This window comes from Quercus lobata, chromosome 2 (assembly GCF_001633185.2).
Source record: "Quercus lobata isolate SW786 chromosome 2, ValleyOak3.0 Primary Assembly, whole genome shotgun sequence".
NCBI classification, from domain to species: Eukaryota; Viridiplantae; Streptophyta; class Magnoliopsida; order Fagales; family Fagaceae; genus Quercus; species Quercus lobata.
The window spans coordinates 37,429,611-37,480,493 of NC_044905.1; the positions used below are offsets into that span (position 1 = coordinate 37,429,611).

The window sequence follows — 50,883 nt, forward strand, 5'->3', positions numbered from 1 at the left end:
CGTAAGTCAATCCACGTCAATTTTAAATACCTAATCACATAGACATGTCAATTTTGAAATAAAGACAAATCACATGTGAATTTTTATTGTCTAATCTATATATATATATATATATATATATAACCGAAACCTTTGAAACTTCCACAATTTTCCACGTCAGCACAATATAGAAAAAAATAAATAAATAAAACTTTTCTAAGACTAAAAAAATAAACTGGCATTATCAAAAAAAAAAAAAAAAACCCAAAAATTTCAGCCTTAAAAAAAAAAAAAGCTCAAAGCCTAAAAAAGGCTAAAACTGAAAATTTCGTTCTCCCCAAAACCAAAACCTGATAAAAATAAAAAATAAAAAACTCTCCCCCTTAAACACAAACACAGTAACGCAAACTCATCAAACTCCCCCTCTTCTTCTTCACGCAATCCCATCTCCATCTTCAAATGCACAATTTCCTCCATGCCTCTCTCTGCATACACGTTCCCCTGCCTCCAATCTTTGTCCCTTCTCTACCTTCAAACCCCTAAACTATAGTCCGCGGGCGCCAGCCACCCACTCCTTTAGTGGCAAAAAGTTTTTGATTTTGAGACTTTACCATCTGACCAGATTCTCTCCGCAAACATTACTGGTAGGTTTTTTATTTTGTTCTATAATTTGGGATGTTAAATATGATTTAGGGTTTCCTTTTTGGTTGTTAAATATGATTTAGGGTTTCGTTTGGGAGTGTATGTTTTGAATGATTAGCTTAGATTGATGGGTTTAGAGCCCGTAGTGGGTTTTATTAATTTCTATTATTGGCCGCCAGGGAGACCTATTGACAAAAGATGTTAACAACAAAAATATGTGTTAAATGTTATTTAGGTTTTGTTATTTTGGGTTAATTTTTTTAATTTAGTTATTTTGGTTATTGGCATGATAGAAGACATCTACAACACCAAGAAGCAAAAAAGGTGGAAATATAATTGAAAGGGTTTCTGGGTGTTGGTTTGATAGTCTCCCTCAAATGTGTGGGACTCTATGATGGTGAGCATGCTTAGATGGGATGATTTTGTGTTGATAAAGGAATTTGGGTTAGGGTATGGTGGCAGACCTATGTGTTTTAGTGTTTTTTTTTTTTTTTAATGGTTTTTGCTTCATTTCTTAGATTTAGATGGTTTATCCTTGAACACCGTTCTGTAGTTGAAGCTTGAATGTTGTAGTGTAGTCATTTGACAAATGCAAATTAATTGTTGTTTAATTTTGTTGCTTTAAATTTAAAGGTGTTCATTCTCAAAAAAAAATTTAAAGGTTTTAAAATCTGTTGAATAAGTTAGGCGAAAATGCACTTTTGGTCCCTACATTTTGGGCCTATTTACAATTTGGTACCTAAATTGATTTAGCTCCTAGGTCAGTCCCTGATTTTCAAAAATCATTTTTAAAATAGTCCCTACCATCAACCCAGTGACAGAAAATGCTGAGATGGCAAACGAAAGTGCCAGGTGGCATGTTAGATCTGACGGGGCTAATAAAATAACATTAATAAATACCACATCAGCATCCATGTCAGCATTTTAATGACAAGTCAACATTTTAATGACAAGTCAGCATTTTAATTAATAAAAAAATAAAAATAATTTTAAAAATATTAAACTGAAAAAATTCAAAATCAAAAACAAAAAAAGAAAAAACTTTTTCAGAAGAACATTGTTCTTATTCTTCCCCAGGACATGAACTTCATATGCTTCATGTTCTTCCCCAAATCAAACCCAATAAATCCAAGAAATCAAACCCATGGCTTATAATTTCTCTTCTCCACACATAACCTCTCTTCTCTTCGACCCTCACTCTCTCTCTCTAGCTCTCATGCACTCCAACTCTTCTTTCTCTCTCTACCCTTCTATTTCCCTTCTCTCACTCCCGTGACTTGCGATTGTTCTTGGTGGTTTCGTGGTTGTGCTTCGGTGATTCGTGGGTCTGATTTTGTGGTTGTGCTCCGGCGGGTCGTGGGTCTGATTTCGTGGGTTTTTGTTGGCTATGATATGGGTTTGAACTTTGTGGTGGTCAGATTCGTGGGTGAGGACGTGCTCGATGGTGTCGCTGTCGGTTTGGCCGCGGGTCGTGGGTGACTGTGCTTCGATGGTTTTGATCGGTTCGTGGGTCCGACTAGTTCATGGTTCGTGGGTTTTTTTTTTTGCCATGGATCGTGGCTAATTTGGCCGTGGGTCGTGGCTAATTTGGTTCATGGGTTTTTTTTGGCTGTGGGTTGTGGTTCGTGGGTTTTTTTTTGTTTGGCTGTGGTTGGTGGTTACAGATTGAGAAGTGATAGAAGAGGAAGGTTGTTGGGTTGTGGCTGCTGTGGTTTGTGGTTGTGGCTGGTGGGGCAATGGTGGAGGTGATTCCGTTGAAGCAAGATGACCCAAACAAAACGCCAACACCGATGGAGCTTCAGTCAATCACGGATCCAAACGAAACCCAGATTTAAACTGAAAAAGCTATGGAGATTCGGGCATGGGTCTTTGTTGAATTTTTTGGGTTTTTTTTTTTTGTGTTTGTTTCCCAAGAAAATTTCTAGGTTTGGGGTTGTTGGAGATTAGTTTTTTTTTTTTTTTTTTAAGTTTATGGGTTTGATTTGCTGTAGAATTTGGTGTTGATTGTGTTAGAATTTGTTGAGTTTGATTGTGTTAGTTATGTTAGGGAAGAACATGTTCTTATGTTCTTCCAAAAAAACAATGAAAAGCAATTAAAAAAATACAAATTTAATTATTTAATTTAAGGTTTTGTTATTTTATTTTATTTTATTTTTAAATTTTCTGACATGAATTTTTTATTATTAAAATGCTGATGTGTTATTTTTTTAAAGCCAAATAATTTTTTTTATTATTATTTTATTAGCCACATCAGATCTAACATGCCACCTGGCACTTCCGTTTGCCACCTCAGCATTTTCTGTCACTGGGTTGATGGTAAGGACTATTTTAAAAACGATTTTTGAAAATCGGGGACTGACCTAGGAGCTAAATCAATTTAGGGACCAAATTGTAAATAGGCCCAAAATGTAGGGACCATAAGTGCATTTTCACCAATAAGTTATAATGATCATTGCAATAGAATAAATGTTTTTTAAATCAAACAACTACAAGATTGTGCTTTATGTTAACTTGGGGTTTTCATTTAAATAAAGCAAATTGATTTATAAGGCAAGTAGTGTTATGGTCAAGTGTGAAAGTTTTAAATTTAAATATTGTCTTGGCTTTTGGATCCTTGGGGCATATTTTGATATGATTAGGCAAGGTCACTGTGCGGAATCCATTGTGTCATTTAGAGTACAAAATATTTACATTTCGAACTCTATGAAAATTGAGTGCAGTTGATTTATGCTTGGTAAAAAATTTATGTCTATTCTGTGAAAGTCCTCTATTGTTGTTTGGATTATTTTTTGTTTCTTTTCATGCCAATATGGTCTGTGCTGTGACTGATGAAATTGAGAGAATTTAGTTGAATTCAAGGCGACAACCCTACTAAACATTATTAGACAAGAAGAGAATAGTTTTTTATGGAATAATATTTGCTACCTCTTATTGCTTGAGCCATAGCTTAAATACAATTATGACAAATTCATTTAAAGCTATTAAAGATGTGTGTTTGAGACTTATTAAGTTTTGTTACAAAGTGAATATTTTATATCAATATCTATTTGTTAGCATGTGTTTGAAAATTTTAGGATAAATGAGTTAGTGAACTATAATTTGTTTATTTTTGCTTTCCAAATTACAAGTAGTGATATATCCTGTTAAATTGGCACTGCTTTCTTCTTTTTTATAATAAATAAAAAAAATTGAAAAAATTTGTTCTTCCATTGGACCTTTAAAGCTTTCAATTTGAAACTTTTGTTGTGAAAAATAACTGGTAGTGATGTTTGTGGCAGATTCGAATTTAGGATTGAAGTCAATCTCGATGCCATGGTTAGTTTTCTATATTGTATGTACTTTGCTTATAGTTTATTGTTTATGATGCTTTGTTTACTCACCTATTTAGAGTAGTGTTCATGTTACAGACACATCTAAGAATTTGGAAGCCCATTTTGAAGAATGTCAGCACTCTAGCAGAGAAGTTCTCCATGGAAGTCACACAAGATCTATGTTTATTTGTACTCCCTCAAATAGCAGCATAATTAGGTAGGATTTCTTACGATTTGTGTTATCATTGCTGCTAGGTTGAAAGTATTCAATGATATATGCAGATAGCTAATTGCTGATTAGTAAGCCTACAAGTTGCATGAGAACTTATTTGGAAATACATGGTAATGGTGGAAGCATTTTTTAGATAGAAATTATGGGAAAATTTTGCTAATAATAATAGATAATTTTTCTGGGCGGTGATTGTTTAATGCAAATTGTTGGGATGGGTTTTAGGGCCAAGAAAGTTGAGAGTTATGGACACAAACTTGAGTTATGCAAGGTTACATGTATTGGTAGAATTGGTTGCGTGTTTAAGTTTGGAATAGGTGTGTATCATAGTGTTTACTAATTGAATTTGAGATCGACATTAACATTAACTTGGCATTTGTTTAGAGAAATTAAACAACTACATGAAAGATTATGTGTTTTGTATGTTTGCTTTTGTTTACTGTGTGTCTTAATATGGATGCAGGTGGGGTAATAAATTTGTGCTATCCTACTAGGCAAGAAGCAAAGACAACCATGAGATTTCAAAGGTTGATTGGAGATGATAATTTAAATGGAAGTTTTAGCTAGATGACATGACTAACAATTCCTATTAAGAAGAGTATTTAGTAGTTCCATTGGTTTTATTATAGTCACTGTTTTTAATGATTTTTTTTTTTTTTTTGGTTAAATAATGCAAAAAGTAAACCGTATATCAATGATATGTTATCAATGACTAAGTTTGGTTATATATATAGCAAAAAATTGTAAAAGAGTCATGAAGGTTGGTACTGGAGACATATTGAAACAAAGGAAAATTGGAAAGCTACATACTGATGCAGGTTGGTACTAAAGACATATAGAAACAAAGGAAAATTGAAAATCTACATACTGATGCTTTTGTGATTACTCATTTGAAATTCAAACCAATTTCAAAAATATAGTTTGTGGTTTAGAGCATTTTCTGTTTTCACTAATTGTGTTTTGTTTCCATGTACCTGTTTTTAAAATACATGTAAATTTGGTCAAATATTAATTTTTATGCCTTACAGGGCTTTGAGGAGTACATAAATTTGATTTTGGAAGATGTTGGAAAACTCAATATCAAGAGGGAGAGCAAAAAACTTTAGGTGGGTTCATTTTCTTATTTTCCTTTACTTTTAATCTCAGAAATGTGCATACTCTAAATGTGGTACATCTATTTTGTTATTTGTCGATTACATATAAAAAAAAATGTACAGGGTAGATTCTTCTTAAGAGATGCAACACAACAGTCACCTCTCTCTCTCTCTCTCTCTCTCTCTCTCTCTCTCTCTCTCTCTCTCTCAATAGTGGAAATAATGATTTCAGAAATTGTGTAAATTGGCATTATGTTGCCTTTTTAATCCCATTGAGGTCTAGCATCTTTGTTTACTAGCAATGTTAGAATTTAGATATATCTTGGACATCAAGAACGATTAATGTAATTTATGAAAGATATTTGATTGAATGAGTATGGAATTAACTATATTCGAGTAATTAATTGTATTGGAGTGTACTTATATCAGTTATATATTTTCTAAATATGATCTCATGATATCTCATTGTATGTGATAGATTTTATTACTTTGTAAGTGATAGATTATATTGGTTTGGTATATAATTTATACCATGATATAGATATATATATATATCGTACGGGTTAGCGACTAGTCATGTTAATTGACAACAAGCAACTCATCTAGTGATTAGGCATTAATAACGTGATTAACATTATCAAGGCCAGTGTTATTGCATCTACGTGTTCAATGGTTACAAGTGAAAAATGTACGTGCTTAAATTTGCTTGCAAAAGTCAATATTTATATCATAAATACATAATCCCATTTCCTTCCCCAAAAAAAAATGGAGAGGAGCTTAGACGTGAAGAACCTAGTTTTCGATAGGACAGACTTTTGGATACAACTTCATGACTTCCCTATTCGCAGTCTGAATGTGAGAGTGGCCAGGGATGTAGTTTTGATTGCGGTAGTGGTTGTGGGGACGGATGCTGGTAGTGATGAGTGTGAAGAAAGCTATTTTATGAGAGTAAGGGTGGGTATCGACATCACAAAACCTTTTTGCAAAGGTAGGAATATTGTGCTGCGAAGTGGTGAGGAGAATTGGGTCAATTTCAAGCATGAGCGACTGCCTAATGTTTGTTATTAGTGTGGTCTTCTCACCCACCATGACAAGGATTGTCTCGTTGGTTTGAGAAGGAAAGGAGCGGCGAAGACAGCTGACCAACAGTTTGGTTCATGGCTACGAGCAAACACCCCAAACTTGGCAAAAAATATGTGGTTAGGGTGACTGGGTACAAGGAGGAGATTAAGGAATATGATGTGACTTGTCGAAGCCTGGATAGGGATGATATGGATGAGGGTGACAAGCAGGTGTTGTCAGGTTCTGAGGTTGATTCGAGGATGTCTGTGGCGGATAGTGGGGCTAGGGATGAGCGGTTTGATTAAGTTAAGGGGGCAGTGAGCTGATTACCGTGGACCAACCCGACCAGGTGATGGTAAGCTCGAGTTCACAAGAACGGGAAGGTGATGGACTTGAACCGAGGGACCTATGCTTTCCTAAGGGTGGAATTAGTGAGCCAACACAGGTGTTCTTAGACCAAGAGTTTCAGGCACAGTTGGTGGATATCGACAAAGAACTGACAAAGTTCGATGGCAAGGACAAAGAGGGGGAGGAAAGTGCTGCTAAGAGGCCATGTACAACAAATTCTAGGGTATTGGAGTCAGCAATCTATTTGAAGAATTTGTCTACCCAAACTAATCCGAAGAGACAGCCCCCCTTGAATAAGAAATTCACTCGGGTTGTCAGAAAAATAAATGGTGTAAAAGGGTTGTCGGAGAGGAGGGAGAGTGTGCTTGCAAAACATGCTAGGAGGATTCCAATGATGCAAATAGGTGATTGAACAAAAGGGTGCCAACAATGATGGGTTCAACGGTGGCGGCTAATAATCAACCCTACCGACAGTAATGAAACTCTTAGCATGAAACTGCAAAAGGCTTGGGAACCGTCGTACAGTTCAAGAGCTTGTTGATATTGTGCAAGCACAAGATCCCATAATTATGTTTTTTTCAGAAACATGGTCAGATACAGAGCATATGAGATGGATTAGAGACTGAATTGGTTTTGATGGATGTTTCACTGTACTGACTACTGGGCGAGGAGGTGGATTGGCTCTCCTTTGGAGAGCTAATGCGAATGTTTGGGTGGATAGTTTTTCAACCTACCATATTGATTCTATTATTAATGGATGTTCGGAGAATGCGTGGAGACTAACTAGGTTTTATGGGGAACTAGACAGGGACAAAGCCAGGACTTAAAGTTAGGGGGGGCAAAAATATAAACAATTTTTTTTTTTTAAACTCCAAATAAACATTCATTTAGTATTAACAAACCATCAACAAAAACAAATACACAAAATCTTTGTTTTTTAATACATTAAATTGCATTAACAAGCACTCATTATACACAGCAGACAAGCCTCAACAACTAACTAAAACACACTAACAGGCAAGCAGTGTATACAATCAACTGAAAAAAAGAAAAGAAAAGAGAATACAGACAAAATTTAACATTGTCAAACGCAATGCACAGCACATGGGTGATGTGATGTGTTAGCCACAACTATTTTTTTTTTTAAATTACTTTCACTTTATTAAAGAGAGAACTCTACCCCTCTCTCTCATATTTTCGGTAAGTGTAGACTGTAGAGAGTTCTCTCATCTCTCTACCTCTTTCTCCTATTTCTCTTTCACAACTCAGATTATCAACCAACAGAAATTTAGCAATTTTTTGCACTAGAGATTCAGACATGAGAGAGAGATAAGATATTCATATTCCCATAATAAGAAAAAAGAAGAAGAGAGATTAGATATTATACCAAATTTGGGGGCAGTGGACTGATGGTAGTGTGGTATTGACCTATTTCTTGCTTCTGCTATTGCTTTGTTGTGTTGTGCCTATGCTTGTTGTGCTGCCGCAGTCACTGTACTAGCATTAAAAAATATATATATATTTTGGGGGGGCAACCCCACGTCCAACTACAGCTCCATCCCTGGAACCAGATACAAGTAAACAGGATGATGGATGGAATATGTTACGTATGTTGAGCTCAAAACCAAAACTACCTTGGTGTTGCTTTGGAGACTTTAATGAGTTACTCAAGGTGAAGGACAAAAAGGGTGGTGTACCTAGGGCACATAATCTGAAGCAAAGCTTTCGTGATGTCTTAGACTAATGCGGTTTTGTGGACTTAGGATTTACAGGGCTGGATTACACATGGTATGGGAGACGGTGGGGGGAGTTGATATGGGAAAGATTGGATAGAGGAGTGGCAAACTACGAGTGGTTAGCTAGATTCCCCACTGATAGGGTGAAGCATTTGGACTGTTTTACCTTAGATCACCAACCAATTCTTTTGTCTCTTGTTGCTAATGGTGAACAACAACGATGGAGACAGAAGCCGTTTCGATTCGAAGCTATGTGGACTTCGAATCCGGCTTGTAGAGAGGTTATTTCTAGGGCATGGGATTGTACTACTGAGGGTACACCTATGTTTAAAGCAACTAGGAAACTACAGAGATGCAAGAAAAGTTTAAAAGCCTGGAATCGAGATCATTTTGGCAATGTGCAGAGAAACATAAAGCAAGTAAAAGACATGTTATGGAGAGCAGAGGAGGTTTCGACCAGGTCAGGGGATTATGGAGAGGTGGCTAAGCTAAAATCTGAGTTAAATGCATTGTATGAAAAGGAAGAACAGATGTGGAAACAAAGGTCTCGGATTTAGTGGTTGAAACATGGTGATCAGAACACAACATTTTTCCATGGATCAGCTACTCAAAGAAAGAGAAGAAATTTTATTAGGAGACTGTGGGATGAGAATGGAGTATGGCAGGAGGATGAGAAGGTGGTTTCAGCCTTGCTGAATAATTTTTACACACAGCTATTTTCCTCTTCAGACCCATAAGAATTTGAGCGTGTGCTGGATGGTGTCCAAGCCATGGTTAGTGATGAAATGAGGGATGCTCTAGCTCAACCATATACCAGTGAGGAGGTGGGAGCAACAATCACAGAGATGACCCCACTTAAAGCACCAGGCCCTAATGGTATGCCCCCTTTATTTTATCAGTCTTTTTGGTATGATGTGGGTATGGATATTACTCAGGCTGTGTTGTCCAGTTTAAATTTAGGCTCTATACTTAAATCTATAAATCATACATTCAATACTTTGATTCCAAAAGTTCAAAATCCAGAAAGGGTGATGGAGTTCAGACCTATTAGCCTCGGTAATGTGATCTATAAAATTGTTAGCAAGGTGATTGCTAATCGCCTCAAACCCTGGCTCAATTCTATTATTTCAAAAACTTAGAGTGCTTTTATTGCTGACAAATTAATTACTAATACTATCTTGATAGCTTTTGAGTCTTTGCATCATATGAAGACTGACTGCACAGGCAAGAATGGTTTTATGGCGTTGAAGCTAGATATAAGCAAAGTTTATGATAAAGTGGAGTGGGCTTTTCTTGAAAAAATCCTTCTAAAGATGGGCTTTGAAGAGTCATGGGTGGCTTTGATAATGGAGTGCATTACCACAATAACGTATTCTATCTTGGTGAATGGTGAACTGAATGGCCTGACTACACCTTCAAAGGGTTTACGACAGAGGGATCCTTTATCCCCTTATTTGTTTCTGTTTTGTGCGGAAGGGTTAAATGCCTTGCTCAGTAATGCAGCAACGAGAGGAAAGATAAGGGGTTTTTCACTCTGAAGAAATGAGCCTAAACTAACTCATCTATTTTTTGCAGATGATTGTCTATTGTTTTGCAAATCTACCCTAGAGGAGTACAACAAAATTCAAGAGTTGTTAGCTTATTATGAGAACATTTCAGGCCAAATGTTCAACAAGGAGAAAACAACACTCTTCTTTAGCAAAAACACGAGTGAGCAAACAAAGAAGGCAATCAAAGTTGCTCTAAATGTCCTGGCAATACAGCATTATGAGAAATACTTGGGGTTACCATCTTTTTTTGGGAGGAATAAGTCAGCTTGCTTTACTCAAATAAAAGAAAGGATTTGGTCAAGAATACAAGGATGGAAGGAGAAGCTTTTATCGCAGGCGAACAAGGAAGTTATGATTAAAGTGATGGTCCAATCTATCCCAGCCTACTCGATGAGTGTTTTTAAGCTTCGGTTGGTCTATGTAAGGATATTGAAGCTATGATTTGAAAGTTCTGGTGAGGTAATGGAGACTCCAAGAAAATCCATTAGATTAATTGGAGTACGTTGTGTTCATCTAAATCCATTGGAGGCATGGGATTCCGTGATTTTCAAAAGTTTAATCATGCTTTGCTGGCTAAGCAGGTTTGGCGATTCATAGCTCACAAGGACACTCTTTTATATAGAGTTTTTAGTGCTAAGTATTTCCCGACTAGTAGCATTCTTGAAGCACAAATTCACCCTAAGTGTTCTTATGCATGGAGGAGTATATTGCAAGCTAGGGGAGTTATTGAGAAAGGGGCTATTTGGAGGGTTGGTGATCTTCAGGAAATTGATGTGTGGTTGCACCGCTGGCTGCCTGATCTCACTCACAGCAAAATTTGCTCTCCTAGAGCTGATTTGAGTGTAGAAAGGGTGTGTGACTTGTTCCACACAAATATGAGAACTTGGATTTTATTAAAAAATAACTATAAAATTCAAACTACATTATTAGTTAGACAATGTTTGAAACAAATTTCATTTCTAACAAATCAAGTCTAGAGGACTCGATTTTGCTCTTTGGAAATCGAGTGTCTGACACTCGATTTCCAAGTGCAAATTCACTGGGCAAAATCGAGTGCAGAAAACTCGAATGGTTAGAAACCAAATATGTTTCAAACCTTGCCTAACTAATAATATAGTTTGGGTTTTATAGTTATTTTTTAATAAAATCCAGAGAACTTGGGACCCCAGTAAGCTTGAGAGTCGATTTTTGCCTTGGGAAGCCAAGATGGTTAGTAGGATCCAAGTGAGTGAGGTTGGAGTGAGGACAGGTTGATCCGGCCCTACACGGTGGATGGAGAGTATAGTGTGCGAAGCGCATACCGTCAATTGGTTGCTGATGATACTCACGGCATGCCGAGCTCTTCTTCTCCGGGTAATTCTCAGAAGTTTTGGAAGAAGATTTGGAATAACAAAGAGCGTCATTTTCTATGGCATGCTGTCAAGGATTCCCTCCTAACGAAGCAGAATTTGAAAGCGCAACATGTACCTGTGGATGACACTTGTGACTACTGCATTGATTTTCCGAAGACTGTCCTGCATGCCTTTAGTTATGCGATGAGGCTCGGTCTATTTGGTTATGCGATAATTCTTGATCTAGAAACGCTGTCGGTCTTTTTACGATCTCGTGGAGGCTCTGTTCAATGAAGGTTCGAATTATCGAATTGCTCTATTTGCTACAATTGCCTAGGGACTATGGCAGAGACGCAATCATATGAGAGTTCATCAGCCCGCTTTGTAACTTCAAGAAATTGGTGATCAAGCAACAGAGTTAGTTTAGCAATTCCTCGAGGTACATAAACCGGACCTGCCTGTGGTGTGTCATCGACCTCGAGCTGGCTGGCACCCTCCACCATTAGGCTGCTACAATGCCAATGTGGATGCTACTCTATTTGAAGGCTTGGACTGTATGGGGATCGGAGTGGTGTTTCAGGATCATGAAGGGTGTATTATTGCAGCTCTGAGTCAGCGGGTTCGCCTGCCCCAATCAATAGAAATGGCAGAGGCCTTGGCAGCGAGAAAGGTAGTGGTCTTTGCTAAGGAGCTTAGTCTGTCTGATGTGATCATTGAAGGAGACTGTCTTCGAGTTGCTCAAGCTCTGGCTGCCTCGGGTCGATGTAATACATTATTTGGTCAGGTGATCGAGGAGACTAGACAGATTGGGGCATCGTTGCAGCAGTGCCAGTTTCTGCATGTTAGACGGGAAGGTAATTGGTTGGCTCATGCCTTAACCAGGAGAGCAATTTTAACTGCAAACACAAATGTATGGGTAGAAGAACTGCCTCCAATCCGATTTTCCTTAATTTCTTAATAATATTATGCTTACCTTTTTATCAAAAAAAAAAAAAAGGATAAAGAAAGTAAGCATAACAATGACAATGGATGACAGCACACAGCGGATGCCACTTTGTTATGATTCAAACAACAGCATGTGCATGTAACTGAAGTTGGACTCTCGGCTCAAAGGGCTCAAAGTATTTACATCAATTCGTAAAAACTCCGTCTATTTTAATTTTTAGTATAAAAACTTACTCTTTTTTTATTATTATATATTCACTTTTCAAACACTCAACATCAGATTATCTATTTTACACTATATTATATTAAAATATCAATTTTTTATTTTTTTAATTATTTATTTTTCTTCACACACAATAACCACCATTTACTCTCTTCCTTTAGCCTCGAGATACATAAAAAAAGAATAAAAAACTACATACAAGTGAATAGTATCAATGTAAATTTACTAAGTTTTTTTAGTAACTTTGCAAATTTACACAATTTTAGCTTAACTGATGTGAGTGATTTTGGTATTGAATATGTAAAATTTGATACATTTTTCTATTTTGCATTGATTGATGCAAATGCTCTTACACAACCGTTGTTACAAGCTTGCAGCAGTGACTTTGGATAAGAATAAATAAGTAGAAGTTTGAATTAAAGATTAGGAATGATACATGTATTAGGGGCAGTTTAGGAATTGTCTAGTAAGTCATCCCTATAATGTAGGAGGCGATAAGTATAGATAGCTTGTTGTCAGAAATAAAATTTTGAACACTCTGACCCTATTTTTTTAAAGCACAATTGAAATAATCTTGAATATTATCCTATTACAAATATATTGGCATTTTTAAACAATGAAAAATGCCCAACAACAAACCAATTTGATCTAAAACTTTTAAAATAAAAATTAGTGGATGAATTTGAATGTGCTTTTAATTTGTTATTTGTTGAGTGGAGACTAGGGCGTGAGATAGGCCGAGAGTGACTGAGTGAAGACAAAAGCAAATGTTAATACAACAAAAAATTTCTTAGTGTCCAATCTATTTGAGTTTTTGCTAATGCTAAAAGTACGGTAAATAAGGTAAAAGCTTAAAAAAATAAGTAAGGACTCAAATGGGACCTACAAATAGTAGGAAAAAACAAAGTAACAAGCTAGTTTATAATCAAGACTCAAATGCACACTTAATTCATTTACAAAGAACAATAATTGTCAAAGTTGAGTTGAGAGTAAAGACAAACTAATAGATAAAAGAATTCTAATCAATAATAATTGAAGTTCACTTAACAACAATAATAATGAATATGTTTATTGTATTTAGAAACAATAGATGATTTCCAAGATTTCATCTCAATAAGAATGATTAGTATGTTTATTATATTATGAAACAATATTCCAAATGAACTAATAGTTTATTCATAAACTATTAGTTTATCTTTTATTCAAAAACCACAAATTTGTAATAAGAAAACTTTATAGATCACAAGATTCTTCTCTAATCCAAGATTGTCTTTTTATTGACCCCCTAAAAAAAATATCTAACAACTGTATATTTTCTTTTAAAAGGCATAACATATTAATGAAAGTTTAAGCGGAAATTTATCCTAAATTCTCTTTTTCATTCCTCATTCAAGAGAGATCATTTCTCGTCCAAGAGAGTGGTTATCTCAAATACAACTAACAACCCTTCGTTTAATTCTATAAACAGTAGGTTCTATCAACTTTCTTCTTCCTAATTTCTTGAGTATAAATGAGTAATACACACTCTTGCACATAACCGTAAACACAAGAAAATTTCGTGTTTGTACGGTTGTGTGCAAAAGTGTGTGTAACAACAATTACCCAAATAAGTAAATATACTAGTTTCTTCATCAAAATGATGTAATGGGTCATCTCATTGCTGTGCCCATATGTGAAACTTCTGCAGCATACACTAGAATGTTTGAGAGTGCTGGGACATGTTAAAATCTTTTTTAACACATTTTCATCCGTTTCGGCAGAGATCAGGCCACCAAATTTATTGCTGGTTTTTTCTCACCTATGTAGAATATTAAACCAATTAAGTTATGCCACTTTAATAGGGTGAAACGAAATGAAAAAATGAGTTAACATGGACAAGAAAATGTTCATTTTCCGATCATTTAGAAACAAACAAATAAATGATTCACTGGTCTGCTCTTACCAACATGATGATATAGTCTTGTAGAAGAGCTTGGCCAGAAGCTTTTTAACTCTTCTAATTAGCAACACAAATAATACTTGGATATATACAAGAAATACAAAGCATATTACAGTATAAACTAGCAGCAACCAAGCAATAGATGCCATTTTCGAAAAAGAAATTTTAATTTTTTTTATGAGGTAAAATATACATAAAGCTTTCACAAAAGTAATAAAGTTAAGAGCATCATACCCCAGCTAGCCTTTTTGGCCCTACTACTTGTCTATGTTTTGAAAGGTTACTTTTCATTCTCCTCTGAAATAAAAAGCAAAGAAACCCTACAATAATCAAAATAAAACAAACTTCCAAATGGCCCCCCAAAAGAAAATCAACAAATTCGAGCCTGATTGTATTGCCACAGTCACATTCACAGCCACTTCGTAGAAGATTCCCCTTCAGTGTGACTTCTGCGTCAAGAACAAAATCTAATGTCATTGCAGCTTCATCCAACCAGATACACGTACTTCTCAATTTGTATCCTGGCATGGCCGCCATAACTGCAGTCAAAGTCATATCAAGATCAGAGACCAGATACATATCTTAAAACAAAAGCAACATAAGACAAGTGCTGTAGAGCAAGGTGGCCACTAATTGTTTTTCCAATGAATGTTTTGGTGTATTACATTTTAAAAAAATGGCCTTTGGAGTTAAGATGTGTATCTCAGTCCCTCATACATGATGCCATTTTTTTACAACTTCTCTTGTCAGATAACAAGACCATAACATGCTTGAACACACAAAATTCATCAAAAGTTAGCAATTTTCCATTTTTCTAATGGACTTCAATATTTTAAAGTTTCCATCTGGATTGTAAGCTCTATTTTTAAAAAATAGCTCATTTCATGATGAATCCGACAAAATGTATTAGTGAGGCATATATAGTGCGGCTTAGTAATAAAGTTTTGTGCTATGAATGCATGAGTGGGTAAAGAGTACATATGTTGAGCTATTTCCTAAATTACCAAAATGCATCCCCAATAAAGGAACTTCAAAGCATGCTAATCAAAGGAAAAATACCTTCATACCGCCCTCTTGGGGCAAGCAAGCGATGGTAATCAGCAAAAGTTTTGCCTGATTTGACCTGTCAATAAAGTTTAGAAGACACCAAAGCACATGTTATGAAAGAGAAGAACAACTCAACCACCACTTTCTCAAGTAATGCCTAAAAGTTTAGAATTACGTAATGATCAAGCAACAAGAAGCCAATATTATTTTTATGTGTCAGTGGGAATTAGGTAATTTTCTAGTTTCTGGACATGGGTCCATTGGCCATTGGATCTTATTTTGGGATTTGATTATATTACTGGTTTTTATTTGTGAGTTTAGTTATTAAGCTTGGGTTTAATTATCAAAGCCCAAGTCCTATCAGGGTTATGTTCTGACCTGCGAAGTTTGACTGAATAATGGAGAGGATCAAGCTAAGGATTGTATGGAGAAACTAAGTACTAGAGTCATGTAACTACTGCTGGTTGTTGGATGGGATTTTCTAATAATTATTGTTATTTGAATTCCTTAGACTTTGGTTAGTATAGAGTTATCTCAATAACGTTTCCTAGTTTCTAGGAATGCTAAGCATTATCAGTTAGTTTATTTCAGATGCGTTTGCTATTATCATTTCAGATCATTAGAGCCATATTTAAGCAAGAGAATGAATAATAAAAAAAGACAGCAGAAATATAACCCAAAACCCAGGAGGCTGGTCACCTAGAATGAGACGAAATATATATCTCACATTGAATATAACCCAGTTGATAATATGTATTCTAAATTTTAAGTTGCCATGAAACTTTGTTTGAAGTTTGTGTGATGCAACCTTCTCTGAGGTGTGATGCCAAGGAAAGCCTAGGTGTGATACTTAGGAAATCTGAGTGTGATGCCTAGAGAGTTCATCTTTTGTTCTTCTTTGTCCTTAAACTTCCAGTAACAAACCCAATGCCTATAAGAAACTATATGCACAAATGAATTTCAACGCATGAACTTATAAACTAAAAAAAACAGCAACAAGATTGCATAAAACAGAATCAATTATGAGTATGCATGGTTGTAAACATACCGACTGATTCATTCCCTTCACTGTAATAAAACCAGGCAGTGGCCTTCCCCCATCTGATGAAAAGATTCTTCCATGTACTCCTGTCTAAAGAGTAAAGAGTACAACTCATATTGCAAAACGATTTCATGCACCATGTGAAATCAACACAAAAAAAAATATATATATATATATATATATGTGTGTGTATATATGGCATAACTAAAGTAAGTTTCTAATGGTTATCCTAAATGTGTCACATAAGAGTATAAGATCTAGGACTAAGACAAAAGATTTTGACAAGTAAAACATATCTGCTTATGAATTAGATTCGCATATATGATGGAATGTGCACCATGATCATTATTGTGCCAGATAGTCTACTATAGAAACTGCAAGATTGTTATATGAGAAAAGAGTTAGCAGTCAAACAAACCATAACATACCTTCACAAGGCTCGCAACAAGATTAAGCATGCTCATTTTGTTGTATTCCCAAAGAGTAGGAAGCTGCATATTAACATAAGGCAATGAAGAGAACACAATTAACAACTAAATAATAGCTAGACATCAAAAGGAAAGTGAAAGGTAAAAGTTAGAGGAAAGTTCATTTTTGACCCTGAAAGTTTGGAGTTGTTTTCATTTTGGCCCTTTACATTTCAAATTTTTTTTATTTTGACTGTGTAGGTTTGATTCCATTTCTGTATTGACTTTGTCATCCATTTTTGTTAGTATTCTGACTATTAAGTTCCCTTAATGCTTAACCATTCCATGAAATACTATTACTAAAATGTTGTGGAATGCAGGAATTTCATTGTTGTAGGCAGAAAACATATTATGGACAGTTAGATTACTAACAAAAATTAAACCATATAATAGTTGATAGGGACCTCCATTGATAAGTTACTACTTTAAAGATCACTTTATCATACATACAGTAACAGGACTACCAAGTTCTAATCATAGACTACTCCAATTCCTCCTCTCCCAAAGGAAAAAAAGACTTTTAGGAGTTAAAAGAATCATCAATAGTACCATTCAAGTTTTATACTAGTAAAAATGAAGATATTGACAATTAAACTGAGATCTAACCTCAGTAGCAGAAGGCCATTTGTTATCACTTATCTCCAAGGTCAATTCAAAACAACCATAATGTATATAATTCCAGTCTTGCATGCCACCATATATAGGGTACCTGCAACAAATATCTTGTGAAACAACTGTGAAAAATATATTATAAGAAAAAAAGACCAGCATTTCTGAAAAGTTCTCAGATGACTACAGAAGCAGAAATGAAGAATGCCTTGAACAATTGTGATGCAAATGTACTTCTTTAGTTAAAAACTTTCATCAGCATCACTTTTATGCTGCATACCAAGATGCTCCATTCGTAATTCCTCCTCGAAATTCCTTGCTCAGAGACATGTTATAGTGAGACTGACTATATATACTTGCCATGAACCGGAATGTTTCATCATCAGGACATCCAAAGTAATTTGTCCTGAAATTGATTCACATCAAAAGACAAAGCTAAGTTTGAAAGGAAAATCTAAATTGACGAAAATCTTCGGCAATGAATAAACAGAATGTGTCCTGTGATAAAATTACAAACTCAATTTTTCTGGACATCCTTTTATTTAGTTCTTAAAGCTAAGAGATGCTAACAGTGATTCATACAAGAAAATGCCAATGCTCTGACACCTAGAGTTTAGGTTGTCATGACATGTTGGACACTAGAACAAGCATCAATTAAGCCAAAATCACAGAGTGTTGAGGATATGAGACTTGAAATTCCCTTTGCCATCATATGGAAAAATTAAGTGAGAGCAACAAAACTAACCATACAATAAACTTAGACTGAACCCAAATGACAACCATGATATAACAGAACACTGAGAAACCGGATGATCATGAAATACCTAAACTATGAATATAAAATTATGCAAGTTTGCATATCCATAGATAACTTTTGAAGTACACCTTTTGTCCTGAAATTTGGTCTATGTTTGATTTTCATTCCCAAAATTTTAAAAGTAATCATCTCATTCCTGAAAATTGTAAATGATATTTGATCCTTCAGGCCATCTGTGGTTAAATTTATGACAGGCTTAGCTTTATAGCGTGTTTAGTCAGAACTTAATCTGACACGTACATAATTTCTTTAACAGCAAATGGACAAGTAGCCAAAATTGATACCTTTTAAATTTTTCAGAAACAATGCTGTAACTTCTTAAATTTGGGGGACAAAAATCAAACTAGGACCAAATTTCGACAAAAAATATATTTCAGCCATAATTATTTAAAGGAAATCAAAAGATATTTATGAAACTAATTTCAAAATAAGCTGAATGGGTTTGACAAAGTAACGACTACACTTGGTAGCACATTCCATATAGTGATAAGATTATGACCTTAGAGCATCCACAGCAGACGTTGTAAAAAAAATGCCATTTTAAAACATCAAACACCTACTTTATTATTTTACCACATCATTTTACAACATCTCATTTATTAGATGTTTTATACTTCAATTTTATACATTAAAATAATATTTACACCACATTAAAATAATATATTAAATTCCTCCCCTCATCCTCATCATCATCAACTACCACCGCAACAACGACATCAACAACAACCAGAAAAATTGTTGCCGCCACAATCACCAGGAAAAAAAAAAAAAACACAACCACCAAAATCAACCCACAACCGCCGCCAAATCCACCACCAAAACAGAAAAACAAAGACAAAAACAGATCAGAAATCATCATCATCATCAACCATCACTGCAACAACAACCAGAAAAATTGTTGCGGCCACAATCACCAGGAAAAAAAAAAAAAACCACAACCACCAAAATCAACCGCCGCCGAATCCACCACCAAAGCAGAAAAACAAAGACAAAAACAGATCAGAACAGAGATCGGCACCACCACCGATTCGCCCACCAGTCGACCCACCCACTACCACCGATTCGCCCACCGCCATAACCCACAACCCGAACCCACCCACCACCGATCTGCCCATCTCAACCCACCCACCGCCATAACCCACAACCCGAACCCACCCACCACCAATCTGCCCATCCGAACCCACCCATAAAACCACAGCCAAAAAAAGTGAACGGAAAAAAGAAAAAAGGAAAAAAAAAAAACAACCCGAAGCGGAATAGAGAAGATAGATGAACGTCGGCATCGAGTGGTGGTCTTTGGTGAGATCGGCAGCGTTGAGTGGCGGCCAAGCCACAAATCACATTTCACACAACCCAAACACACGAAATCTAGCAAACAACCACCATGATGCCCACGCCAATGACCAACAGATCTCCTAGCCGATGACCCATGCCAGTCAGAGACCCACGAACCCACCAAATCACAAAATCAAATCACCCCACTGAAATCAAACTACAAAACCCACCAAAATCATATCACACTTGCCGAACCACCATCACCCAAACCCACGAAATCAACCCAGACTCACACTTGTCGAAGAACCGAACCATGAATCAACCTAGACCCATGAAATCACGAACAAGGACGATCCACCACTACCCACGAAATCAACTCGGCCCACAAAGAAAGATCAACAATCAAAGAAAGAGAGGGAGAGTCAGAAAGAAAGAGAAAGAGGAGACACAGACAGAGATGGAGAGGCGGAGAGAAAGAGAAAGAGAGAAGAGAAAAAAATAAAGTGAAGAGAGAGGAGAGAGAAAAAAGAATAAAAAATTAATAAAACTTATACCATTTTCGTCCGTACCGTTGCAAATTTGCAACGGTACTGTTCATATGTGGTATAATTTTTACCCTTTGGAACATCTGATAAAGCTCCGTTTTTGTGTTTGGTGTGCTAAATGTGCCACAAATTTGGCATTTGGCACATTTAGCACATCTGCTGCGGGTGCTCTTACATACTTGGTAGACTCACCCTTATTAAAAGTACATTATATAACTTGCCTACCTATTTCCTCTCTTTATTCCCTATTCCTGTTGATGTGGCTAATCAGATTGAACAGCTTCGGCAAAATTTCTTATTGGACAGGTTAGGGGATGAGCCTAAATTTCATGTGGTGAATTGGGCTAAAGTTTGTGATCCTCTTCCCTCTGGTGGTTTGGCTATTAGGAGTTTGAGGCGTTTTAATGAAGCACTACTAGGGAAGTGGCTATGGAGGCTTGGGCTTGAGAGGGATGCATTATGGAGGAGAGTGAAAGAAGTGAAATGTGGTTGACTTGTGAATGGGGCAGGGCGGGGGTTGTTCTAACTCTGTGTCTGGTCCTTATAGGGTGAGTTTGTGGAAGTACATTAGACGTGGCTATCTACTTTGTCAAGTTATCTTTAGTTTGAGTTCAGGGATGGATCAAGAGTAACGTTTTGGCAGGATCAATGGTGAGGGGATGATTCTCTTGTCATGTACTTTCCTGAGTTATTCAGAATTTTCCATGAGGAGGTTAGTGTGCTAGATCTTATGCAATTCACTAATGGGCCACTGGGATGTCAATTTCATAAGAGCTGTGCAGGGTTGGGAGTTGAAGTCTTTGTCAAATTTCATGGATGTAATTTATGGTGCATCAGTAAAAGGAAGGAGGACAAACTGTGCTGGAAACCAGATAAGAACACGGGATTTACAGTGAGCAGTTATTACAGGGTTCTAATTGGTAATGGTGATCTTTCTCCCCCTTGGAAGTGCATATGGAAATCACAGATTCTTTCTAGGGTTGCTTTCTTTGTCTAGACTGCAGCTTTTGGGAAAATCTTGACAATTGACAGTTTACGGAAAAAGAATGTGTGGCTTTTGGATTTGTATTATATGTGAAAATGCAATGGGTAATCAGTAGATCATCTCTTACTTCACTGTCCTATTGTTATAGATTTATGCACTATGGTGTTGGGTTGGCTTTATTTGGAGTTTGTTGGGTGATGCCAAAGACTGTTGCTGAGTTGTTTGGCCAGGTCATTTTCAGCGTCATCGAAATGGTCATTTGTAGATGGCTGTAACGCATTGCTTGATGTTGTGTTTATGGAGGGAGAGGAACAACTGGAGCTTCAAGGACACAAAGAGAACCATGTTTGATATCAAATTATTTTTCTTTAGAACTTTGTTGGATTGGATGTCAGTTTTGCATAGTCATAGTCAGTCTTTATGGTTTGTTAGCGATTTGATAGATTTATATTATCTGCGTGATTGATTGTGTTATGGATTAATATATATGTCAGGAACATATTTGTAATAGGATACCTTTTATATATATATATATATATATGATAGTTTGTGTTAGGGGGTTGACTTAAGTTACCCAAAACACTGGTTTTATTCACAACATGGTATCAGAGCGCTGCCATTAACCCCCACGACCACAACCCACCACGCCACCACTGCCAGTGACCATATTCATCAACAACCACATCACCGATCTAAATTCTGACAACCACTACCACCTGAGTTTCCCTTCCTGGAGGTGTCGCCTAGCTCCGGCGACTGAGTCTGTGGTCTCGTGACACCGTATCATCATCACCTGACCGCAATTCAGTCACGGTTCTAGTCGTCCTCCTCCGGCAACACACAGTGGCCATCAGCCATAGCTCTTACCCTCGTGCCGTTGCTGTTGGGATTTTAATCCGTATATCTCTCGTCTATTATGATTTTATAAGTATTGGGTTGGATTGTTGTGCCGGAACTTCTTTGTTAGGTGGATGTTTAGTGCTGGGCTGGTGTTTGTTGGGCTGGTGTTTGTTGTTGTTGCTGCTATGGGATTTTGCTTGACTAGTGTTTATTAATGTTACAGGTGCCCTGCATGATGTTGGTATTTGATTTGTTTAAATTGTAGAAGTTGACTTCTTTCCCAGGTCCACTTTTATTTGTTTACTGTTAGTTTTTTCTTCAACCCAACAATTATTTTTTTGTCTCCAGACATCTTATCTATTACTTCCATTCGTCTTAATGGAAGTAATTATGCTCAGTGGGCCCAAGCTGTTGATTGTTGAAGTTTATTTTCTTGGAAGGAAGAAGTTTAATTATGTGACAGAGGACCCGCCTGCATCCACTGACTCTTAAGTATGCTGATTGGAGGGCAGAGTGATGTAGGACAAATTAGGGATTTGCCTACGTTTAGTTGTGGTGGGTGGTCAGGAAAGAAAAAGAATTAGAGAGAAGTTAGGAAGAATTAGAGAGAAGTTAGGGCTGTTTAGGGGCTGTGTAAACAGTACCAGTGAACAGTAAAATTAGAAAGAAAGAAGAGAGAGAGAAGAGAGAAGGAGAAAGAAACAACAAAGGTCAACATACCTATTGCTCAAAACACTCAATTTTATTAATCAACCCATTCTACTTTTAGTACATTGAGCACAATATACATAAAGACTCTTACTTGTACTAGAAGATTCTAGACTCAAGAAAATTACCAAAATACCCTTTCAGACTTGCTCCTGAATATAAAATTGACCATAACTAATAAAATAAAAAACCCAAATTAAAAACTGTTTTAACCATAAAAGACTCATACTTAGACCATTAAAAGGGCATGACTTTCACTTCAATTGGACTTCACACAAGGACCCAATAAAATAATTCTTGAATAGGCGAATTTACAAAGTAATAGTATATTAAAATTCCATGACTCCATCAGAGGATGCACAAATTAGGAGTTGTTTGTGGAATAGCATGGAATCTAAGATCAATTGTAGTTTGATTTACTTACCAACTACTAAACTTATTTGGGAACAGGCCAAGGAGTTGTACTCTGGTGTCAACAATTTGAAGCGAATATATGATCTTCACCAAGCTTATTTCTCCTTGACTCTCAATGATGTGTCTTTGGAAGACTATTATAACAAGTTTAAGGGTATATGTGAAGAACTCAATATTTACCAACCCATCTCATCTAATTTTAAAACTATGAAGAAACAATGAGATTATATGCATGTTGCTCGCTTCCTCTTTGGCTTACCTCCAACCTTTAAATCAGTGAAATCACAACTTTTTGGCTAGGAAAGACATCCCTTCATTGAGTCAAGTTTTTGGTAGGCTTAGACAAGCTACATTATCTGATTCTAGTACTACTACTCCTGCTGTACCTTCTGGTGATACATCTGCTTTTGCCACCTCTATGGGGAGTGGTAGAGGTGGCCGTGGAGGTCGTAGCCGTTGGAGTAGAGGTCGTGGGCAAGGGGGAGGGGGTCGTGGTAGAGGGCGTGCCCCTCGTAAATGCACTTATTATCATAGAGAGAATCATACAGTGGACTTCTATTGGGAATTATATGTTGGGAGATATATGGTAAATCCTCGGCACATAAAGCTAGTCTTCAAGTTGAAGAACTGACTTCACAGTCACTTCCACCAACATCAAGAGTAGTCTCCATCCTTGAGGAAGAGTATAAGCGCCTCGTGTCTATGCATTCTAATTCTGTTAGTTCCAACTCCACTGCTACTTTGGCTCAACAAGGTACTTTCGCTGCCTATCTTGCCACTAAAGAACCTTAGGTCATTGACTCAAGTGCTACTGATCATATGACAGGTACCTTAGGTTTACTTTTTGACCTTGCACACTCTAGTAGTCTTCCCAATGTTACTTTGGCAGATGGCTCGGCCACTACAGTTTCTAGTTTTGGCACTGCTAATCTCAATTCTAATCTTTCCCTATCTTTACTCTTATATATTCCTGTCTTTCAGTTTAATCTTTTGTCAATTAGTAAACTTACTAAACTTCTAAATTGTGCAGCAATTTTTTTATCCACTCATTGTATCTTTTAGGACCTCAAGATGGGGAAGATTATTGGTGGAGGGAATGAAGCTGGTGGACTTTACTACTTGGATTGGTGTGGTTCTTCAAGTTTAGTGGCTTCTCACTTGTCTATCTCACCTATTTAGCATCATTGTCATCTTGGTCATCCCTCTCTCAAGAATTTGAAGTTGTTAGTCCCATCATGTTGTCAAGTTGACTCCTTACAATGTGAAGCTTGTCGATTGAGTAAGCACCATAGGGTGCCTTTTGTCTTTAGGCATGAGAGCCGTCTCAGTAGTGCTTTTCATTTAGTTTATTATGATATTTGGGATCCAATAAACTCTCCTTCATTGTTGGGATTTACGTATTTTGTCATTTTTGTGGATGATTATTCTATGAAAGAAAGGTTTGAATTATTCTCAATTTTCAAATCATTTTTTATGGAAATAAAAACTCAATTTAATGCTTCACTTCGTATTTTTCAATCTGATAATGCTCGTGAATATTTTCATACATCTTTGTCTCAATTTTTTTATGATCATGGTATAATTCACCAATCTTCCTATGCTCATGCTCCACAACAAAATGGAGTTGTTGAACGCAAATTGCGCCATTTGTTAGAGGTTACCGCTTACCAATGCTCTTTTGTTTCAAATGAGTGTTCCCAAATCATATTGAGATGATGCTGTGATCAGATCCCCTATAATGTACTATCTCCTAATGCACCTTCATTTTCCTTACCTCCTAAAATTTTTGGATGTGTGCTATGTTCATCTCTTAGGTCTAGGGGGTGATAAACTTGATCCTCAATCAATTAAATATGTTTTTCTTGGGTATTCTTGTACTCAAAAGGGATACCAGAGTTATTCGCCTACTCTTCGTCGTTGTTTCATTAGTGCTGATGTCACCTTTCATTAGTCTCTAACCATATTTTTCTCCTTCACCTAGTGATGCCAATTCTCTCCATTGTCTTCCTCGCTTGCCCCTAGTGTCTCTTGCTCCTGCTATTTCTCCTCCTTGAAAACTGCTCTAGGTGTATCGTCATTAGCAACAATGTCTGGTTGAGACTTCTTCCCTACCTAGTGATTCACCTCCTGATCTTGACTCTCTTCCCATTTCTTTGCAAAGGTAAGTGTACTTGTACCTCTCATCCTACTTCCCAGTTTGTCTCTTATAGCCACTTATCTCTAGCACTCCATGCTTTTACCTAGTCTCTGTCCTTTGTTGTTGTTCCTAAGTCTGTACAAGAGACCCTATCCATTCCTAGTTGGAAGGCTGCTATGGATGAAAAAATGTCTGCCTTGTCTCAAAATGCCACTTGGTCTATAGTTCCTTCGCCTCCAGGGAAAACTACTGTTTGTTGTCATTGGGTGTTTACTATGAAGTACTTACCTAATTTTTCTATTGAGTGCTAGACGGCTCGCTTGGTTGCTAAAGGGTATACCTAGACATTTGGTGTTGATTATGCAAAGACATTCTCTCCTGTTGCTAAAATATCTTTAGTCCGGATTTTAATCTCCTTAGCTACTAATCTGAGTTGACCACTATTTCAGTTAGAATGTTAAGATTGCGTTTTTAAATGGTGATATGAAGGAAGAGGTGTATATGGAGCAACCACCCGGGTTTGTTACTCAAGGGTAAATTTAGTGCAGCAGTGTTAAAGTTTAGCTTGCAACATTGCCAATCTGATCACTCTGTGTTCTCTCATACCTCGAAAAGCAGAAAGATTCTATTAATAGTGTATGTTGGTGATATCTTAATCACTAGTGATGACAAGAAGGCCGTTGATGATTTGAAGACATACCTTCAAACTTCCTTTCAAACTAAGGATCTGGGCAAACTTCCTTACTTCTTAGGTATTGAGGTAGCACGATCTAAAGAAGGTATCAATTTATCACAAAGAAAGTATGTGTTGGATATTCTGGAAGAAACTGGCTTGTTAGGATCTAAACCAATAGAGACCCCTATGGATCATAATGTCAAATTGTATGAAGATTAGGGGAAGCTATTATCTAATCTTGAGAGATATCATTGTCTAGTTGGTAAGCTAAATTATCTCACAATTACTCGCCTAGCTATATCATTTGCAGTTAGTGTTTTGAGCCAGTACATGAAAGCTCCTTGTCTTCCACATTGGGAGGCAGCTATTCAAATTGTGAGGTACCTTAAAGCACATCCAGGTCATGGTCTCTTGTATAAAGCCAATGGTCACCTACTAGTAGAAGCTTTTACAGATGTAGATTGGGCAGGATCACCTTCAGACAAAAAATCCACTACTGGATATTGCACTTTTCTAGGAGGAAACATTATTACTTGGAAAAGTAAGAAACAAAGTGTTGTAGCCAGATCTAGTGCAGAGGCTGAGTATAGAGCCATGGCGCACACATGTTGTGAGCTTTATGTGGATTAAGCATTTACTTGAGGAATTAAAGTTTGATGTGAAGCTGCCTGTGACTATGCATGTGATAATCAAGCAGCAATTCACATAACCTCCAATCCTATGTTCCATGAGCAAACTATAAGCATATTGAAGTAGATTGTCACATTACTCGTGAGAAAGTAGAGGATGGTTTAATTGCTACTCCATATGTTTCTACGAGAGTCCAAATTGCTGATATGTTTACCAACTCGTTTGGATTTATTATGCAACAAGCTGAGATTGTATGATATATACTCTCTAGTTTGAAGGGGGGTGTTATGGGTTAATATATATGTCAGGGGCATATTTGTAATATATATATAATAGTTTCTGTTAGGGGGCTGACTTAAGTTACCCTAAACACTTGTTTTATTCACAACAGATTGTATGGTCCCCAACTGTATACTCCCTGTACACTTGGGCAACTCTATTTTTTTTTTTTTTTAATAGCAATAAAAATCGTATTACTTGTAAAAATTAAATTTTAAAAATAAAAATAAAAAAAGACTATGACCTTATATGGAAAAAAGAGCAACAATGAACTGGAAGGACAGAACAGTAGAACATGACAGCAGAGAGCAATTTCAAGTTACAAAGTATATATAATGCATTGGACAATTGATCCAGGATGTAAAATCATCACCTTTTATCCTGAGTGCCATCCCACGGATAATTTGCAACAAGTGCACCCTGTGAACAGAAGAAGACGCCCTTAAAAACTCATTTTTGTGTATTCTATCTAAATACTCGTTAACTAAGAAAGAAAACACATCCTGTTTTGAACCAACGCCCATGAGACAACATTATATCTTTGGAATCAGTATAATTGAATGAGTCAACCAGGTAATAGATGACAAAAATAAGTGGATTTTGATACAGGGAAAAAAATGCATGTTCTATATTCAGTGATGTCATGAGAGTATGAGACCTTATCTTTTCTTTTCTGAAAGTCATTAAGATATCTTTCATTTTAAAGAGAGAGAAGAAAAATAAAAAAAGAAGTCAAAGGACTGACCGAACATTTCTAACAGTGGGGAGTATGATGCTGTGAATTTATACAGATGAAGCTAGTTTCAGTCTTCAGTGAAGTACTGTTTCCACCCGTTTTCAACTGGCTAAATCTATAATACTCTATGAGTAAGTCTTTGCTCATGTCTAAAAAATAAATAGAATTCAAACAAATAAAAATAAAAAGGAGCTGAAGGAGGCTGGGGGAAAGGTTGTTCATTGATAATAGAGATTCTGCTCAGCTTTCCAGAAGAGAAAAAACAAAACAAAAGTATATTTAACAATGAAGGTGTAGCACTGGCCAAAATTTTCAGTAAACACTTTTTGCTGCTAGGAAATTAAACATTAACACTCACCATAAAATCAACTTTGAGAAAGTATCCATATCAAATGGAAATAGTATGGATATGGTTTTTTGCAGTTAGTAACATGAGAAAATAAGAAGTATTACCCCATGCAAACTGGCAGATGCTGTAAATTGTACATCCCTCAACCAATTCATAATTGCTCTGGTTTCAGGTTGCCGCATATGCACGTCCTCATTCATAGGAAAGAACTGTGATTGCATGCAAATCAATGTCTTCCATTATTAAAACATCACCAAAATAGAAATGAAGAGTAACAGCATTATTTTCACATTATAATATTAAAAATATGCTTCTGAACATCCCCTCCTTTTAGTGATTTCAACCTTAAGATCTAAAATGAATCTGGACCAAAATATTTTGTTTCCAAGTTTTAAGTCGTCGATTACATTAGGTAATATTTAACAATTGAATATACACCCCAGTTGTCAATTATGACAACAAAAATGCATGTGAAAAGTCAGTCTTAAATTTCAATATCAAGATATCAACTCTTGATCTGAAAAACTCCTTTTCTTGCTTGAGTGCAGTTCATGGTACTGTTAGCAACACCAGACGGCACCCTCTGCTTTGTTTCAGTTTCAAACTAGCCTCTGTTAACTAAGATTCCTAAAATCTAAAGCAATTTAGCCATCCTATCTTTATCCAAAGAACCTTAAATTTCAACGTATGGGGCTGTCCCACATCAAATAGCCTTATTAATAACTACATACTGGTAGTCAAATGGACTGAAATTAGATAGATAATAATCTAACAAAAATTTTGCATTTTATTTATCATTGAATGAATTTTCCCTTTCAATAATGTTATAGAAAACTACAATTCTACAAGTGAGGATTTGAATTCCAAATTAGAAAAGTCCCAATAACATACAACTTTATTGCAGTCATGGATGATTTCTATGAAAACTACAATATATCCTACAGTCTAGGACATAGTATCACGATTAAAATAGTGCCAACTCACGAATTTTAGATCCAGATTAAACAAGTGTGTCATATAAAAATACGATTTAACAAAAATTATACCTGATCAGGAAAATCTCGATTTAGATCAACATTGTTTGCATTACCACGCCTCCTAAGTGAAAAACCATCAGGATTCATGGTTGGTAGTATATGAAGGTGAACATTCTCTACAATCAATGTAGCCTGACCAAACCAATGGAATGTAAGAAAATATTTTATCATTGAATTACATAAAAATCAATATCCAAATTACAAATCATGCAAGATTATGTATGTCACAACTTGAGGATAGTGCTAGCAAACATATGCGCCATACCCAAAAGGACCAAGCCACAATTAGGGCTCCTCATAATCGATTGTATCAACCTTATAAATACTCAATGTGGGACTCAGTTACGACTGATACGAGACTCGATACACGCCTACAGAACACCTTCACAATCCAAGTCGACACATAAATCCATACAATTCGAGGTAAAATTTCCGCCACATTATGCTGCAATATTTCAAGCTACATGGTGTTTCCAAGTTGATTTTAATAACAATTGTCACAACACCAAGAAAGCACACTACTTCTACACTATGCCCCAAGAAAACTAGTCAAGTTGGAGGTCCCTCATGATCGCTTATATGACCCAAATCGATCTAGTACAAGTGATTTGGAACTCAACACACGCTCACACAATGCTATTAGTACAAATGCAATTCGATATCACAATTGACGTCCTCGTCAAAGCCTGCATTATGTTGTAGTGCCTCTAAGCAACATGGTGTTACCAGGTTGACTATAATGTCATTGATCACAAGAGCACTAGCCACATCTATGGTATGCCACAAAATGAATAGTCAAGTTACAATTAGGGTTTCTTTTAATTGCTTATAGAGCCTAGTTTGACAAAGTAAACACTCGAAGTGGGAATCAGCACACACCTACACAACCCTAACACCAAATCCATACAATCCAAGGTATTACAATGTAATTGGTGTATACATAAACGTAGAACAAGTTATGTTGGTTTATAACCAAAGAAGATTTGAGTTTACATGTACTCTTATTAAAGGATTCCCTATAATCAAAGGAATCAAACTCTTCTTTTTTAAGAGATTAGTTTCAAATCTTAAACTCTTCTTTTTTAAGACCCTTCTGGATTGGGTTGCAGTGTTAGGCTTTCGTTCTTCTTTTTCAGTCCATGGCTTCATGGACTTTTGTACTTTATGCACTTGAATTGCTTTTGTCATCTGAGTGTTATGTTGGCTTATAACCAAAGAAGATTTGAGTTTACATGTATTCTTCTTAAAGGATTTTCTATAATCAAAGGAATCAAACTCTTATTTTTTAAGAGATCAGTTTCAAATCTTAAACTCCTCTTTTTTAAGACTCCTCTGGATTGGGTTGCAGAGTTTGGCTTTCTTCTTTTTTAGTCCATGGTTTCATGGACTTTTGTACTTTATGCACTTGACTTGCTTTTGTCCCTGATGTATACTTCCTATATACTCAGGCGACATCTTTCTTCTTCTTTTTTAATATATTTTTATTACTTATCAAAAAAAAAAATCAAAGTAATCAAACAAACAGCAAAAAAAGGTTTTTAAAAAGTAAAACACAAAATACAATCATGAGTAGCATAGAGATATGCGAGGTGGATAGAAATGATCTAATGAATACAAAATTAAAATACAATTGAATTTTTAGCAGAATTTCTTCTTTCTGTTAAGTATTAACCATGGATAAGGCTCAACCTGGTTAAATGATTAGTTCATGTTTCAAGGGACAAAATAAACTACAAGTTCTAATGCATTTGAGTGAGCAACTTGGGAGGAATTTAAGTCAATTACAAATCTGAAAGTTTCCTCTGTAAATTCCTCTTTTAGGATCAAAAAACAAAATTTTGAATCACTAAAATAATTTCTAAGAGTTGAATTATTTACTTTCAATTGTGTATTTTAGGAATTCACAAATCTGGCAACTTCATTGAAAAGTCTGTGTCTCCTTTCAATTCATCAAGCCTACCCATCATAAACTACTCGCAAAGCAAGTATAAAGAGAGTGCTAAAAAAGCATGTAAACTGTAAAGTAACTACTGAAATGAAAAGCAGCCAGCAACTGGAAAATTAACCTAATCATATTTTTCACAAACTATGCACAAAGGTGACAGGGGTTTGAGTCCAGGAATCAACCTCTCCAAAATAAAATTTGGGGGTAAGACTGCCTACCATGATCTCTCCCAAATCCTACAAAAATGAGAGCTTTGTGCATAGGATACAACCTTTATGCACAAAGCTAGTGCAAAAAGAATGGAGGAAAAAGAAGAAGGAAGCCAAAGAAACCCAAAGAATCATATACAACAACAAGCCTTGATCCCAAATTTTTGGGGTTGGCTATGAATCCTCAACATATTAGTTAGGATTGGCCACATGTATTCTTTTCATCTATTCTATTCTATCTGAAGTCATATTCTCTATTACATTAAAATTGTAAAATGATGGTTTCATAAAATTTGTCACATTAAAAGAACCAAAGGGAGCAAGCAATAAATCTGCAATGTCACGGAAAATAAGGGGCAAAAAGTACCAAGGGATCCTTTAGATGATTATCACATATCCAATTTGCAAGAAACAATAGAAGCTCACGGCCCACAGGTTCATCCCCGTGCACATTTCCAATGTACTGCAATATCAAATAAAACGGTCACCATGTTTCTCATACTATTATAGGTTCAAAAGTTTTATTAAAAAATAAAAGGTCATACTCAATGCATAAAGCTCCCACTTTTTTTGCGGGGTGTAGAAGAGTTAAATGCATTCAAAGGGAACAGTAATGAAATGCTTTCAAATATGATATAAGAATCTCTCACTCTCTCTCTCTCTCTCTCTCTCTCTCTCTCTCTCTCTCTCAGATTTTTTGTTAGTTGTGGCATCCTACAGACATGAATATCCACATCCCTATCACACAGCTCACTAATTAATCATAGCCTTATTCATCCAAAAAAGAAGAAGAAGAATTATAGATTTAACTCAACCATATACACTATTATTTGTTGGGCAAGCATTCAAGGAACCAAAAAATTCTTATTTTTGCATCCTTATAATTTCCTGACAAATCAAGTAAATCAATTTGATATACTTTTTTTTCTTTTTCGGTATATTGTGTCATTGCTATTCTAAAATTCAACCAAAAGCAGTGACTGAGACCTTCTCTTTACACCCAAACAGGTTCAAAAACACTTAGCTGTATGTGAAAAGCATAAGAAATCGAATATACGGCTGAAAGTTACAGCCTCAAAGATTATCCCAATAGATCAATATTTAGAAAAGATAAGAATTGAGTCTGTTCATGTCCCTGCAGAAAAAACAGATGACTCACCTTAAATGCAGGTTCAGCCTCTTCTTCTCCAGGCTTGTCAGAAATTTCTATCACCCACTACAGCCAACAGAACAGACGAGACCCACCAAAAACGGCAGTCATTCACAACCCAACAGAGGTTATTTAGAATTTGAAATCCAAAATAAAGACAATACAGAAAGAAATGGAACTAAGTCAAGTGCAATGATTACCAGTGGAACTCCCTTGACACTCTTCCCTATACTGATAACCCATTCCAAGAATCCCCCAAAGAGAGAAACAAATAACAAGTCAGCATTAGCACCAAAACAAACATTGTGTTTATTATTATACTAACTGTCTAAATTTAACAACAACAACAAAAAAAGGTTATACAAAATCACCTGTATATCCTAGAAATGTGACTACATCGTTGCGCAAACGCCTTGAGGGCCTTCTCTAGTTGAGAATTAGTCATGTAACCTCGAGCAATGTCAAGACTATGACATGACACAAATCCAACATTCAATTATTATTTTCTTAGGAAAACAAACTATATATAATATCCAAATAAGGAAAGTGTTACAAAATAAACAAACTACCTTAAATGTAACCGGTTATCCTCAAACAAGTGCCGTGCAGTAGAACCCGAATTATAACTACTATTTTCAAAAATGCCTGTTAAAATCAAAGGTACAATAATTACAGTTATAAACTAAATAGTAATACAATTCTTATTTACCAAGAACCAAAGAAAAGAGCTTGCGATTCGTAAAGGTGAAGTGAAAAAGGAAAGTTTTTTTAAGTTGAGATTCTTAATTTTTGGAAAGTCAAAATTAACGAGGAATCTGAGATTCTCAGACGGCATTCCATTTCCTTTCCTACAGTTTCTCAGCAACCAAACAAAAGATTAGAGAGAGAGAGAGAGAGAGAGAGAGAGACCTGAAGAGAGAGAAGAGTGTTGTTGTTGACCGCCTCTGGCAAAGGTAGGGTGAAGAAAAGTGGAAAAGGTGAGAGAAAGGAAGACGAGAGAAAAGAGAAGTTCCATTTTTCTGTAGTGATGATGATGATTGATTTTGATCTTCTTCGCATTTGATGTGTTTGTTTATTTTTATATTCAGGTAGGTTTTTCGGTTTATATATTTATGAGTTATGATTAGAGTTTGAGAGAAAATGAGAGTTGAGAGGAGACTCGAAGAGTGAGTCAGCGAAGCGAGGAAGACGCCCACTGCATCTGATCCCACGTGAGAACGACGCCGCCCTAATATAACAACAAAGTTTAAAAATCAAATATAAAATATTAGACTCGGTGCGTGCAACAATGCTACTTTTTTTTTTCCTTTTTCTTTTTTAAGGTTAAAAGCATCTATAATAATGGTGCTATTTTTTAATTATTTAATATCATAAAAAGTTATTTTCTCTATTTTACTTACTTGTTTTACAAAATATTTATTATTAATGAATCTATTTTAGTTTTTAAGACAATAAAATAATACTAACCTCTGAGCATGCATGTGTTTTTTGGTATAGATTGATAATTTACATTTATTATAATTTGGAATTTTTAATTTTTCTAATCACAAAAACAAAAACAAACAACCAAAAAAATTTAAGGGTGTGATGAAGAAATTATTTCCCACACAAATACATAAATCAATATTACCAAGAATTTTGGAAGATACCTGTTTGCTGAACAAATGATTTAAGTATTGATTGCATTTGCCAATCTCAATCCTAGACCTCATAAAATGTGTCCCTAATATCCAATTCATTGAAGTCATCAATTAGTTGCTAAATTATGGCTTAATTTTAAAAAATAACCATTGAAAAGCACAAATTGAACAAATTGTCAAAAAAAAAATTATAGAGAAAAAGAAACATGAAATTGATGAGAATGAAACTTGGCCTCCACAAATATAAAATAAATATAAAACTGACTAACAAATGTGGAGGTTAGTAATAATAAGGAGATCGTGAGTGAGAAATTGAAAAATAAAAATAAAAGTATGAGAAATAGTAATAACTGCTTTTTAGTGGGGATGTTAGGATGATAAGGATTGACAGAAGTTATAGTACTAGTTTTATAGTAGGAGTCTTTTTTCTTTTCTTTTTTAATAAAGAAGAAGAGATTTGGGAAAATAAAAACATGAGATTAGAGTAATGAAATTTATAAAAATTAAAAATTAAAAAAAATTGAAAAAAAAAAAAGGAGGACAGAAGAAACAAATACATCGCGATGAAGTTTAAAAAAAAAAAAAATGAATACGTGGGGTGAGTTTTGTAAATTGGAGGAGTTTTAAAACTAACAAAATAGTGATCCTATTTTGTAAGGAGTTAGAGAGTAGAAGTAGGATTTTAAATCAATGTAAAAGTAAAAGTTTATTAGAAGCAGGAAAGCATTTCAACGTAAAAGTAGAAATTTATTATTTTTTTCAATTTATTATTTTAACCCCATTTTTAAGTTTTAGGTAAGGGTATTTTTGACAATAAAAAAAGTAATAGCTAACTTTCTTTTGTCAATTTACTATTTTAACCCTAATTTTAAATCTTTGGTTAATTAATTTAGGGGTATTTTTGATAGGAAAAAAAAACTAACTAACTAACTAACTTTCTGAATCCTCTTAAAATATACAGATAAACATCACAATAAAATATTATATCTACTACAATAAAATAATATAGTCACTACAATAAAATAATCTATCCACTACAATAAACAACAATCGCAACCACCGTAATCGCTACAATTGCCACCAACGTTGCAAGAAGCAAAAATAGAAACAAAAAAAATGTAGCCTTACCTGCACACAAAAAATTCTCAAACTAACATTTAAAAACAAAAACATAAATTCCTGTAAATAGAAAATTCCCAATACATTCCAATTCTCTACAGATTTATCATTAGATTCAACAAATATAAATTCCTTGTAAACAGAAAATTCCCAACTGACATGACAAATTTATCATTCCAATTACCCAAATCAAAAATCTTAAGCATTACATGATAAAGAAGACAGAGACAACTCACCTGATCAGCAAGCATGCTTCGGACTTGGTGGGTCAGATAGAAAAGAAAGGAGGTCAACCTAGATCGGAGAGGCCGAGATGGGTTAGAGCATCAGAGAAGGCGAGTTAGGTTGGCGTGGTTTGACTTTGAACTTGGGGTTTAGGGCTTAGGTTTGCTTGGGACCTGGGTGGCGTGGGTTGGAGGCGTGGATCAACAGTGTGAGCGAAATGGGTTTACGATGTGGGTCGACGGCGTGGGTCAACTTCGGACTTGGGGCTTAGGTTAGCTTGGGACTTGGGCGGCGTGGGTCGGTGGTGTGGACGAGATGGGTCTACGGCGTGGGTTGACGGAGTGGGTCAACGGCTTGGTTTGACGGAGTGGATCAGCGGCATGAGCCGGTGACATTGAGCTTCAGGTGGGCCAGTGATGTTGAGGTTCGGGTGGGCCAATGGCGGTGCAACAAAAAGGTGAGAGTTGTGAGAGAGGTGAGAGTTTGAGAGTTGAGAAAGTTGAAAGTTTGAGAGTTGAGAGTGAGAGTTTGAGTTTGAGAGAGGTGAGAGTTGTGCACCGTAGCAATGTAGGTAAAAAATTTACCTATACCACCACTGCGAGGGTGAAAGGCTAGGGAGCCCATATCTATGTATATGTTAAGCCAAGGACCCAATCCGAGGAAGAACTCCTCCTCAGCTAGGCAAGGCCGAGGACAAAGGGAATAGTCTGCCATTAAGAGCGACATTCCGGACTATTCCATGGAAGAGGATAAGTATTAAGGGGAAGGCATTGAAATATCTAAGAGAAATCTGCTACTATCGCATTAAATGCTCTGCAACTAACTGAACCGTGTTTTTCAGCCTTTACAACCACTCCTAAGGACTTTAGGGAGGGGCTGATGGGACAAATATCAGCACTATCAATCTAAATCTACACGTGGACAGTGGAAATGAGAGGAAAGATAGTAGAAAATAGAAGAGAAGGGAAAAAAGAAGGCCTCCGGAGTAATCTGGGTGCCAGACTTGTAACAAAGTCTTAAGAACAATATTTAAGAATCAACTTCCTCGGGTAAAATCCAAGGACGTCTTTCCCTAGTAAACTTTTATCATCTTTCTTTCTTTATCATCAAAACCTATTGGTCGATCATCTTACTTGCAAAAGTCCAGGTTTCCAACTCATTCTCTACAAATTTATTGTTTGAAACTTTTTTGGGCTTAAGTTCATATCTTTGTTATGCTAGAAACCCAAAATTATGACCTTACAACCACCATTGCAGGACTCTTTTTGTATATAATGGTGCAAAAAATAGTTTTTTAGCTTTTTAGCAACACTATTGTGGATGCTCTTATATTGTTTAAAAGTAATATATAAATTACCGTGTATTTTTATTTTATTTTTTTTTAAGAAAGATGTAAGGTAATATGGAATAATGTTTAAAAATAAGATAAAGATAGTGTTCTAAGTTTTACGCTGAATGGATAAGATAAAGGAAAAAGCTTCAAACTAATCGTGTGCATTTTTTTTTTTTAAGAAATAGGTAAGGTAACATGGAATAATGTTTAGAAATAAGATAAAGATAATGTCTTAAGTTTTACGTTGAATGGAGAAGATAAAGGAAAAAGCCTAAAACTTAGGAACAATAAATTACTCTTTTAACCAGTTTCTATTTTTTAATTTAAAATTATTTGAATAAAAGATAAGGGTATTTTTTTTTGTGTAAAGATATTTTAGTATGCAAAATTTTGAAACTCAAACAGAGAATCCTGATATTAATAGTATAAATAGATAAAACCAAATTATCATTACAAAAATAATAGAGAAAAAATATTAGAGCTAGTAGTCCTTTTTTTCTTTTCTTTTTTGGATAGGAGAGCTTCTAGTCCTTTCTTATAAGAAATTGTTCAAAAATAAAAAGCCCCGAAAATGTATGATTTAATTTAAAAATTTTGGAAAAATAAGTTTTTACATCCACAACAGTTTTACAATAAATCATAAATGATTAGTTATTATTGGTTATAATTTAAATTTACCACTAAAATGATTTTTTTACCCTATCAATAACAACTCATAACAACCTCCCATTTAAGAAAATAAACTATGCATACTCACTTGTCTAAAAGACTAAAACCATTAAAAAATGAATGTGAAATCTATCTTCTTCTTCGTTTTTTTTAGAAGGGAATGTGACATCTATCTTAAGAATGTAGTGTCAAACAGCCTTGATCATATTTGCATTCATCTAGTCTATGAGTATATTTTTTTTAAAAAATTATGCTTATTATTTTTATTTATTTATGCTTTGAAGAGTTTTGTTCTGTTTGTTGTTCTTGTTCACATAATTACAAGGGTAAATTAATTGCTTCAATATATCCAACAAAAACTTCAAAAATGTAAGGTCAATTTTGAAACTTTTTTTTTTAGGAATTTTAAAAGTATCATTAAACTATGAGATTTAAAATATAATTTATACTTAGAACTCTTTGAATATCTAACTATTCTCGTGAGTGTATAATCCTCCATCCCCCCATACTCTAGGAGGAATCTCTTCAATATTAATTACTCTAATAAGGTTTGTCCTTTTTTTTTGGGGGGGGGGGGGGGGAGGAGGGAATTGAAGATAATAATCATTTGTAAGACTTCCTTTAAGGTCAATGACTCTCTTTTAGATTTTTCATTTTTCTTTTTTAAAAACTTCAGTGGCTTCGAGAATAAAGATTAAACAAAGACATCTTTTGGAAGTTATGTATATTAAGAGGCAGCCAAGTTTTTTTTTTTTTTTTTATAAGGGTTTTTTTTGGGGGGGGGGGGGGGGGAAGAGGCAACCAAGCTAGTGTGGAAAGATATTAACATTGCATCCAAGAATTTTCCTTAATGACATAAACATCCAATTTAACCAATTATAATTAGGCAAAAATACAATTTTGGTCCTTACATTTTGGTGTCATAGTCAATTTAGTTCCTTCATTTTGGTAGTAGTCAATTTGGTTTCTGTTATTTTCAACTTACAATCAATTTGGTCTTACCATTAACTCACTAACAGAAAATGCCTACATGACAGCTGGCGCACATAATGCTAATGTGGCAAGTAAAATAATTTAAAAAATGCCACTTAGCATTAAATTGAAAAAAAAAAAATTCTTAATTTTAATAAAAAATTGTGGAACACTACTGGATTTTCTTGAATTTTCTTAGCAATAAAAAAAAAAAAAAAAAAAAAAATCAACCTAGCAAGCAAAATCATTGGTACAATTCTTTAGTTGTTGAGTTTGATATTTGGGTCCAAATCTAGGTTTCTTTATCCTTAAGCCTCTCGTCATCTTTTTCTCTATCAACCACTTCCTTAATTCCTTAACTACATTCGGTGCTTGATAAAGACAAACAAGTTTGGAGTTTGAAAGGAAAGCCCACACTCATCTCTAAATCTCCAACCTTCAACTCAAAGATGGCATCTCAGCCCGGTTCAAGTTGAGAGACCAATCCATCAAAGGTGAAGGCAGCTAGACACGATCAACACCCTCATCTCCCTTGAAACCCCAAACCCAAATCACCAACTCCCTATAACCCAAATGGAAATCTAATCCCCAGACGCACATGTAAAGTTGAAATGGAAAGAATAATAGAAAAATAAAAAAGAGAAGGAAAATAGAAACAATGAATAGAGAGACAAAAAATGGTAGCCACCATCGGTGGTGCTGTCGTCGTGCATCACCATCAGCGCGACAGTGGTCACGGGTCCAACCATGGTGGCCGGTTTAAGCTAGATGAGAGAGAGAGAACCGAGGGAGTGAGAATAAGATGACAAAGAGAGAACCGAGAGAGTGAGAGAAACTTCTTCTGTTCTTCAACCAAAGACCAACAGCATCTAAGAATTTTGAGTTTTTTGTTTTTTTAGATTCATTCATTTTTTGCGATTTTAGGCTGTGTTTGGTTCGTGTAAAAGCATTTCCGGAAAGGAAAATGTTTTCATGTGTTTGGTTGCATTTCAAAAAAAAATTCGAAAAATATTTTCTGGTGTTTGGAAAAGAAGAAGGAAGAGACAAAACCCAGAAAAAAAAAAAAATCATCAAATCCAGTCAAATTGAGAGAAGAAGGAAGAGAGAGAGGCAACTGGGTTCGACGAGGAGCGAGATCGCATGATGGAGGCGAAGGCAAGATCGACGCGGTGCTTCACGAAGCGTCGATCACGATCTCGTGAAGCACCAAGATCACGATCGGCACGGCGCGAAGGCGAGATCACAATCGACGGCGCGATCGGTGCTTCGTGAGAGCATTCTTTCTCTCTCTCGTTCTCCTTTGAGCGTCTGTGAGCTCTCTTTGCACGTCCCCAGTTTCGGAAATCATTTGAAGTGAAAATATGAATGGAAATGAATTTTCGTGGTCAACTCTGCATTTTTACGGTCAACTGAAAATGATTTCCGGAAAATTCAATTTTCCAAACCAACCAAACAGCCTATTCTACGGAAAATGATTTCCTGAAACCATTTTCACCCAAAACAAACACACTCTTAGATCTTTTGTTTCTTTTTTTCTAACGTGGCTTTTTAAAAATAAAAGAATACTGAGGTCGCATTTTTTAATCTTATTTTATTGGCCACATTTGCTAATTGTCATGTTATGTTTCACATAGGCATTTTTCATTAGTGAGTTAACGGTAAGGACAAAATTGATTATAAGTTAAAAATAATAAGGACCAAATTGACTACTACCAAAATGTAGGAATCAAATTAATTGTAACTCCAAAATATAAGGACCAAAATGAAGCACTGGCCTTATAATTATTATTGTTGTTGTTATTGTTAGTGTCATTGTTTTGCACATCTCATTGCATGCCTAATGTCATCCACAAATAGGCCCCTTTCCTTATCAAAAGGCATAAAAGATATTGACATTTAAATTATCTGAACTCAATCATATAATGATTGTGAGTTGAAAATAAGGAAATATATGGGAGATGAAAAAGTGGGATATATAGTGGCTACATAGGATTTGTGTTGAGATAAGCATTAAAATGCCAATGGTTTTTGCATCAAATAGCGACTATACAATTCATTGTCCACAAATCACGCACTTTGAATTGGATTTCTTAGAATAACTTTTTTCTTGATCCAACCGGATTTGGATCCATTCTCCTAACATTAATTGAGGAAATTAAATGATATGTTAATGGGCTGATTTGTTCTTATTTATGGGTTTTTATTCCAATTTTGATTTTTATTATGAATTAGTGTATAACCTAGGGATGGCAATGGGGCGGGTGGGTTCGAAGGCTAGGGTCTTTGCCCCCATCTCGCATGGTTTTGTCTTACTCCATTCCCGCCTCGTCCAGCATGACGAGATTTTTTTTTTTTACCTCATCCCCGCCTCTTGGGGCCCTGCAAAGCCCCATTTCATCTCGTAAAACTCTACTTTTTGTTAATTTACCCACAACTATTACAATTTTTTTTAATAAAACCTGCTTCATTAATAAAAATATACTTGGAATTATAAATAAATTTATCTCATCAAATCAAACTAATTTTAAGCAAAAATTGAATAATATTATTAAAGTTTTTAACAAGGCAATATCACAACAAAAACAAAAATCTTATAATACAAAATCAATGATTCAATAATATATAAATTTTTTTATAATGAAAACAAAAGAAAATGTTAAAATTGGTAACTTATTTTCAACCTTATTAGAGAGAGAAAAAAGAAGAAGTCTTGTTTGGTAGAATAAAATAAGCTAATTATATATTTGTTTAAATAGTAGGGTTCTAGGGTATGAAAAATTTACAATTTAACCCTTATTAATGCGAGATGGAGCGGGAATGGGACGAGGCAGGGTGGGTTGGGTCTAAAAAGTCTAAACTCATCCTCGCCCCGCCTCATGCTGTAGAGCTAAAATCTTGCCTCATCCTTAGCCCATCACCTTTGCAGGGTGGGGAAAACTTACGTGGGGCGAAGTGAGTAGGGGTAGAGTAAAATTGTCATCCCTAGTATAACCCATGCATATGCTAGGTACAATTAAAAAAAAAAATTACAATTATACACATATATGGATTCAAATTATACTCTCTCTCTCTCTTATTTTTTAATTTCTTTTGGATATACACATGAGTTTACTTTCTTTTCTTTTTTTGGATTTTTGTTAATTTGAACTCATACACACACACACACACACACATGAGTTTATTCTTACACTAAGTTGTAAAAATTATATATATATATACACACACACTAGCCTCATCACACACGCTTTGTGCGTGAGATAAGGCTTTTTTTTTATTTATTTTTATTTTTTATAATGTCATAATTTTTCATTCATTCTAATTTGAAGTTTACACGTTTTCTTATTTATATTACACATTTAGAACTACTAATACAACTAGGATAGTCATGAGGTTAGCTTCAATAAATGAACAAATATTACACATTTATTTTGTAGCAAAAAAAGAAAAAAAAAACCTGCATTTTTATTTTATATATATAATTTTTATTTTGAAAATCTAATTTATAAGTGAATAAAGCAATTTGAAAATCAACAGGAGAGTGACCCTATTTTTTAAGCAATGTTTTAGTGGGGTATATATATATATAATTTAGAATCTAATTGGATCTAGACTATTCGGTTTTTGCATCCAATAATTCACTTACCACAAAAATTGAAAAATTAGATGGGACACATGATACAAAATTGAATTTCAATTAAAATTCAATTTAGAATCTAATTGAATTTAGACTATTTGATTTTTGCACCTAATAATTCACTTGACATAAAAATTTAAAAATTATATGAGACACATGGCGCAAAATTAGACATGATTTAGAATTTAGTTGGATCTAGGCTCTTCAGTTTTTGCACCTAACAATTCACTTGCCACAAAAATTAAAAAATTGGATGGGACACATGGCACAAAATTGAAGTTCAGTTTAGAATCTAATTAAATTTAGACTCTTTGATTTTTGTACTTAATAATTCACTTGACACACAAATTTAAAAATTAGACGAGGCATATGGCACAAAATTAGACTCCAATTTAGAATTTAATTGAATTTTCTCTTAGTTTTGGCTATTAATATATATATAGATGGGAGTTCGATGTTCTCTTTGGTTTATTTTCAAAAGAAGGGGAATTGACCTACTTTGGTTATTTATAGTGGCCAAAATAAGTGAAACCCCATGAAAAAAGAAATATTAAAATGTGAATCATATCATTTTTTTTTTTTTTTTGTGTTCATTGCATCATATAGTGTATCATAAGATACACAAACGCATTATAAATTTTATTTTAAAAAAATAATAGAAATAAATATATGAAATGTGTATTTATTATAAATTTAGAATATATTCAATTATTGAAAAATTTGATGATCATATACATAGTTTTATTTAACAAAGTTCACTAAATAATTTTTTAAAATTTTGAAAAATTTTAGGCTATTAAATCAACGCAACATAATTAAAATAACATGTTCAATAAAAAAAAAATAGCATGTCATAAATTTAGTGAACTAACTAGCACATGTGATAAGTTTAAGTTAGCATTTAATGGTCACCTTATCAACAAGCATGGACATAAGAGCTGTTTCAAAACACTTCATAATGTTAAGGGTCTAATACAAAATTTCAAACATTAAGAGTTAAAATCAAAATGATTCCAAATTTTAAGGCTGTAAAATGCAATATAGTCTTCTATTTTCAAGTTCCTTATGATTTCAAGATATTTTTTTATTATGTCATTTTTTTTAGAGAATTTCACCTTATAATGTCCGTTTCTGATAATAGTATTTTATCATCAGACCAAAACACTAATAAGTTTTTGGTGTAGGCAAAAATTAAATCTCAGATTTCTTATTCAACCATTAGAGGCTTTACCAGTTGAGATAACTGAAACCCACATTTTTATTATGTCATTTAGAGATTTTTTTTTAAAAGAAACATTTAGAGATAAATTGATATTTTGATGTATAAGGATTTAAAATTTTTTGGGGTTTTTACAAAAGAGATGTCACGGATTAGAAAGCCCAAAACTTTTATGGGTCATTTAGCCCAAGTAAAATGTCGCTATTCTAACACAGTGAGGATATGGGTCGTTTAGCCCTAATAAAATTTATACTTTAGATTTTTCCTCACTTGGGCTTTTCTTAATAGACTTTCGGGCTTTCCCAAGAGAATTGTAGTGGGATTTTTTTGAGCTGTCACGTGCACCCAAAATAATGAAAGTAGGTGGTACTAGCATTATTACCTCACTTGTACTGAAAAAATAGTGTTGAATATTTGTACAACTTCAATAATTCTAGTATCACCTCTTTTTTTTTTTTTTTACAACTTTTCTACGTTGCAAAATGTGAATGATAGAGAAAAAATAATAGGTCCATATGATAGTAACAAACAATCAATTATTAAGGTTTGTATAGATATTCAACCTCATTTTTTCTATACACATGATAGATAATTATTTATAATATGCTACATAAAATAGTTGTAACGAAAGGTGTAAAAGTGTGTGATCGTAATATTATATCTTGTGTGATCATAACATTATATTGTGTGAGACTCACACAAGATAGAGCTTCACTTGGATAATCCCTACTTGGTAAGAAGTTTGCACAAAAATAATGCAAATTCAGACCAGGCCTTTCAAACTTTTTCCTTCAATTGTTTAGGTTTTTTTTTTTTTTTTTCCTAAAATATTATTTACATCGTTTTAAATTTGGGGTCAATTTAAGTTGGTCTTAAATATGAAAACTTGCAACTTATACCCTTGAGGCCTTGAGTTTTTTTTTTTTTTTTTTTTAATTTTATTTTATTGCATCATATAGCGTATCATAAGATACACAAACGCATTATAAATTTTATTTTAAAAAAATAATAGAAAAAAAATATATGAAATGTGTATTTATTATAAATTTAGAATATATTCAATTAATGAAAAATTTGATGATCATATACATAGTTTTATTTAATAAAGCTAAAACCACGGTGTTTTTTAGTAAATCTACCAAAGAAGACCGGAGGGATTCAATCAAGAATACTTTGGGAGTGACTGAGATCCAACACTATGAGAAGTACTTGGGGCTGCCTTCCCTTGTGGGGAAAAATAAAAAATCCAGCTTTAATTATATTAAGGAGCGGGTATGGCGAAAACTCCAAGGGTGGGAAGAGAAGCTCCTTTCTCAAGCCAGACGAGAAATATTAATAAAGGCGGTTGTCCAAGCAATTCCCACATATACCATGAATTGCTTCAAGCTCCCTATTGGTCTTTGTAAGGAGATAGAGGGCCTTATTCGGAGGTTTTGGTGGGGACAAAGTGGAGAAAGGCGAAAAATTCATTGGGTAAGGTGGGGTGAACTTTGTAAGCCTAAGGGTGAGGGTGTTATGGGGTTTAAGGATCTTGCGTTGTTCAATGACGCTCTCCTAGCTAAACAAGCTTGGAGGCTCCTCCAAAACAGAAACTCACTATTATATAGAGTTTTCAAACCGAAGTTCTTCCTCACGGATCAATTTTGGAGGCGCCACAATCACAAATAGGGTCATATGCTAGGAGTATATTAAAGGGGAGGGATGTGTTAATGGAAGGATTGAGGTGGAGGGTGGGTGATGGCTTAGGTTGCATTAGGTTTAGAGAATCTGTGTGTCTGGCTTTGATCAAACCAGGCACGAATGAGTGGAATTCTAAACTATTGGAACAATTATTTTCAACAAGAGATATCTTGATTGAGTCAATTCCTTTGAGCTCTATGCAGGTGGAAGACAAATTATTTTGGCCCTTTACTCCATCGGGTTCCTATACAGTCAAGTCAGGTTATAGATTTCTGTATAAGGCACAAAGTTTGGACAACAATGACTACCAACATGAAGATAATGGCTTATGGAAGAGGGTGTGGGGGCTGAAGACTCAACCAAAAATTCGAAACTTTCTATGGCGAGCTATTAAAAACGCAATCCCAACGAAAGTGAACCTCAAAAGGTGCATGACCATAACAGAGGACTGCTGTGAACAGTGCAAGGCTGAACCTGAAGATACAGTGCATGCATTATGGTCGTGTCCTCTACTTGACACGGTATAGGAGCAGCAGGCAGAGTGGGATTTTTGTGGATTAGGGGCTTTTGGCACTTTCAAGGAGCTGGTGGAACATGTTGTGGAGGAAGGGAAGGACTTGGCATTCTTGACAACAATCGTGTGGACTGTGTGGCACAGGAGGAATGCTATGCGAACCAGCTCTAACCCGTTTCCAGTTCAGCAAATCCAATAGTCGGTGAGGTCTCTCAGGGCAGATTTTGTGCGCTCCTTTCTCCCAAAACCCCCAGACCAACCCACTCCAACCTCCCTAAGACCAATCGGCAAACCCCCACCTTGGCCAGACATAAAGGTTAATTTTGATAGAGCATGTTTTCAAGACGAAAAACTTGCAGGTGCAGCAGCTGTAATCCGAGACGTAAATGGTCAGGTATTAGCTACAATGGCAGATAGGTTTCCTCTACCTCCCTTTATAGTGGCAGTTGAAGTGATAGCAACTATCAAAGCTCTCAAACTTGCACTTGAGCTCGGCCACAACTCAATCATCCTTGAGGGAGACTCCAAAATTGCAATTGAGACAATGCAGAGTGGAATGCCTACCTTGGCTGACTATGGACATTTGATAGAGGAGGCCAAGATGTTAGCAGAAAGTTTTGTAGCAATGGAGTACAGCTTTGTTCCAAGATAGCGTAATAATTTAGCCCATAAAATTGCTAGACATGCGAGATATATTAATGAGTATATGGTATGGATGGAAGACGTTCCTCCACACTTGTCCACTGTAATTCATGCCGCTTTAGCTTCTTAAATAAAATCACAATGCTCTTTCTCAACCAAAAAAAAGTTCACTAAATAATTTTTTAAAATTTTAAGAACTTTTAGGCTATTAAATCAATGCAACATAATTAAAATAACATGTTCAATCAAAATAAATAAATAAATAACATGTCATAAATTTAGTGAACTAACTAGCACATGTGATAAGTTTAAGTTAGCATTTAATGGTCACCTTATCAACAAGAATGGACATAAGAGCTTGTTTCAAAACACTTCATAATGTTAAGGGTTTAATCCAAAATTTCAAACATTAAGAGATAAAATCAAAATGATTCCAAATTTTAAGGCTGTAAAATGTGTCTTCCATTTTCAAGTTCGTTATGGTTTCAAGATATTTTTTTTATTATGTAATTTTTTTTAAAAAGTTTTAACCTATGATATTCATTTCCGATGATAGTTTTTTATTATTAGACCAAGACATCAATTAATTTTTGGTGTAGGCAGAAATTAAATCCTAAATCTCTTATTCAATTATTAGAGATTTTACCAGTTGAGGTAACTGACACCCACTTTTTTATTATGTCATTTAGATTTTTTTTTTAAAAAAAAGAAACATTTAGAGATTTTTGATGTATAAGGATTTAAAATTTTTCGGTGTTTTTACAAAAGACATGTCACGGATTAGAAAGCCCAAAACTTTTATGGGTCATTTAGCCCAAGTAAAATGTGGCTATTCTAACACAGCGAGAATATGGGTCGTTTAGTCCTAATAAAATTTATACTTCAGATTTTTCCTCACTTGGGCTTTTCTTAATAGACTTTCGGGCTCTCCCAAGAGAATTGTGGTGGGTTTTTTTTTGAGCTGTCACGTGCACCGTAAAAAATGAAAGTGAGTGGTACTAGCATTATTGAGGTTTGTAAAGTTGTGATTTACAACTATATTTTATCTTGACTTTATTCTATGACAAAAAGTGTTGTAATTGTTTTAATTTATTTCCTTATATTTTATGGGATTTTATTGTATTGGGTTTAATGTTAAGTTGGTGAAGAATTGTGCATAAAATAAAGAATCAATGGATTTCATGAGTGTCTCACTGGAATCTTACCCGCAAAAGAGCCACATGAGAAGTACATGTTGGAAGCTGAAGAGTCATGCTAGCTTGGAAGATTTTGCGAGTGTCTCATGAGTAAGGCCTTCTCGCGAGACAATCTGAAACATTCTACTTGGAGGATTTTTAAGTGTGACTTCCCTACCCTTCACCCATACTATATATACCCCTATTACCCACAAATGTAAATGTAGCTATTTAGAGAGAAAAACTATAAGAGAAGTTTCTACAACACACCCACATATTAGAGAGAGCTACCCATTCTTAGAGAGAAATCTTTGTAGTCTCTTCTTATTTCCTCTCCCATTGTTATACCTATTGAGAGGAGATTTCTACCCAAACACTACCCACATACATTCAAAGTGTTGAGAGTGTTTTAGTGCTACTGGGAAGCATTGGAAGATGTCAATGATGGCAGATGCAACATGGAGCTTGTTGTGGGATCCGGAGAGCTAGACAAGATATGGTTCTGAGAAGCTTTGTTGGAGTAGGAGCTTGGAGGGCTTAGGTACATCGGGTAGATTAGGCTGAGAGGGTTTCTTGCTAACCCATGTATTCCAACTGATTGTCTAGTGGATCGATTACCACTTGGAGGGTGGCGGAGAGGTTTTTCGCCGAGTTCTTCGGTTTCCTCTTCAATAACACATCGACGTGTTATTTTGTGTTTGCATCTTTTTTCTCTACTCTTTTACCTTTCATTTTACTACTGTGTTATTATGAATATGGGTTAGAGTAGCTTGTTTGTTTATACGCTCACATTTACTATTTTCCGCACTTAGTATAAGTTAGAATAAAATCTATCGAGCCGTAATTTTAATTTGGGGTTCTAAATAGATTTTGTGTTTTCACACATTTTTGAGCATTCAAGGTTGTACACATATTCGACCTCATGTGTACTGAAAAAATGAGGTTGAATATTTGCACAATCTCAATAATGCCAGTGTCACATATTTTGATTTTTTTTTTTTATAACTTTTATATGTGGCAAAATGTGAGTGATAGAGAAAAAATAATAGGTCTATGTAATAGTGACAAACAATCAATTATTAAGGTTTGTATAGGTATTCAACCTCATTTTTTCAGTACACATTATAGATAATTAATTATAATATGCTACACAAAATAGTTGTGAGTCTTGTGAAAAAATGTGTAAAAGTGTGTAATTGTAATATTATATCTTGTGTGATCATAATATTATATCCTGTGAGACTCACACAAGATAGAGCTTCACTTGGATAATCCCTAATTGGTAAGAAGTTTGCACAAAAATTATGCAAATACAGACCAGGCCTTTCAAACTTTTTCCTTCAATTGTTTAGGTTTTTTTTTTTTTTTTTTTTTTTTTTTTTTGAGAAACAACACATAAAGGAGAGAGAAATGGGTCATTTAAATATGAAACTTGCAATTTATACCCTTGAGGCCTTGAGTTTTAAAATAATTTTTAATGTGTTTCTTTTATCAACACTTAATAGAATCTTGCTGTTAAAAATAATAATAATAAGACATCGTTGTGAACAAGATAAGGGGGAAAAAGAGTTGTTGAGAGGGTAAATTATAAAATTTGAAAGTGAAAAAGACCAATTTTGAAGTATGTCCAAATTTAAAGTGTGTATAAAAGGCATATTTTTTAGTTTTTTTGTTGAAAAATTGTTACTATAATGTGGTTTTTGATAGTTAATGGAAGTTAAGTCAGACAATGCATCGTGCACGTAGCTATCTTAAACCGTCCAAAACAAAATTCAAATGGGGTCTTACTATCATTGGCTAAAGAGAGCCGACCATGGACTCTGGGCCCATTGAAGGTGGCCACCCTTTCAGTCAATGGACACATGTACGGCTGCTGAGGTGCCACGCTACCCTCTAAATCACTCTAAATCATTTTATATGTAATGGTTGATTGCACTCGTTTAAAAAATGTTTAGCCATTTGGATTATCAACATTCTGCACCGACAGGCTGCCACGTTACCCTCTATGTTGTTTATTTTATTTTTATGGCATATGCGTGCGTGAGTGTTTACAGTCACAGACTCAGACTCAGACTCACGGTTTTATGACATTCACTCGTTGGAATCGAATATACCGGGTTACCCTAGCCTCTTTCTTTAATTATTTTGTGGTGAATGGAAGAGAACATCATGTTCATGTAAAAGGTTTGTCATGGTGATTCATTATAGATGTTGATGTGAATTTGGGTCCAGCATTTCGGTTTCTTGAAATTGATACGTGTGTAAAATTAGTCACTTTTTCGCATAGTGTTTAATTTGTCTTAATTAACTAATCACTCTACTCCTAACTTAGTGAACTTTTTATTTTGGGTGAGCTTGTATATCATTGCACTTTCATGTAGCAGCTAGAAAAAACCAAAAACTGATTTAAGAAGGATTGGATGGCATCCTTTTGCAATAGCAATGATTTCATTCATCCATCAAGAATATCAAACAACAAGACTAGTAGGATAAGCGTTACGGATACCACAAGTATATAGTTCTAATTAGTAATTACCACGTGAATGTGCCTTTTGTACCATAAGCCATATCTTGGAAATTCAAAGAGACCTTGTGTCATCTTTCATGTTTTCCACCTACACTAGAGCCTAATTCACACTTTGGTAATTTGATTAACACAGTGTGAAATTTGTTTGATTGATCCATGCATAATATGGGTCATATTGTCTCTAGGGTGGTACTCGCATATGAAATTATAAGTGTGGGGATAGAGAAATTGGAGGAATTAGTTCAAATGCATTAATTCATTTTATTTATAGAACAATACTTAACTCGTGCAATATGAAATTCTTAGAGCATCCACACCACTTTGTCTACAATAGAAAAACATGTGAAATTTACATATTTAAGTCCCAAAACTACCTACGTGGGTTCATCTATATCACTGAAGATTTAAACATTTGTATCTTAATATTTTATTAATTTATCATTATTTTATCTCTCTCCCTCTTCCTCTCTTCTTCATTTCACTGTTTTATTGTGTCTCTCAGCTAAAACCAACCACCACCACCACCACCACCACAAGTCACAACTCATTACAAATTTCATCATCTCATCACAAAACCCAATCAACTAGAAAACTCAAATCAAACCCAACAAAGATCCAAAGTCCTTTCCAATCTGGTTCATGGGCTAGGTTCCCTCAGCTCCTTCCAGTAATTCTTCACCCAGTTCGTCCACTTCATGAGTGTCTTCCTCTGTCTGTAGAGAAGCAAATCGATTAGAAGCTGAAGGACAGCCTATCGTCTCCAACGAACACTGGACTGCTGTATCTTGATCTGGGTCATTCCTGTCAGTGGTTTTTATTGATCTCTTGCCGCTCCTAGAACGACTGGGCTCTTCTAATGTTTGACTTTCTTCACCCCTAACATCAGTACAGAGTTTGGTGTTCCCCTTGGGCTTGTTTTCATCAGTTTTCTTCAGTAAATCATTTCTGCAAACACCTTCTGCTCGGGCTTTCTAGGATCAAAGGCTATTCAATGAGCAGCATCTCTATCTGAACGAGTAGAGAGGCGTGTGAGAAAAGGCCAAAAAGCAAACCCTAACTAGGGTCCGGCCAAATATATATATTAATATAAAACCAAATAATTACAAGAGTGCCATATATACAATATTACAACATTATCCTTAATATGCCCCCTCAAGCTGATGTGGGAGACATCCACAACAGCTTGGATCGCAACCTAACGAAGTAGCAAAAAACAACCCACAAACCCAACCGAGATCCAAAACAAAA

At 35.2% G+C, this 50,883-nt stretch overlaps 1 protein-coding gene and 1 long non-coding RNA gene across 3 annotated transcripts; one reads left to right on the forward strand and one right to left on the reverse strand.

Annotated features, from left to right (window-relative positions):
• Positions 1–470: 470 nt before the first annotated feature.
• On the forward strand, positions 471–4,091 carry LOC115975641. Its single transcript, XR_004088155.1, has 3 exons — positions 471–623; positions 3,900–3,936; positions 4,029–4,091. It is a non-coding gene; the product is annotated as an uncharacterized LOC115975641 (long non-coding RNA).
• Positions 4,092–14,551: 10,460 nt separating this feature from the next.
• On the reverse strand, positions 14,552–33,506 carry LOC115975510 (carboxypeptidase SOL1-like). 2 transcript variants are annotated; one of them, XM_031096308.1, is made up of 15 exons: positions 33,196–33,505; positions 32,856–32,931; positions 32,658–32,753; positions 32,487–32,517; positions 32,296–32,352; positions 31,504–31,599; positions 28,992–29,114; positions 28,050–28,154; positions 27,234–27,280; positions 17,835–17,960; positions 17,552–17,654; positions 16,907–16,969; positions 16,485–16,568; positions 15,449–15,512; positions 14,552–14,928 (listed from the first exon to the last, which is right to left on the reverse strand). In XM_031096308.1, exons 1-15 carry the CDS (start codon positions 33,299–33,301, stop codon positions 14,618–14,620), a joined length of 1,488 nt encoding a protein of 495 aa, XP_030952168.1. In that variant the 5' UTR covers positions 33,302–33,505; the 3' UTR covers positions 14,552–14,617. The 2 variants fall into 2 exon arrangements, with proteins under 2 accessions (XP_030952168.1, XP_030952169.1); XM_031096309.1 differs by lacking the exon at positions 17,835–17,960 and having other exon boundaries at positions 33,196–33,506.
• Positions 33,507–50,883: the final 17,377 nt, after the last annotated feature.

Excerpts from the sequence above, each read along its gene's own strand:
- LOC115975510 (XM_031096308.1), bottom strand. The coding sequence starts at position 33,301 with ATGGAACTTCTCTTTTCTCTCGTCTTCCTTTCTCTCACCTTTTCCACT. Across the intron at positions 17,961-27,233 it reads GATGGCACTCAGGATAAAAG|GACAAATTACTTTGGATGTC; the intron begins GTGATGATTTTA and ends AATCAATTTCAG. Across the intron at positions 17,655-17,834 it reads ATTACGAATGGAGCATCTTG|GTACCCTATATATGGTGGCA; the intron begins GTATGCAGCATA and ends TATTTGTTGCAG.